The sequence below is a fragment of the Stenella coeruleoalba genome (genome assembly GCF_951394435.1).
Source record: "Stenella coeruleoalba genome assembly, chromosome: 1".
Taxonomy (NCBI): Eukaryota; Metazoa; Chordata; class Mammalia; order Artiodactyla; family Delphinidae; genus Stenella; species Stenella coeruleoalba.
This window is the reverse complement of record NC_137169.1, coordinates 149890349-149962437: the sequence shown is the minus strand read 5'-3', so window position 1 is coordinate 149962437 and position 72089 is coordinate 149890349. Positions and strand designations below refer to the sequence as shown.

Sequence of the window (72089 nt, the reverse complement as noted above, 5' to 3'; positions counted from 1 at the left end):
TGACTTAACCAGTTGCTTGACCTCTCTGAGAATCCATTTATTCATCTGCAAAATAGTAATAAAAATATCTCCCTCATTTAGAGATAGAAATGGTCGTACACGAAGGTGTCTGCAAAGGCCCTGGCAGGGTGCCTAGCATGCACAAAAGTGACTTTGCAGCATTTTAGGGGCAGGAGAGGAGCACAGGTGCAAAGGCAGGAGCCCCTTCTCTCCTGGATGCATCAACTCAAGGTATTTATTCAAACATATCTCCTAGAAATGTTTTTATTATAAAATTAACAAAGGGCAGGGAAATTTTTAAGACTTCAAAATGTTTGACCAAGTGAAACAAATGAATGAATCTAACTGAATATCAAGTTGGTGGCATAGCCACACAAAGAAAGACTAAAACACAGTATTGACGGCACACCCCTGGCAGGGTATACTCCAAAGACGAAAAGGGATAGGTAGGTAGGTAGATAGATAGATAGATAGATAGATAGATAGGGAAAATCATTGTACTATCTTAGGAACCAGGATTTTCAGCATAACAGAAAAGAGACAGGAATATAAAATCCAGAAAACATGGGTAAAAATCCTGTAACCCATTAATATGTACTATTATTTAGTATACAGTAGCTATCTACTAAAAAGGCCAAGAAACAATCACACCTAATGCCAATGAGCATCCCTAGTGCCCAGATTGTAAATGTAAATTTACAAATGTAAATTTGAATATCCATATAAATTCATAATTTAACAAAATTTTTCTTTCTATCTCTGCCCACTGAAAGAGCCTAGATGCAATGGCGCCCCAGTAACAGAGAGGCCACATGGTTAGATACAGGAACCAATTCATGGCCAAAAAGGGAACAATTTGAGTGTCAAAAGGCTAGCGGCTACAATGGATTGAAAAACAACTAAATTATAAAAATCCAAGTATTTATAATGACACTAATCATCCCCACACACACCCCCTTTGGCGGTTGCTACGGTACCAACACATTTTTTCTGAAAATTGCTAAATGAAGGAAAAGAGTCAAGCATTTATCCTGCCTTCATATTCAGCCTGTTTTTCAAGGTAACTAAACAGTTGATGAAGGAAAGTTCTTCTTTATAGAAGTCTGGTTAATAAATCTGGAGGGAACCATAGGCACTAATTAAATGAGGTATTTGGGTCACAGTTATCAATAGCTACTAAAACCGTCATCTGGAAGGTTGATGAGGATCTTTAACGTGGCGGGATCAGGTTGACAGCACCACAGTCTCACTTAGCCAGTCTCTGAACGTGAGAAATGAAGTACATAGCACCACGATGAAGTATTCTTGCCAGCAAACCTGAATCTAATCAAGCCTCTGGTTCTACCTACCAGTTTACAGGAAATAGGAGGGTACAGGAACAAGTAAGTGAACCAGCAACAATCAGTTAGCCAAATCCAACAGAGGGGAAATTCTACAGGCAAATAAACTGGTTTCTTCAAAAAATACATGTCTTGAAAAAGAAATGGCAATTATTAAAATAGATTAAAATAGACTCAAAAAAGATAGCCACCAAAGGGAGTTTGAAGACCTTGTTTGGGTCCCAATTTGAAGACATCAACTGTAAAATGACATTTTTGAGTCATTCAGGGAAATGTGAATATAAACTGGATTCTTATTCATGTTACTGGTAGTAATTTTATTAAACATAATAATACCAATGAGGTTATTTTTTTTTTCTAAATGCTCTTATCTCTCAGAGATAGCTACTTTAGTATTTATGGTAAAATAATGCAATGTCTGTGATTATTTATTTATTTATTTTTGGCTGCGTCGTGTCTTAGTTGCAGCATGCAGGATCTTTCGTTGTGGTGCGTGGGCTCTTTGGTGCAGTGTGCGGGCTTCTCTCTAGTTGTGACATGCGGGTTTGTTTTTTCCTCTCTCTAGTTGTGGTGCGTGAGCTCCAGAGTGCATGGGCTCTGTAGTTTGCAGCACGTGGACTCTCTAGTTGAGGTGCTCAGGCTCAGTAGTTGTGGCGTGCAGGCTTAGTCACTCCACGGCATGTGGGATCTTAGTTCCCTGACCAGGGATTGAACCTGCGTCCCCTGCATTTGAAGGCAGATTCTTTACCACTGGACCACCAGGGAAATCCCTTCAATGTCTGTGATTTGCTTTAAAATATTCTAGCAGAAAAAGGGGGTGGAGTGATATAAATGAAATGATATGTCAAAGGTTGATTGTTGAAGCTAGATAAGGGATACTTGAGAGTTCATTATGTTATTCCCTCTATTTTGGGGTATATTTGAAATCTTTCAAAATAAAAAAAAAATTAATTCTACTTAGAATTTAAATTTATGCCAGTGGTGTAAATTATAGTAAATCTCATTAATTTGGAGTAATGGCAATCAAGGCCAGACTAAATTAATTTTTTAATTCTAATTCTAATTTTAGTATAATTGTATTTAATTCCAACAGACTGTATCTTTATTACTTATAAGCTGATGCAATGACTTGGACTGAGAAGTTTTAAAGTGTTCGTAAATAAAATATCAATTATTGCATCCAGATATTAAATGTAACCTTTCTCATTATCAGAGTTTCAGCAAAGGCCCCAGAGGCCAAATATCAATAGTAAACAATAAGTTTACTATCGTTCCCCACTTATCAATTGAGACACTGACTAGACTAGACCAACTACACCAGACTTGAGAAGGGAAAAATCCAAGCTAGTTCCACCAGCATTAGATCACCACCGTCTTCTAACCTTATGAAGAGGGTGAGGGAATTTCTTTGGTGCTGAGCTGTGTGTCCCCTCTCATTCCACTGTGGGGGAAGGGCTGAGGGCCTTCCCTTCTCACTCAAGCTTGTGGAGGGGCTCCAAAAGTCCCCTTGAGAGAGCATGGAGCTGGGGAGACGTGAAGGTGGGCATTTGAAAGGTGAGAGGCCATGGTAGAACTGCCCCACAGAACTGTCTGTGGGCAGAGTGAGGAGAATCACTTAGAAACGAGCTGTAGAGACCTTCAAGATGGTGGAAGAGTAAGATGTGGAGATCACCTTCCTCCCCACAAATACATCAGAAATACATCTACATGTGTAACAACTCCTACAGAACACCTACTGAACGCTGGCAGAAGACCTCAGACCTCCCAAAAGGCAAGAAACTCCCCACGTACCTGGGTAGGGCAAAAGAGAAAAGGAAAAACAGAGACAAAACAATAGGGATGGGACGTGCACCTCTGGGAGGGAGCTGTGAAGGAGGAAAAGTTTCCACACACTAGGAAGCCCTTTCGTGGGTGGAGATGGGGGGTGGCAGGGGGGAAGCTTCAGAGCCACAGAGGAGAGCGTGGCAACAGGGGTGCAGAGGGCAAAGCGGAGAGATTCCCGCACAGAGGATCAGTGCCAACCAGCACTCACCAGCCCGAGAGGCTTGTCTGCTCACCCGCTGGGGCGGGCTGGGGCTGGGAGCTGAGGCTCGGGCTTCGGTCGGATCGAGGGAGAGGACTGGGGTTGGCGGCACGAACACAGCCTGAAGGGGGATAGTGCGCCACAGCTAGCCAGGAGGGAGTCCGGGAAAAGGTCTGGACCTATCGAAGAGGCAAGAGACCATTGTTTTGGGGTGCATGAGGAGAGGGGATTCAGAGCACCGCCTAAACGAGCTCCAGAGACGGGCGCGAGCTGCAGCTATCAGCGCGGACCCCAGAGACCGGCATGAGACGCTAAGGCTGCTGCTGCAGCCACCAAGCAGCCTGTGTGCAAGCACAGGTCACTAGCCACACCTCCCCTCCCGGGAGTCTGTGCAGCCCGCCACCGCCAGGGTCCCGTGATCCAGGGACAACTTCCCCAGGAGAACGCACGGCGCGCCTCAGGCTGGTGCAACGTCACGCCGGCCTCTGCCGCCGCCGGCTCGCCCCGCATTCCTTACCCCTCCCTCCCACCGGCCTGAGTGAGCCAGAGCCCCCGAAACAGCTGCTCCTTTAACCCCACCCTGTCTGAGTGAAGAACAGACGCCCTCAGGCGACCGACACACAGATGCAGGGCCAAATCTAAAGCTGAACCCCAGGAGCCGTGTGAACAAAGAACAGGAAGGGAAATTTCTCCCAGCAGCCTCAGGAGCAGCGGATTAAATCTCCACAATCAACTTGATGTACCCTGCATCTGTGGAATACCTGAATACACAACGATCCTCCCAGAACTGAGGCGGTGGACTTTGGGAGCAAGGATATATATATTTTTTTTACCTTTTTGTCTTTTTGTGAATGTGTATGTGTATGCTTCTTTGTGTAATTTTGTCTGTATAGCTTTGCTTTTACTGTTTGTCCTAGGGTTCTGTCTGTCCATTTTTGGTTATTTTGGGGGTTTGGGTTTTTTTTTTTTCTAGTAGAGTTATTAGCGCTTATTATCATTGGTGGATTTGTTCTTTGGTTTGGGTGCTCTCTTCTTTCTTCCTTTTTTTTCTTTTTTTAAGTTACTCTTTAATTTTTTATTTTTAATAATTTTTTATTTTAATAACTTTATTTTATTTTTTTCTTTCTTTCTTTCATTTTTTATCCCTTTCTTCTGAGCCATGTGGCTGACAGGGTCTTGGTGCTCTAGATGGGTGTCAGGCTTGTACCTCTGAGGTGGGAGAGCCAAGTTCAGGACATTCGTCCACCAGAGACCTCCCGGCTCCACGTAATATCAAACAGCAAAAGCTCTCCCAGAGATCTCCATCTCCACACTAAGACCCAGCTCCATTCAACGACAAGCGAGCAACAATGCTGGACACCCCATGCCAAACAACTAGCAAGACAGGAAAACAACCCAACCCATTAGCAGAGAGGCTGCCTAAAATAATAAGTTCACAGACACCCCAAAACACACCACCGGACATGGTCCTGCCCGCCAGAAAGACAAGATCCAGCCTCATCCACCAGAACACAGGCACCAGTCCCCTCCACCAGGAAGCCTACACAACCCACTGAAACAACCTCACCCCCTGGGGGCAGATACCAAAAACAACGAGAACTATGAAACTGCAGCCTGCAAAAGGAGACCCCAAACACAGTAAGTTAAGCAAAATCAGAAGACAGAGAAACACACAGCAGATGAAGGAGCAAGGTAAAAACCCACCAGACCAAACAAATGAAGAGGAAATAGGCAGTCTACCTGAAAAAGAATTCAGAATAATGATAGTAAAGATGATCCAAAATCTTGGAAATAGAATAGACAAAATGCAAGAAACATATAACAAGGACTTAATATACCTAAAGAGCAAACAAACAATGATGAACAACACAATAAATGAAATTTTAAATTCTCTAGAAGGAATCAATAGCAGAATAACTGAGGCATTAGAACGGATAAGTGACCTGGAAGATAAAATAGTGGAAATAACTACCACAGAGCAGAATAAAGAAAAAAGAATGAAAAGAATTGATGACAGTCTCAGAGACCTCTGGGACAACATTAAGCACACCACCATTCAAATTATAGGGGTCCCAGAAGAAGAAGAGAAAAAGAAAAGGACTGAGAAAATATTTGAAGAGATTATGGTTGAAAACTTCCCAAATATGGGAAAGGAAATAGTTAATCAAGTCCAGAAAGGGCAGAGAGTCCCATACAGGATAAATCCAGGGAGAAACAAGCCAAAACACATATTACTCAAACAATCAAAAATTAAACACAAAGAAAAAATATTAAAAGCGGCAAGGGAAAAACAACAAATAACATACAAGGGAATCCCCATAAGGTTAACAGCTGATCTTTCAGCAGAAATTGTGCAAGCCAGAAGGGAGTGGCAGGACATATTTAAAGTGATGAAAGGCAGAAACCTACAACCAAGATTACTCTACCTAGCAAGGATCTCATTCAGATTCAATGGAAATATTAAAACCTTTACAGACAAGCAAAATCTAAGAGAATTCAGCACCACCAAACCAGCTTTACAACAAAAATAAAGGAATTTCTCTAGGCAGGAAACACAAGAGAAGGAAAAGACCTACAATAACAAATCTGAAACAATTAAGAAAATGGTAATAGGAACATACATATTGATAATTACCTTAAATGTAAATGGATTAAATGTTCACACCAAAAGACACAGACTGGCTGAATGGATACAAAAACAAGACCCGTATATATGCTGTCTACAAGAGACCCACTTCAGACCTAGGGACACATACGGACTGAAAGTGAGGGGATGGAAAAAGATATTCCATGCCAATGAAAATCAAAAGAAAGCTGGAGTAGCAATTCTCATATCAAACAAAATAGACTTTAAAATAAAGACTATTACGACAGACAAAGGACAACACTAGATAATGATCAAGGGATCAATCCAAGAAGAATATATAACAATTGTAAATATTTATGCACCCAACATAGAAGCACCTGAATACATAAGGCAAATGCTAACAGCCATAAAAGGGGAAATCGACAGTAACATAATGATAGTAGGGGACGTTAACACCCCACTTGCACCAATGGACAGATCATCCAAAATGAAAATAAATAAGGAAACACAAGCTTTAAATGATACATTAAACAAGATGGGCTTGATATTTATAGGACAATCCATCCAAAAACAACAGAGTAAACTTTCTTCTCAAGTGCTCATGGAACAGTCTCCAGGATGGAAAAAATCTGTAAAAAATACAAACACATGGAGGTTAAAAAATACACTACTAAATAACCAAGATATCACTGAAGAAATCAAAGAGGAAATCAAAAAATACCAAGTAACAAATCACAATGAAAACACAATGACCCAAAACTTATGGGATGCAGCAAAAGCCATTCTAAGAGGGAAGTTTAGAGCAATACAATCCTACCTCAAGAAATAAGAAACATCTCAAATAAACAACCTAACCTTACACCTAAAGCAATTAGAGAAAGAAGAACAAAAAAACCCCAAATTTAGCAGAAGAAAAGAAATCATAAAGATCAGATCAGAAATAAATCAAAAAATGAAGGAAACAGTAGTAAATATCAATAGAACTAAAAGCTGGTTCTTTGAGGTGATAAACAAAATTGATAAACCATTAGCCAGACTCATCAAGAAAAAAAGGGAGAAGACTCAAATCTACAGAATTAGAAATGAAAAGGAGAAGTAACAACTGATGCAGCAGAAATACAAAGCATCATGAGCGTTTACTACAAGCAACTCTATGCCAATAAAATGGACAACGTGGAAGAAGCGGACACATTCTTAGAAAAGCACAAACTTCTGAGACTGAACCAGGAAGATATAGAAAATATAAACAGACCAATCACAAGCACTGAAATTGAGACTGTGATTAATAATCTTGCAACAAACAATAGCCCAGGACCAGACGGCTTCACAGGTGAATTCTATCAAACATTTAGAGAAGAGCTAACACCTATCATTCTCAAACTCCTCCAAAGTATAGCAGAGGGAGGAGCACTCCCAAACTCATTCTATGAGGCCACCATCACCCTGATACCAAAAACAGACAAACATGTCACAAAGAAAGAAAACTACAGGCCTATATCACTGGTGAACATAGATGCAAAAATCCTCAACAAAATACTAGCAAACAGAATCCAACAGCACATTAAAAGGATCATACACCATGATCAAGTGGGGTTTATCCTAGGAATGCAAGAATTCTTCAATATACACAAATCAATCAATGCGATACACCATACTAACAAATTGAAGGAGAAAAACCATATGATCATCTCAATAGATGCAGAAAAGCTTTTGACAATTTTAACACTGATTTATGATAAAAACCCTGCAGAAAGTAGGCATAGAGGGAACTTACCTCAACATAATAAAGGCCATATATGACAAACCCACAGCCAACTTTGTTCTCAATGGTGAAAACCTGAAACCATTTCCACTAAGATGAGGAACAAGACAAGGTTGCCCACTCTCACCACTATTATTCAACATAGTTTTGGAAGTTTTAGCCGCAACTATCAGAGAAGAAAAAGTAATAAAAGGAATCTAAATCGTAAAAGAAGTAGTAAAGCTGTCACTGTTTGCAGATGACATGGTACTATACACAAAGAATCCTAAAGATGCTACCAGAAAACTACTAGAGCTAATCAATGAATTTGGTAAAGTTGCAGGATACAAAATTAACGCACAGAAATCTCTTGCATTCCTACACACTAATCATGGAAAATCTGAAAGAGAAATTAAGGAAACACTCCCATTTACCAGTGCAACAAAAAGAAGTAAATACCTAGGCATAAACCTATCTAAGTAGACAAAAGACCTGTATGCAGAAAACTATAAGACACTGATGAAAGAAATTAAATATGATACAAACAGATGGAAAGATATACCATGTTCTTGGATTGGAACAATCAACATTGTGAAAATGACTATATCACCCAAAGCTATCTACAGATTCAATGTAATTCCTATCAACCTACCACTGGCATTTTTCACAGAACTAGAACAAAAAATTTCACAATTTGTATGGAAACACAAAAGACCCCAAAGAGCCAAAGCAATCTTGAGAAGGAAAAATGGAGCTGGAGGAATCAGGGTCCTGGACTTCAGACTATACTACAAAGCTACAGTAATCAAGACAGTATGGTACTGGCACAAAAACAGAATTATAGATCAATGGAACAGGATAGAAAGCCCAGAGATAGACCCACACACATATGGTCACCTTATATTTGATAAAGGAGCCTCTTCAATAAGTGGTGCTGGGTGGCTCAGAGGTTGAGAGTCCGCCTGCCAATGCAGGGGACACAGGTTCATGCCCCAGTCCAGGAAGATCCCACATGCCGCGGAGCAGCTAGACCCGTGAACCATGGCTGCTGAGTCTGTGCGTCCGGAGCCTGTGCTCCACAACGGGAGAGGCCACAACAGTGAGAGGCCCGCGTACCACAAAAAAATAAAATAAAATAAAATAAGTGGTGCTGGGAAAACTGGACAGCTACATGTAAAAGAATGAAATTAGAACAGTTGCTAACACCATACACAAAAATAAACTCAAAATGGGTTAAAGACCTAAATGTAAGGCCAGACACTATAAAACTCTTAGAGGAAAACATAGGCAGGACACTCTATGACATAAATCACAGCAAGATCCTTTTTGACCCACCTCTTAGAGAAATGGAAATAAAACCAAAAATAAACAAATGGGACCTAATGAAACTTACAAGCTTTTGCACAACAAAGGAAACCATAAACAAGATGAAAAGAAAACCCTCAGAATGGGAGAAAATATTTGCAAATGAAGAAACTGACAAAGGATTAATCTCCAAAATTTACAAGCAGCTCATGCAGCTCAATATCAAAAAAACTAACAACCCAATCCAAAAATGGGCAGAAGACCTAAATAGACATTTCTCTAAAGAAGATATACAGATTGCCAACAAACACACGAAAGAATGCTCAACATCACTTATCATTAGGGAAATGCAAATGAAAACTACAATGAGGTATCACCTCACACCAGTCAGAATAGCCATCATCAGAAAATCTACAAACAATAAATGATGGAGAGGGTGTGGAGAAAAGGGAACCCTCTTACACTGTTGGTGGGAATGTAAATTGATACAGCCACTATGGAGAACAGTATGGAGGTTCCTTAAAAAACTAAAAATAGAACTACCATTTGACCCAGCAATCCCACTACTGGGCATATACCCTGAGAACACCATAACTGAAAAAGAGTCATGTACCACAATGTTCATTGCAGCTCTATTTACAATAGCTAGGACATGGAAGCAACCTAAGTGTCCATCAACAGATGAATGGATAAAGAAGATGTGGCATATATATGCAATGGAATATTACTCAGCCATAAAAAGAAACAAAATTAATTTATTTGTAGTGAGGTGAATGGACCTAGAGTTTGTCATACAGAGTGAAGTAAGTCAGAAAGAGAAAAACAAATACTGTATGCTAACACATATATATGGAATCTAAAAAAATAAAAATAAAAAAATGGTTATGTGTTTTACTGCTGCAGGGCAGCAGTAAAACACAGATGTACAGAATGGACTTGAGGACACAGGGAGGGGGAAGGGTAAGCTGGGACAAAATGAGAGATTGGCATGGACTTATATACACTACCAAATGTAAAATAGATAGCTAGTGGGAAGCAGCCGCATAGCACAGGGAGATCAGCTTGGTGCTTTGTGACCACCTAGAGGGGTGGGATAGGGAGGGTGGGAGGGAGACGCAACAGGGAGGAGATATGGGGATATATGTATATGTATAGCTGATTCACTCTGTTATAAAGCAGAAACTAACACACCATTGTAAAGCAATAATACTCCAATAAAGATGTTAAAAAAAAAAAAAAGAAATGAGCTGTACTTCCCCAATGGCAGAGCAAGGGAAAATGTTTCCAGGGACCATATGTGGACTCTGTGATGGGGTGGTGCCTGGAGTTATCTAAGGACTTCATCTAAGAGCACACCCTAGGTGGGACCACCTAGACAGGAGGTCAGAAGGTCACCTAAGAGCACAAGCTAGAGGTGGAGTCAGAAGGGCCCCCTTGTGCACACCACCTCTCCGCACCATGGCCCAGTTACAGCAGAGCCGACCACTGCTCTCTCCCCCATTCCACCCTCTCCTCGATCCAACCCAGAGGGGTCAGAAACTGCTGTTAGTTTTCCAGCCTGAAGTAAGCCCAAGCTCAGAAAGGGGGGGGGGGGACTTTAGAATTTAAATAAATTTCGAGTTTCAATATAACTCAATGGGATTTTAGGCTATTCAAATGACCGATGTAGAAACCAAAAAAGCTATGGGACATTCATAGTTTCGACAGAATGAGTCCACAGAGTAAGGTTAATTCAAATTACCTACTAAGTCCAGTTTTTTCAATAAACCACTTAAAATACTTCTAAATTCTTGGCAATAACTTTTAGAGTGAGGAGGGAAATGGCATGCATGAGACTGAAGAATTAGGGAAGCCGAGTACTAAGGATTTTGGTTCTTTATCTTAAAAACAATTAACAGCTACTGAAAGGTTTTAGGTGGTGGATTACAAGATAGGATTTTGTATGTTGTGGCCGCAGTGGGCCAAGTGGTTTAGGATGGCGTGGGTGGGAGCTGGGCTGGAGTGGAAGCAGGAAAACCAGTTAGGAAACTGGTAACCCAGTTGAATGATAATGGTGACTCTGATGGAGACACGGAAGATGGAAGATGGAAAGACATGAGCGGATATTAGACTTCTTCAGATGATCGATCATATCTACAGGGCTTGTTCATGATTAGCTTCAGGGTCGGGGTAGGGGGCAGTTGTGGGGAGCAAAGAGATTATTCTTCGGTTTCTGGATTGAGCACCTGGGTGGGTGTGGTGCATTTTAACAAAGAAGAACAAAACAGGGGAGGGTTGGTGGAAAAGGTGATAAGCGTAGTTCTGGCAAGTTGAAGTACCTGTGAGAGATCCCGGGAAAGCTGTCAGGTAGGAGATGGAGAGCAGAGCTTGGAGTTCAGGAAACAGGGTGGGACCACAGGCTCCACCGGAAGTGGGTGGTGAGTGCAGCCTGGGAGGGCTGGACTTGCTGGGCAGGGTGAGAAGGGACGGCAGGGCCAGAGCCCCAGGTAAATGAGAGGATGGTAGAGGAGATAAAGCCAACAAGAAAATTTCAAAGTAGAGGCCAGAAAGCAACCAAGAGGAGTGAAAAAGAATGATGACTTCAAAGTTTAGGGAGAAATAAAACGCAATGTTAGATGTTGTTGAATAGCCAATCAAAATAAAGACTTAAAAATGGCCTTTAAGGGCTTCCCTGGTGGCGCAGTAGTTAAGAATCTGCCTGCTAATGCAGGGGACACGGGTTCGAGCCCTGGTCTGGGAGGATCCCACATGCCGCGGAGCAACTAGGCCCGTGAGCCACAAGTACTGAGCCTGCGCATCTGGAGCCTGTGCTGCGCAACAAGAGAGGCCGCGATAGTGAGAGGCTCGCGCACCGCAATGAAGAGTGGCCCCCGCTCGCCGCAACTAGAGAAAGCCCTCATACAGAAACGAAGACCCAACACAGCAAAAATAAATTAATTAATTAATAAACTCCTACCCCCAACATCTTCTTTAAAAAAAAAATGGCCTTTAAGAATTCTTATATTTTTGAAATATATACTGAAATATTTTGGGATAAAGTATACGATACCTGGTATTTCCTTCAATATAATCCCAGGGTGGGTCAAGCAGGTGGGAAGTTGTTAGTTGTGGAAGCTTGGTGTTGAGCACATGGAAGTTCACTGCACTGTTCTTCCTACTTATGCATGTGTTTGAAATTTCCCATAACAAAAAAATTTATTTTCCCATAATAAAAAGTATCTTTTGGATTTATCATCACGGAGATCAGTAACCTCTGCATAAATAGTTTTCATGAAGCCAGAAGCCAGACCGAATGGATTAAGCACTGGAGGCAGGAAAGAGATAGGGTGTAGACAGGGAAAGATGTGGGTTTGGAAGAGGATTTTTTCTTTTTCATAGTTGAGAGACTAGAACTTGGTTATATCCTGATATAGCTGAGCCAGGGACAGGGAAAAGTTGTTGAATACAGAAAGAACCTGAGAGGGTAGGAGGAGATGGAATGGAAGATTCTAGATGAAGAAACTGACTTCAACTCTTCCTCTGATACAGAAGAAAAGGAGAGGTGGGCGAGGGCACGGGAGGCCAGAGACGAGTGGCAGCAGGCACAGGGCTTGTGTCTTCCTCTCATCTAGATAGTGCGGGCACCTACTGAGCTGGGGAGGGAAGGTGAAGGGCTAGAGATTTAAAAATGGTAGAGAACGTTTAAGAAGGAGAGAATTCTCTAGGAAAATATTGTAGGGTGGTGTTGAGGGTCCAAATGACAGTGGTGAGCATGAAAACTGCTTTGTGGGTTTGTTTGTTTTTTTCAGCAACACTCTGTAGCCTGGGTCTGAGCTCACAGAAGAAGAATGTCCAGGTTCGTCAGGCTGTCGGAAGTTGGTCAAGGATGCCAATGGAAGAAAAATTGAACACAAGAGTTTAGGACTGTCGTAGATACCTAGTGTTGTAGAACAAATTACCCCAAAATTCAGCAGTTTAAAACCACAAGCATTTATGGTCTCACACAATAGCACGCCAGCGTAAAACAGTGCCATTTCATAGACTCACCACAATTTCAAATTATTCTACTTGCTTTTGCCCATCTCCCCTCAATAAAAGGAAGCTTCCTGAGCAAGGAGCCAGGCCTGTCTTGCTCATTGCTGTATTCTCTTGGTGTAGAGGAGTACCAGGCACATAGCAGATGATAAAAAAATCTGAATAAATGAGTGAGTGAATGAGTGAAACCCACCAGGGAAAATTTTAGTTTCAATTTAGTGACAAATTTTTTTTTTCTTCAGGGAGGGATGGAGTTTCCAAGGGCTAATTTATTAGTTTGCACAGACTTTCAATGGCTCCCTAATTTTATGCTACTATTTTTTACCCTCTTCTTTTCATTTTTCAAATATAATTAGTTTATATATTGCTGCTAGCAAAACAGTTCTCGTCTTGCGCCATTGAAAAATCACCCTCAAATACAAACACAAATACCCTATTCTGAATGCAAAAGATAAGTTCCACAAAGGATTTCTAAAAAGAAAATATCCACTTAAGATCCTCCTTGCAATTCACTTTCAATATAAAATTAGAAATGAGTCTTGGCAACAATGACAACAATAAAAAATTGGTCCCTGAATGAATACAAGCATACTTAATGACTCCAACAAACTTTTTGAAAACCACATATCTTAAGGGAAAATCCCCTTCTGGAATATTAATATTCAAAATGTTAGCCCCAGTGAAAAAAATAGTAATACCTTACACTTTATTAGCTCTGGGATTTATACCCTTATGCCACCACCCCATCCCCCAGGACTGTCTGAGACAGCAGGTGGTGAGGGCCACCGAGAGGCTGGGGCTGTGTGTGGTTAGGACCAGTATCTTGGGCTCACAGTCCCAGCTCTTCTCTCTCTAGCTGTGTGATCATGAACCAGTCACTTGACCTCTCTGGGCCTCAATTGCCTCCTCTGTGAACTGAGGTGTTATCAGGGTTGTGAAGGTCAAATGAGAAGCCCTTAGAACACCTGAGATGTGTGAGTTAGCTAAGATTGGCTGTTGTCTCTATTTTTACAGATTAGAAAACTGAGTCAGAAATGTTCAGAGATTTGCTTAAGGTTACATAACCAGGAGGCGTCAGAGTTTGACTCATCCCCAGAATTTGCCTCCAAATTGAGTGCTCTTTCTGCCTTACTACAATTATCTCCCATTTTAACAATGAGAGTATACGGCTGTGCTTAGAAAAAGTCAAAACTAAGAATACTAAAATTATAGCATACATACAGTCAGAAACTGACAGTGAGAATAACTGTTTTTACATTCTCGCTGTGTTCCCATCCTGGAGAGGGCAATCACTGAAGCTTTAGAGATTTAACTAAGGTTTTACCAGCAACAAAATACCATCATACTTTTAAATTACAGCTAAATACTAGTTTTTTTAGGGGCTGGAGCTTGTTTTTTTTTTTTAACATCACTCCCTCTTACTTGCCTCTGGAACCAGATGCAGCTCTGCAATGTGGTCCCCAAACACAGGTGATTCTCATTCACCATAGTTGTGTTCTATCAAGTTGCCAAGGCTGAGTTAGCAAATTCCTAGGGGAAATACAGGGTTCGGTTCCTGTGAGCCTCCGGTGACAACATTTTTGTCAACCGATCAATACAGAAACTTGTTCTATGCGCCCTTCTGTTTAAAGACACCCCATTTAATAGATATTGTTGATTCATTCACACTGAACTCACGGCCAACTGCACTGTAACTCATGCCTGAACCAAGCTTGTCTAACACACATATTTTTCGCCATAAGGCACGTCACAGGCTTCTTGTGCTTAGGACACTAGACAGCACTGCAGCACTGCACTTGGGGGCCATTTTAAACCGTATAATCACCAACAAAAAGCACAAAAATGCAAAAAAATGATGCAAAAAGAAGCCATTAAAGAGACCACGAGGGGCTTCCCTGGTGGCGCAGTGGTTGAGAGTCCGCCTGCCGATGCAGGGGACACGGGTTCCCGGTCCAGGAAGATCCCACATGCCGCGGAGCGGCTGGGCCTGTGAGCCATGGCCGCTGAGCCTGGGCGTCCTGAGCCCGTACTCTGCAACGGGAGAGGCCACAACAGTGAGAGGCCCGCGTACGGCAAAAAAAAAAAAAAAAAAAAGAGAGACCAAGAGGACTTGCCTGGTAGCACAGTAGTAAAGAATCCACCTGCCGATGCAGGGGACACGGGTTTGATCCTTGGTCTGGGAAGATCCCACATGCCACGGAGCAACTAAGCCCATGCACCGCAACTACTGAGCAGCGCTCTAGAGCCCGCCAGCCACAACTACTGAGCCCACGCGTCCTAGAGCCTGTGTGCTGCAACTACTGAGCCCACGCGCCGCAACTACAGAAGCCCTGTAAGCCTAGAGACTGTGCTCCACAACAAGAAGCCACTGCAATAAGAAGCCCGCGCAATGCAACGAAGAGTAGCCCCCGCTCGCTGCAACTAGAGAAAGCCCGCATGCAGCAATGAAGACTCAACGCAGCCCCCCCAAAAAAGAGACAATGGAAAGGGACGCTTTTTACAGCATTAGAGCTAATACAGGACGGCTGAGTGCAGCCTTGTTCAGCCTCAGCTGGGAACGTGTGCAGTGGCAACTTGGAGTTTCCACCACTCTGTGTATGGCTATAAACAACTGTAAAAGTGCCCCATGTACTAATTTGGGGGTTACAAATAAATTTTAGCAAGGAGGTGAATTCACAAATACGGAATCTGCAAATAACAATAGGAAAGACGGTACATGCTTGGAGCAGAAGGAGGCCGTGTGAAAGAGCCAGAAGCTCTGAGGCTGCTCTCCTGTTAAGAGGTGAGTGGACATGTGCCCTAGTCGACCTCAGTTCTCTTGCCTGTAATGCGAGAAGCCTGGATTAAAGGGGGCCTACATTTCCTCCCAGCAATAACACTCAGTGATGCAGGTGATGATCGTCATACAGGCATGGAACATACAACTTTATGTTGACTATAAGATATATGGATTATGGGACCAACTCTGTGACTCCAGGCAAATACTTAACCTCTCTGAACTTCATTTTCTTTATGAAATGAAAATATCTATCTCACAGCGTTGCTGGGGAAAAAAAGAAATAGAATAATAAATAAGATCATAATGTATGCAAAGTACCTAGAACATAGTGAGCACTAAAATGTTAATTCTTCTTTCCCGAAGATGTGTAAAGCCTGCTTATTAATATAAAGTTGTTCAACTGTATGCTGGGAAAAAGGGCTATTTAATAACTTCATAATGTCGAAGAATGATCAACGAGCAATATGTTTTATCAAGAATTTATTGTCTTCTAAACTGGCAATAAAATATGCCAAGATTGTTCCTGAGTTATCGGGCCATTAGTAGCTTAAATGTGGCCACCCAGCCACAGCAAGTGGTCCAAATTCTTTGCCTTACTCATTCAGTGACTCACTCATCCATGATTCCACAAATGTTTATGGACTACCTACTATGTGCCGGGCACTGTACTAGGCCCTGGAGGTAAAGCAGAAAACAAAATAGTTAAGGCCCTGCTTTCCAAGAGCTTATAGTCAAGTATATGTGACAGCAGACAGTAATCCAATATCTCATGAAACATCTGGTGACAGTCAGGGTTAAGAAGAAAACGTGGGCTGAAGGGATAGAGAGCGGTGGAAGGAGGAATGCTCCCTGAGAGAGGGTGACCAGAGATGGCCTCTTTAAGGAGCTACCTCTGAGCAAAGACCTGACGGTGGGAGGAGAGAACCAAGAGAAGATTCAGGCAGGGAAGGGAATTCTGGGCCTTGAAATCAAGAGTGAGCTTGTGCGTTGGGTAAACAGCGTGGAGGCCATGGGGCCAGAGTGTGGGCTCAAGAGGGGAGAGCAGTGGATGAGACTAGCACAGTAACAGAGGCCAGCGCACGAAGGCCAAGGAGGCTGTACTAAGGACTTCGGACTCCATTCTGAATACTACAGTGAGCCGGCCGGTGGCGGTTGGGCGTAGGTGAATGACTTTTCTGATTTGTTTTGAAAGAATAACTCTGGGTGTTGTGCGGAGAAAAGACCATATGAGGGTTAAGACAGGAAGCAGAAAGACCAGCCAGGAGGCTGCCCAGTAACCTAGGCTGGAGACAGCTGGGGCCTGAATCAGGGTGGTCAGCTCACATATAATAGAGCTGGTCCTGGATAAACCATGCTCACTACAGCCATGGGGCGTGGATTATGTTCACTCACAGCTGGTATGCAAGGGGAGTAGAAACCCTGCACCCAAGTTTAGCTCTAACTGTCCTTAAACAAATTTGAGGGAGGAAAAAAAAAAGCACAAGTTCTCAAAACTACCCCGTTTTCCGCTTTCAGATTTCTTCTCCCCAGTTTAATGGAGTTCTTCGCCTCCAACCACTGTGCCCTCACCCTGCAAAACTTTGAAAAGTGCAGGACATATTTGAGACTTACTTCATGAATTTTTAAAATTTGGGTAACTTTATACTGGATGAATTTAAACTGCTTTCTAAATGTGATGTAAAAAATATTTCAAACTTTTAGAAAGCATAAAATACAATTACCTGGGACTTCCCTGGCAGTCCAGTGGTTAAGACTCCATGCATCCACTGCAGGGGGCACGGGTTCGATCCCTGCCGGGGAACTAAGATTCCACATGCTGTGCAGCGCGACCAAAAAAAAGAAAAAACTTACTTGTTTGTCACCCGATGAAGTAATAATAAACTATAAAGTAGAATAGAATCCTCTTAGTTGCATCTCCCCAGTCACATACCCCTCCCTCCCCACAAGAGGAAACCCTTGCCTGAATTTGATATCATCATTTCTAAGTGTATCTTTATGCTTTTACTAAATGTATATGCATCCCTACATAGATACTATTATTTTGCATAATTTTAAGCTTTATGTAAATGGTATCATACTTTATATATTTTTGTGCTACTTACAATTTGTTTAGCAACATCTTTGTAAAAATCATCCATGCTGATATGTTATTATAGTTCATGTTCACTGATAATGTATATATATAATACACAGTTTTTTAACATCTTTATTGGACTATAATTGCTTTACAGTTTTGTGTTAGTTTCTGCTGTATAACAAAGTGAATCAGCTATACGTATACATATATCCCCATATGTCCTCCCTCTTGCGTCTCCCTCCCACCCTCCCTATCCCACCCCTCTAGGTGGTCACAAAGCACCGAGCTGATCTCCCTGTGCTATGCAGCTGCTTCCCACTAGCTATCTATTTTACACTTGGTAGTGTATATATGTCAATGCCACTCTCTCACTTCGTCCCAGCTTACCCTTCCCCCTCCCCGTGTCCTCAAATCCATTCTCTATGTCGGCATCTTTATTCCTGTCCTGCCCCTAGGTTCATCAGAACCTTTTTTTTTTTTTTAGATCCCACATATATGTGCTAGCATATGGTATTTGTTTTTCTCTTTCTGACTTACTTCACTCTGTATGACAGACTCTAGGTCTATCCACCTCACTACAAATAGGTCAATTTCATTTCTTTTTATGGCTAATATTCCATTGTATATATGGGCCACATCTTCTTTATCCATTCATCTGTCGATGGACACTTAGGTTGCTTCCATGTCCTGGCTATTTTAAATAGAGCTGCAATGAACATTGTGGTACATGACTCTTTCTGAATTATGGTTTTCTCAGGGTATATGCCCAGTAGTGGGATTGCTGGGTCACATGACTTAACCATAATTAATCTATCCATTCTTCTGTTCAAGAACATTTATGTTTTTCTCAGTATTTTTGCTATTACAGACATACAACTATGAATATTCTCACATATGCCCCCTTTTACACATGAATCAAAGTTAAATCTAGAGTGATGCTGTTCAAAGTGTGGTTCCAAGATCAGCAGTATCAGCATTTCCTGGGAGCTGGAAACGCAGAGTCTTGGGCACCACATCAGAACTACTGAATTTGAATCTGCATTTTAACTATACTCGCAGGAAATCTGTAGACACAAAACAAGCCTAAGAAGTATTGGTCTAGAAGGAGTGGTACTTCTCAAACTATCCATGATGAATCAGTTCTGTTTTCATTTTTAAATTTTCAATCTGTTGTGATATTTTGTAAAACACAAAAATCGTATGCTTGGATATTTCAGCAATGTGAATGCTACACAGGTTTCTCAAAAGGTACTCTCGGTTTCTGTTCTTACCTCCATTCACACCAGTAACAATCATTTTGTGGACTGGCGGGGGTCAGCAAACCTAGGCTCTGGACTTAGAAGTGAGTCGTCTGGGGATCTCATCCTTAACCTTATCGGATAATCACAAGTTGTCTTCCGAAGTGACTGTATCAATACACACTCCCACCAGCAGCATATGAGAATGATGGGTGTGAAACAGTATCTGATATTTTAGTTTACATTTCCCTTATTTTCAAAGACTATTTGACAGTTTGCAATAATGTTTTTCTAATGCATAATCTTCTTGTAGGTTTATCTTCATTACTCTGATTTATAATTATTTCCGATTTATAATTACATTATTGTTGTGACTAACCACAACAATAAGGTTCAACCATTGGAGTATGGATATTGCTAAAAATATATGTCCCTTCTGTTGCTTAAAGCAACTATCCCATTCCATTTTACTGGTTTTTCAAATATGCTTAATCCACCTATATTTTAAAATATGCACAATGTTCAGTCTTTTAGGTTGTATGGGAGTATTTAAAAGAGTTACACTCTAAACAAAGCATAAGCTTCTTTTTAAAAAATGAGATTCTTGCCTTATTTTACAATAAGATTGAAAATAGTAATATAAAGTAGCACTAAGCAGATACATTATTAAAGTAACGAGCTGTAATTTCCTTATATTACTTACTATAGAAGACACTATTGTATAAAATAAATTAATTTTTTTTTTTTTTTTTTGGCTGCGCCAGGCAGCATACAGGATCTCAATTCCCCAACCAGGGATTGTGAACCCGCGCCCCCTACAGTGGATGAGTGGAGTCTCAACCACTGGACCTCCAGGGAATTCCCTAAATTGAATAATTTTAAAAGAGTTATGCTTTAATTTTTTGATAAGGAAATGAGAAAAGACTCCCAAACTGGTAAAATTCTGCAACATCTTAGAACTCATCCATGGGTTACCTTAGGAAGGACGTGCTTGAAAGCCATGGGCCCATGGCACACACTCACAGAAAGCCATTCGAATGAGGTTCCGTCTTGGAAGCGTTTAAGAAGCTCTACCTATTTCTTTGCTGAAACCTAGGTATGTAGAAAACCTCCTCTCTCGTTTGTGGCATCCCTTAATCCCTGTTCCGACCCCGAAGAATCCAGAATAATCAGTTTTAGACAGAAATCTCAAAGTGTCACCGAGCTCCTAAAATCTTTCTGTGGCTATCACACTTTGAACAAGATCCAGCCTCCCAGCTGTGGGCCCAGCCCTGTGGTCCTGACCCCGCACCTCTCCAGCTACATTCCCTGCATACCCTGAAACCCACCTCACTTTAGCGACGCCAGCCCTTCAATTCCTCCACAGTTTATTCCCACACAGGGTCCCGGCACCAGGTTTTCCTCTTTCTGCTTTTTTTTCCCCAACCAATTTTCCCAGGCTGGCCCCCTGTTATCTGTACCTTCAGAGTGACCTTCTCTTACCACACAATCAGAAGTCACCATGAGGCACTGTAATTCACAAACACATTTTAATTCTTTGCAAGCCCTAATGTCTTAGTTATACTACCTTGCTTATCATCCATCTCCCCAGACCAGCAAATAAACCCCAGGAACACAAGAAACTTGTTTGTGCTGCTCAGTACTGTATACTAATTTGCAAGCCACTGCTAGGCTCAAAGCTGGCACTCAGTACGTGGTGTTATATTGATACGGAACCATTTTTTAAGTTTCTAGGTATACTCAATTACCTGAACGAAAGAGCATTGTATCAGATGAATGTGGAAGAAAAAAGGCAAAGACATGGTTTCTGCCCTCCAGACAATTAGGAGATGACAGATTCAGCGTGAGGAAACTAATAGTTCAAACTAGCAAATAATCTCCAAGTCAGCATTCAGTCAAGAGGTACTCTGGGAGTTGAGACAATAATTTATTGACCATTTAGTTATCACTATGTACTGCTGAACACTTTACATCATTTGATTCTCACAGTAATTTTAGACAGGGAATTATTATTTTCTTCATTTTACAGCTTGAGAGATTAGAGAAGTTCAAAGTCAAAGAGCTGGTAACTCATGGTTACCAGAATGCCCACTCTTTACCACCTCTCAGGAAGAGAAGGGATCACTTCAAGTGAAGGTGGTCTGGGAGGCTTCATGGAAGAGGGTTGGTTGAACTTGCCCTTGAGAGCGTGGCAGGATTGGGACGGTGCAACAGGAGGTGGGAATCTGCCCATTTCAGATAACCGTTTTTGATTACTGGAGGACAGACAGTGCAGAAATGTCTACATATGAAATAGGGTAGTTAAAAGAAGACTCTGCCTCATTTGGTTATACTATGTAAGGGTGAAATCAATCTGAGAGATTTGAATAGAAAAAGTAATCACATTTAAAAACACCAAGCTACATCACACAGGGAGATCAGCTCAGTGTTTTGTGACCACCTAGAGGGGATAGGGAGGGTGGGAGGGAGACGCAAGAGGGAGGGGATATGGGGATATGTGTATAGATATAGCTGAGTCATTTTGTTATACAGCAGAAACTAACACAACAATGTAAAGTAATTATACTCCAATAAAGATGTTAAGGAATAAATAAATACTAAAAATAAATAAATAATAAAAACACAAAGCTATAATTGAACCACTTGGGAGCTATGATCCACAAAAACAATGTATTCTTGAAGGTCCCTACTATGGGAATGACTCCAACTCTGAGACCGTGTCCTTGGGGTGTATTAGGTGCTACAGTGCCTTCTTGGAGAAGCTCGACAACACTGCGTCCACTCACTGCTGGAGATGGAAATCAGTTGCCATGTTTGGCAGAAGAATAAATAAAAACCTTAGATTCAGACGGTTTATGGAGTACATTAAGTGTTCTTAGACAAGTTGAACCTCCTACTTTGCCCTAGTTTCAAAAATAACGGAACAAACAAATTAGCAAATCAACACAATAGAACAGAATGAAGTAAAACATCATTATAAGGCCCAGGTCAACGTCTGAGCCCACTGAGACAAATACTCTACTCCGCCTCTTCAGTGAGTTTATGTAGGTAACTTGGTGAAGAACAAACGTCTTCTATCCACCTGTAATACTGCTCATCTTTTTAACTCAGGGCCTTTTACTGAATAAGAATAGCCCCATCCATAGGCGCATACAATCTAGACTCAAGTGTTTTAATTAACAAATACCCACAGTGCACACGCGTCTGTTAAAAGGATAGGAATGAGAGAAAGATTTATGGGATTAATCTTTAGCATTTTAATACTTCTAAAATTTTGTTTGTCTCGTTTATTTCCTAAGGAAGTCAGCTTATTTGCTCCCACTTGAACCACTTTATCTTTGAAAATTTAATTATATCCAGAAAGGAGGACACTGTACCCTGGTTTATCTTATGATCAATTTGAGGAAGGTGTCTGTTTTCATATGCACACATAAACCCAATGTAAATGTATCTTGGCTTAGGTGGGAAAAAATCATTTGTTGAAAAAGGAATTATGTTGAAGCCTTTAAATACTGATGTGTTAGTAAGTTAAGTATTTTCTCGTCAGTATTTAATAAATTTATAGGAAATATGAGTAATATCTGTGCACTTTGAGATAACCTCAAATTCATACGGATAGATATCAGAAAAGATTGTTAAACAATAAACTGGGGGGACTTCCCTGGTAGCACAGTGGTTAAGAATCCACCTGCCAATGCAGGGGACACAGGTTCGAGCCCTGGTCCCAGAAGATCCCACATGCTGCGGAGGAACTAAGCCCGCGAGCCACAACTACTAAGCCCAAGTGCCACAATTACTGAAGCCTGCACGCCTATAGCCGTGCTCTGCAGCAAGAGAAGCCACCACAGTGAGAAGCCCACGCACCACAACAAAGAGTAGCCCCCGCTAGCCACAACTAGGGAAAGCCTGCGTGCAGCAACGAAGACCCAACACAGCCAAAACTAAATAAATTAAATAAATAAATAAAAATAAACTGGGGAGTTATAAAAATATGACTGAGACTTAAAAAAAAAACAGGAGAAGGGAAGAGAGGGGAGACGGTGATGATGATGGAGAGAGCATAAGTTCTCATACAACCCAGGGCCCCCAGGCACAGGCAGAATTCCTAGCACACAGTAACAAGAATGAACTGAGAACTCTGCTTACTCATTTTCAGAGAGATATTTTAACCTACTTTTACAAATATGAGACCTAAGACTATCCAAGATTTAGTTTTAACATGGATTGAAGAAAATAACTGTTGGAGGTACAATGATTCAGTTCTGTGTTTAGCAATATAGGTTAACGTGTATACAAAGCATAACTAACTTGAATAAAATTCTATCAATGTTTTTCTTATACTTAAAAAAAAATTCATCTCAAGTGGCTTTAAGAAGCAATTTAATCCCCACTGAAAGGAGTATGAGTTCTTTGAAGAAATGGTTGATTCCAGATCTGGGGCAGGGAATGTACAAGGAATTGCACTGAACATCAAAAAGAATGACCTTAATTGACTATAACACACTACATAAATAAATTTTGTAAATCCAGAGATGTGAGGAGCTCTTCTTTATAGACCAATGTCAGCTAATAAATGGAGATGAATTCACAAAAATAAGAAAATCCAGGGACTTCTCGGGTGGCGCAGTGGTTAAGAATCTGCCTGCCAATGCAGGGGACACGGGTTTGGGCCCTGGTCCGGGAAGATCCCACATGCCATGGAGCAACTAAGCCTGTGCGCCACAACTACTGAGCCTGTGCTCTAGAGCCCGTGAGCCACAACTACTGAGCCCGTGTGCCACAACTACTGAAGCCCACGCTCTGCAACACGAGAAGCCACCGCAATGATAAGTCCGCGCACCGCAATGAAGAGTAGCCCCCACTCGCCACAACTAGAGAAGGTCCGCACGCGGCAACGAAGACCCAACGCAGCCATAAATAAATAAATAAATCTATTTTTTAAAAAAGAATTTAAAAAATCAAGGGCATGAAAATGTTCATTAAAGAAAAAAAAAGAAAAGAAAATCCACCTTTTGGCAACCTCCGATGTAATCATGGATTCAAGGCAAGGATCATCAAAAAATGTTAAAACCGTTAGGTGAATAGATTTTTGGTAACAGAATATTTGCATGGATTTTTAATTACAGAAAGGGAAGTGTATTTTTACAATGGCGAGTTCTGGCAGTCTCCATCTTAACTGAGGGACCAAAGTTAGCATCACTTATAGTGGGACAATATGTGCCTCCGGATACGATGCAATTTGAAATACAAAACAACAGGGAGCTCCCTGGTGGCCTAGTGGTTAGGATTCCGGGCTTTCACTGCCATGGCCAAAGTTCAATTCCTGGTCAGGGAACTGAGATCCTGCAAGTCATGAGGCCAAAAGAAAAAAAAAGAAATATACAACAACATCTAGAAGTATTCTTGCAAAGAATGTTTAACCTGAATTTAATCAAGCTTCTAGACTAGCACATGTCATTAAAAATATAATGTGAGCTATATATGTAATATTAAAATTTTTAGTAGCCACATTTAAAATGTAAAAACAACACCAAAACCCACAGGTGAAATTAATATAATAATATACTTTAGCCCAACACATCCAAAATATTAGTATTTCAACATGTAATCAATATTAAAAAAATTAACATTTTACATTCTTTTCTGGTACAGAGTCTTCAAAATTCAGTGTGTATTTTTACACTTAAAGCACATTTCAGTTCAGATACTAAATTTTCATTGGAAATACTTGATCTGTATTTAGATTTCATAAAATTTACAGTTGAAGCAGTAGATCTGCATACCCAAGTTTTTCCAAACCTACTTAAAATTTTTCCACTAATGAAATTGAATGAGCTTTTAAATTTATTTTTTTTAATTAATTAATTTAGTTTTTGGCCACGTGGCATGTGGGATCCCAGTTCCCCGACCAGGGATCAAACCCATGCCCCCTGCATTGGAAGTGCAGAGTCTCAACCACTGGACTGCCAGGGAAGTCCCTGAGCTTTTAAATTTAAATTCAAATTAATTCAAATTAAATTTTAAAATCCAGTTCCTCAGTTGCATTAGCCACATTTCGGGTGCTCAATAACCACATGTGGCTAGTGGCTACCACATTGAACAGTGCAGCCCTAGACTAAACTTCTATTTTATAGAAAACAAAGGGGATAGACAAGTTAAATGACACCGAGACAATCCAGAACGTGGGACAGTCTACAAAATAACTGTCTCAGAATTTCTAAAAAGTCAATGGCATAAAAGAGATAAGATAGGGAGACAGTCCTAGACTAAGAGAGATTAAAGAGACATAATACCAAATGCAGTGTTGGATCCTTCTTTGAAAACAAAAATAAAAACAATGTACAACTGGGGAAGTTTCTTGAAAAATTGGGGAACTTTGAATATGTAGTACATTCTAGATGAATTATGAAATTGTTGCTAATTTTCTTAGGTGTGATAATGGCATTATGATTATATAGGAGATTGCTTTATTTCTAGGAGGAATAATAATTCTAGAAATGCAACTTTAACCAAATATCAAAGCTGTCAAAAAAAAATGTTTAGGCATGATGATCTCAAAATATTTACCTTCTATGTAAACTTTTTCCAGGAAGCCACTGGAGGATGTACTCCTCTGAAATGAGGGAGTAAGCCAGGAAAGAGGAAGATGAGGAATTGAGGAAGCAGGTGAGTTGGCATAGGCATGAGGTGATGAGAAACCCCAGGATGATGTCTGGGAATCAGTCTTAGACAGCAACCATAACAGACTGGACCAAGAGGAGACAAGCTCCAGGAGAGATGTCTTTAAAAAAAAAAAAATGACAGGCAGATCATACAATGTTTTTTACTATATTGTGGAGAGTTTTATGACTCTGTAGGAGAATTTTGAGAGAAAAATCAATGACAGGTGCATTCAGTGGTATATTGGTAAACCACCTGTTTGAAAAGGAAAAAAAAAAAAAGAAAGAAGCACTGATTTGTAGCATTTGTTGACTTGTATGGCATAAATACTTCCACCATAGCCAAATTTAAGTTACCAGGATAAAGTCATTGAACACAGAGTTCGCAAGAGATGTCTACAGTTGGCTCTTTAGAGCTAGTAAGGGGGAAAAAAAGAGCATGTAATACTCATTTGTCCCAACAGCCAAATGTCCCATGAGCCAAATGAGTATTATATGCTAAAATTTAGATAATCTCTTATGGAAAAGGAAAAGAAAAGAAAAGGAAGGAAGGAAGAGTCAATAAGAGCTAGCTTTAACAAAATTTAGCAAACAAAGCAATTATTAACTCCAGGAAAAATTTTAAATTTTACAAGAAAAGAAATGAAATCATAGTACCCCACACGGCTCAGCTATGACCATTTACACTGCCATAATAATGTACATGCTGAATGGGTATTTAGTTTCTTAAAATGTGACACAACCATACTGAGAGGATGAGGGGAAGGGAAAGGAGTAGAAAAGAGATAAATTTTCATTATCAATAGATAATGCCTAAAATTGAAAAATTAAGAAATAGGAGAATGAGCATTTTACTTAGAAATATGAAAGTAAACTACCAGAAGAATGGGCCAAAAGAGATAAAAGTCATTGCCTGTGGGGTGCAGAACTTCAGAACGAAGAGAAGTGTGGTGGAAAACAGCTGGTTTTCTTTACAAGTCGTATAGTACCATTAGACTTAAACACATGCTCATGTGCACACCCGCATGGACACAGGACACACACGAATAGGAAAGAAGAGCAGGAAAATTCAGACTTCTGGTTACAGAGGGCTGATTGAACCCAATTTTTTATCACCCTGTCCTCCAAAACCTATCGAAATGAGAAAAGGAATATAAAAATAAATTGATACTTCTGCTGGAAAGACAGGATAATGCACCAGCAGCAGACCAGGACAGTTAGGAACTTCTGAACGATACAGAGAAGATGCAATCAGACTGATTATTAAACACAATATTCCTGATTAAAACACAACCCCACACAAGCTTAAGAGAGAACCTCGAAAAGTGGGTTTGCCAGCACAGCCCCACCAAATCCCCAGAACGATACAACCATTTCACCCCTCACCATCCTGCTGCCTACAGATAACTATTAGCTTTCTAGTGTGGGATTACTGACACCAGACACTCTCTCCCAGATGAGAGGACGAAAGCAGGCACTCTGGGCCGTGTGCCAGGGGATTTACAGCCACCGTGAGAGAAGGAACTCTTAAAGAAGAGATTTTCTGGCCCCAACTCAACCCACTGTGCTAAACTACCCACTCATTCGGGGCATCTGCATCCAATACCAGACAAACAGGGAGTCTTGCAGCAGACAGCATGGTTGAAAAGCAAAGCACGATAGTAGAAATAAGACTGAACAGGCCATCACTGTCATCCTGGAAAGCCACTCCTTTAGTTCTTGCTATCAAGACCCCTGGGACTGTCCTGGATGTTGTCCTTTTAAAGACCTGACTCTTAAACTCTGTATCAGTTCATTGAGCTTCTCCACGTCTTCCCAATAAATTTCTTTCTTCTTTAAGCTAACTACAGTCAGTCTGTTGCTTGCAATGAAACAACTCTTACCATGCAAAAAGACAGCTGAATGGCAATTAATAAACTTAATTTATGTGATTATCATATAGTTATATATTTTATATATTTATAATGTATACAATATAGTACTATAATGAATAAGCTTAACAATGCTAATATAGAGAATGCATTCTTTTCAAAAGCATATGGAACATGTACAAAATGATCTCTTAGGTAGTACACACACACACACAAATAAAAAAATTCCCCAAGAGTAGAAATACATGGGCCACAGTGTAAAACAGAACACCTAAAAATTAATACCAAAAGCATATCCAAATTTATTTACTTGAAAAGAAAGAAAAGCTGAAATTATAGAAAATTTAGAAAAGAATGGTGATAGGAATATTACCTGTCAAAAATCTGTGACAACATATGATAAAATGATTCTCAGAGGAAATTTTACAGCCTTAAATACATTTGCTACAAATCAAGAAAGATGGAGAATATGTGAACTTAAGTAGTCGACTCAAAAAGATAGAAAAAAGACAACAAAATAGATACCACATTAATAGAAATAAATGTAAAATATAAAATGAAATAGAAAAAAATAGCCTTGGTCAATAATACCAAAAGTTGGTCTTTTAAGAAATAGGAAAAGAGATAATCAAAATTATTAATGAGAAAGCATATGACAATTACTTTCAAATATTTTTTTTATTATGGGAGTCAAGAAGCCCTTAAGGCCTCAGGAAGACACAAGATCAAAAGCCATAAAAGAAAACACTGACATATTGGACTCCATAAAAAAATATAATAAAGCAAAATAGAAAGTTGTTTGTAAAATGAAAGACTCCATAAACAAAGTTAATAAGTAAGTAAAGTTTTAGGAAATTTTTAGGAAAAGAATGACTAATAAACATCTGAAAGAATGTTCAGCCATACTAGTAATCAGGAAAGTTTAAAAGCAATCAAGACACCATTTTTCACCCATCAGATACACAAAAATTTTTAAATATGATATTATGCAGTGTTAAAAATGTGAGGAAACAGGCATTCTCATACATTGTTATAATGGGGAATGTAAATTGGCAGTAGTTTTGGAAGGCAATTTAGCAGTATGTATTAAAATTTTTAATGCACATACCCCTTTGAATCAGGCCATTTCCAGAAATCTATCCTACAGAAATACTTGAACCTGTGCACAAAGATATATGCATAAAAATGCTCATTGAAGCATTTCTTGGACTAGTGAAAAAAAATGAAACTTTCTAGGTCAATCAGAAGGAAAATGATTAAAGGATTGCTGAGCAGCCATTAAAATGAATGAGTAAATCTTTAGATAATTACATGAAAATTTTTCCATAACATAGTGTTAAATGGTAAAAAGTAAATTGTTAAATGCAAATTACATACTATAGCCATTTAGATATGTGTCATATACAGACACACTCGTATGGGGGCAGGTATGGTATAAAGAGACTTTTACTTTTTAGCCTATATTCCAGGGTTGTTTTAATTAAAATGAAGAGAAAAAAGAAAACAGTTTGGAAAACGTCGTATTAAACTGTTAGTTGTGTTTACTTTAAATAGGGGAGAAAAAAGGGGTTAAAGTGAAAAAGATTTTTACTTTTCACTCTGTAAAATATGAAAATAAAAAATAATCAAACATGCCATTTTTGTGAAATTAAAAATTTTAATATAAAGAAATAATGTATGAAAATAGTTTTCAAAGACAAATGAAATGGACCCTAAGTTTACCCTAGCAATTTTTCAAAGTCACAATAAAAAATAAAGTAGGATGGCCCTGGTACTTTCCAGTTCTCCTTCCTTTACAACATGATTAGGAATTACTTCAAGAGAATTCCTCACTCCTTTATGGAATATTACTGCCTTAAATATTACCTTCCAGACCAAGAGTTCAAAGCATAGTTAGCGCAAGATTTCCAGGTAAGAAACCCAAACTGGCAGGATATCGTGGGCGGGGTGACATTTATTCTACTTCCTAATTAATATTAGAGCAGTATCTCCCCCAAAGTCACTTATTTTTTTAAAAAAAATCACACGTAGGTCGTAAATTGTGTTTTACTGGGTCTGTAGAAAGGTATTAAATGATCATGAAAGCATAAGGAATAAGAAAACACGTCACTGACAGCTGATAGCAAACAATCACCGCGAACCTTATCCAGCCCTTACTGTGTGCACAGCAGCATGACTCTGCACAATGACACACTCTAAAGCTTGAACATTTTCCCAGGAATATACTTTGAAATATAAAGGTACATAAACAAAGGAGGCATAATTATGGCTTTGACAGGGACATTTTCCTTACGGTGCATAGAAAAAAAAGACGGGAAAAGGAATTGTATTGACTTAGAGGGCTGAGAAAGCGGTCAAGCCCTATCTCACACCAGACGACTGCTGTCTCCAACACGCAGATTTCACGCTAAGTCGCAGTCCTAGGGTGCAGTATACATGGAACACTACCTAACATTCAAAAACGCGTGTCGCAGGCCTTTTTTTACTTCACCCCGCCTGCCTTCCCCGCCTGCACGGCGGGCACAAACGTCCTAACGCGTCTTCACTGACAAGGTCCTCCCTCCATTTTGTCCCCAGTCTCCTTCAGGCAAACCGAGTGGCGCTATTTTCAAGCCCCTCCCTGACGAAACCAAAGCAGGGAGTAAGCGGTGTGAGCGCTGGACCACACTTTCGCTCGGGGCGAAACGGTGGCTGGCGCTGGGTGGAGCTGACGGGGTCGCCCAGGACTCGTCCCGGGCGGGAAGACAAAGGACACGAAGGGGACGCGGGCCGCAAGCCAGTACGGGCCGACTTCCGGGCCGTGGGCTTGCGGGGGTGGGGGCTCCCGTTCCCAGGACAAAGCGGCGGCGGCGCGCACGCCCCCTCCGCGCGGCCCCGGCCGCCCCGCCGCGCGCGCCCAGCGCCTACGCACGGGAGCGAGCGCGCGCGCGCGCGGACCACAGAAATGGCGGTTGGGGCGAGAGGAGGGGCGGGGGCGGGAAAAGGCGCAGCCTCGAAGTGCCTAGAGTCCGGGTGCGCGGTTGCTTCACGAGTCCTTCTCCTCCTCCCCTGGTCCAGGCCCTCGGGCTGCGGAGAGCCCCGATAGAGAAGACGTGATCCGTTCAACTGAACAAAGGAAATGGCGGCCACACCAAAGGCAGCCTGCTCAGCCAGTGCTGCCGCCGCGCAGACTGGGAAACGTTCCCTAAAATGGCGGACAGCGCGAACGCAGGCGCGGGCCGGGCTGGCCAGGGCGGGGCGGGGCGTCCGCTCTCGGCGGCCAGCGGCGGCGACGGGGCGGGGTGGAGGCGCCGACTGTCCCCATGGCGGCTGCGCCGGAGGCTGGAGAGCCCGGAAAGGGGAAGGTAATCCGGGCTGCGGCGGGGTGCGGCGGGGCGCGCGGAGCACGAGCGGCACCTAAGGATGCGGCCTCTAGAGCTGGGAGACCCAGGCCGGGAGCACGTGTCATTAGCTTCTCTGCAATCGAACAGCTCCCCTCCTCCCACCCCCCGACATTTTTATCTTAATTGCCACGATTTAAGTGACCCAAACTGGGAGGATGAGGGGACCGGTACCGATAGCTTACTGCAGGTCACAAGACTGATCCCTTTGGAAAGAAAGTTTTGTTGACGGGGCCTCGTATTGTAATTTACCAGCAAAGAGGAATTAAAAGCTGAGGACAGGTGCCTTGTCTTTAAGGCTGTATACTTCACAACACTTAACAGGAATCGGTAAATGCTGGGGAATGAGAACTTGGTTATATTCGACTGAATTTATATCCAGAGCAGGAGGGTGATGAAAAGATTGAGATTTTTCCCCCGTTAACCTTGTTTTCACTCGACCACGTGGAGTATGCAGTATCATATGTAACCAATAGCTTCGCTGGCTGGCATTCAGGTCTTCCTGCTCTGCCTTTCTCGCTTCACCTTCCACAGTCGTCCTTGTGGGCTACCCTGTAAAATGCATAATTCCACCTCTCTGCTTAAAACCAGCCGTAGCTGCCCATTGGTTTCAGGATAAATCCGAATTTCTCGGCCTGTGATAACAAAGCTCATCACCTAACTAACCCGTGTGACTCTTCTCATGCTTTCCTCTCCGGGTGTATTAAACAGGGTTATCTCTGGTCTCCCCTGAAGGGCTTCCCGACTCCTCAAGAGACTGAGGTGCTTCTGCTCCTATCTCCCGGACACCTTGTACATTGCTGGATCATTACAACATTATACTGGAAGTTAATTTGTGTCTTAAGAGCAGGGAACCCGATTTTTATATCCTCAATGCAGAGTAAATAACAAGTGTTTTAAAAAGGTAATGGAAAAAAACAATTTTAAATAGTAAGCCATAGAGAGATTAACGTTGGCTCAATTAGATTCACAAATATTTAAGACCCACACTGTGTGCCACACTGCACCTATAGTTTTAGGCTATTGTCTACTCAGCTTGAAAATTTTGATCACTTATTCAGTGTTCTTGCTTCTCTGGGGAATTTTCCATCTAAATTTGGCCTAGATCATCAAATGGTTATGAATAAATGTTGGGTAAATTGTTTCCATATTTGTTTTCAAAAAATTTTTTGTCAATTTATACATTGTTGGCGCCTTTTCTGTTTTTAACGTCTCACATACTATTTGGAATATGCTTACTTTAACAAAATGTACCCTTGTTTGAAACTTGCATATTTCAAGGGGCACCATAACTACAAACACAAAATTGTAGACTGTTTTGTGAGAACACTGGGATCTTGAATGGTGCTTTCATCCTTTTTGTATCTGGTTGTTCACCTTTGATAGAGACAACTGCTGTCATTTTAGGGTCATGAGGGTGGTTTAACCCATTGAGAATCCAGAAAAGAAATACATGAAAAATTGTTTTGATTAATAGTGTATTTGAAGCCAAAGAAAATGTTTCAAAAACAAATGATTATCTGTGCCACATGTGCTGAGATGTAAAGTATGATGGATTTTGCAAAACGACTGTCTTTTAGAAAACCTCAGTGGTGCTGTTTCCGTCGAGTACAGTTGGTAAATGTCTGGTTGAAGCAAGTTAAAGGGAGCGTAGGTTTGTAAGTGAAGAAGCACACACAGGTAACTTGAGTTTTGCAGTGACAGGGAACAGAAAAATGGGATGGTGGCTTGGGGGGGAAGGGTGTCAAGAGAGGGGGATTTATTTTGTATGTTTCTAGACTGGAGATTATTAAAAGGAGGAAAAACAAATAATGCAAATGAAAGATGGGATAACCACAGAAGCAGAGTCTTTTGAGAGTGGATAAAGTAATCAACTGCAAAGTGAGGACTAGTTTTAAATAGGAGTAGGGCCAGTTCCTCCTTTGAAACAAAAGGAAAGGCAGAATATGCGCACTGATGCAGATAAATTTAACAGTGGGAAATGAAGTAGCTCTGATTTGATGTGATCTGTTTCCTATAAATTATTTAACTGGCATTCTGGCTTAGAAATTTTTTGAGCTTCCCTTAATTCCATCAAGGTGTGTTGGTAAGGCTGCCTTTCTAAATCTAAGCTTAAAAACATTAGCTTACCAAAAAAAAAGTCTATAATTTTAGTTTACGTTTAAAGGCTTTGTTAATAGCAGGTGAACCTTAAATTTGCAGGCAACTAGAGAATAAAAGAGGAATGTTAAATGCCTTGAACATTACAAACATAACTTCAAAGTGACTTCAGGCTTAGACCCTTTATTTCCATTTCTGAGAATCAAAGTTCAGTGTACTCTCTAAGCTCAAGACTTCATTACAGTATTCCATACTTGCTTTTAAGTCATCAGCAGTCTAAACTCCAACTTTACCAGGAGGCTGAAAATTCCCTACTAGTGAAGGGGAAAAAGTCTTTGTACATCCTTACCCAGTTTTGATACAAACTGCATGCAGATCTACAGTTATGTACACAGTTCTATTACTCTCTATATGTGAACCTTAGTGTTTACTAAAAAACCAAAGGGTTAAATGCTGCAGTGGGAATGACAGGCTTTCAGGGTCAGACTGACTTCCACTTCTACTCTGCCAGCACTTATTAGCCTTCTACTTAAACCCTGAGCCTGTTGCAGAGAAAATGTCACAAAGAGGTTGTGAGAATTAAAAACAAGGGATATAAAGGGCCGGGCACTAATAGGTCCTTGGCACCTCTAAATTATGAGATTAATTCGACAAGCATTGGCTTCTCAACCTTGGCGCTGACATTGACCAAGGCAGTCTTGTATGTGATACATGCATTGCAGGACCTTTAGCAGTAGCATCCTTGGCCTCTAACCCATCGTTGGTTTTAGAAGGTACCCCTTAAAAAGGATATGTTTATCTTTCAAAATAAACTGGATTACTCCATTATCTGCAATTTCAAAATTTTACTTTTCTAAAATCTCTAAAGCAGTGTTTCTCCCAGTCTGCGGGGTGGGCGGTTTCCTAAACATCAATGCCCGGGGCCTATTGAGTCAGAATCTGAGGGTGGGATTTGAAAATCTCTAAAAAGCTCAGAAAGCTACCTACCTAGCTGATTTAAACAAATAGCACCATTTCAGATGTTCAGCAAGTTTATTTTACACACTTGGCAAAGAACTGGGGCTGATAATTTTATCCAAATGCCCCCCCCCCCGCAAAGTTTGCAGATTCTGGTGTATCCTGGGGTCACACTAGGGCTCAATTTTGGAACGGAATCCAAATGAAAAAGCCCAGAAGCCTTGAAAGAAGTGCTGTCTTTGGCAGAGATGTGCAGTGTTTGGCATGCTGCGGCCAACACTTGATAGTTCCTTTCTTTCTCTCTGCTTAAATGTGAAAGCCATCTTAACATTCTACCCCGTGGTAGAAGCTGCTGGTCTCACTCGCTTCTAAGATCTGACATTAAACACCACCACCCCATCTCAGTCTATTTAGCATCCTTCCCCCAGGGCAATGGCCTAGCTGCAGAACTGATCACACCCTCCTTCCCCTCCGGGCCATAAATTCCACCTGGCTCTTGACCTGAGGGTGAGAAACAATCATCTTTTGCTAAATTAAATGAAAAGCCTAGAAGCAGAATTAAATCCCAACCTCTTTGTACATGAAGATTTGTACTAAAGAGCCTTTTAACATTCAAGTCTGCAACTTCAATGAGCACCTGCTGTGTTCATGAAGTAAACATGTTGCGGGGGGAGGGAACAGGCAGAGGCAAAAAAAAAAAAAGGAACATAATGATCCAAGAGTGTATAACTTTTGCTTTATTAGGAACCGAGTCACATTGTCTTTCCTGCAGAAGCCTGAGCCAAGGCAAACACAATACCTTCATGTTTCAACCTTTAATCTGACTTGCCCTTTACTGTCCTGTTCCCATTTCTTCCACTCTTTTTCCCTTACAGTATATTACCATCTAGGTATATCTATCTCATCCCAAAGAATGGACAAGTGGCTTCCTTTTTAAAAGCTACATTAACTGAAAACAGTAACTTACGTTTTCTTTTTTTTTTTTTATGAATAGGAGAATGCTGTAGCAAAACATAAGCGTGCCTTATAAAAAAAATTCTGTCCTGCCCTCCCAAAACCCCTAAGTACAGAGTGAGTGACAAGACATTCAAGTTGGAAAATGTTATGCTTAAAGTGGCAGTATTTTTTAATGAGGGAGAACAAATCCATAAATCCAATGAAGACTATATAAAGAATTTTAAAACCATTCATTTTAGCACTTGAAGGAACTTAAATTATCACCTAGCTGAACCCCTTCATTACAGATTGCAGGCCAGATAAAAAAATATGTCCTACAGGTTACAGAAGTTAGTGGCAGAGCTGAGAATAAAATCCAACCCTGTAGATTTCCAGCTTTTTTCATCACACCTAGGTATGGTTACCATGTACTATCAACAAAGAAATAGAATCAACGGCAACTTCATATCACAGGCAAGTCATATCACAGGCAAGAAACAGACGAGATTTGTCTCAACACAAAGTATTTATTCTTACAGACACAACTGATGTGTTGTTACTAGTTAACACAGAAAATCTGCAGTCCTCCTTAAAGGAATTTAAAACAGCAGTATACTAATATTATAAGCAACATGGTTAGGACAATTTCACTTTTCCCATCTATGCATCTCAGGTTATTAGAAGGAAATTATGCTGCTTTTAAATTTCAATGATAGCCAAATCCCCCAAATGATTTCATACAGATGTTTAAAGAGCTCATAAAATAATGTATGCCCTTACCTTATCTCCAAACCAGCTGATTAACAAATTATAGCATAACCATGGTACCATAATCTATTTAGGTTTAATTTACCCTACCTGCTTAGGACTTTCTGGTCAAATTCTCAGGGTTTCCATTTTAGATTCATATTACATACCAAAGCCAGGATGATTAAAGATGGTTTTCGTCTTTGCCAAACCACCCTAAAATAAAATATTCTCTTTTTTTTATTTTTCGTAGCCCTTTAAGCTCCTAGGAATTTTAGATGTTGAAAACATCCCCTGTGCTCGGGATTCGACACTGTATGGCTCATTAGGATCTGTTGTGGCTGGCCTCGGACACTTTTTGTTAACTAGTGAGTATCTGCTTTTCTCTATGCATAAAAAACATGTTTCTCTGAAGTTTTTTTCCTAGAGGAAGTATTATAACATGCAGTGTATTAGTGTTTATGCTTCCTTTTGACAGGTAGAATTAGAAGATCATGTGACGTTGGAATAGGAGGATTTATCTTGGTGACTTTAGGGTGCTGGTATGTGTGCTAAGTATTCAAGAAGATCCACGATTCTAATAGGTTTATCTAGTTCCAAAGGACATGCTCTCCTCAGAGCAATCTCCCACTAAGATTCCCCACCCTCACGGAAATTTATCTTACAAAATGATATTGCCGGACTGCCTTTAATCTTTTAAATATGTATATATACACACACATCTTGTGTCATTTGTCAAATGAACAGATGAATGCATGGCATTAGGCACTGCATTAATGCCATGTCAGGGTTTATACTTCGTTTAGGAAGGCCTCAACCTTTTATCTTATCCTAATGCTCATTTCAATCCCTACCTATGGCATAACATCTGAAAATGCTACCTTAAGAATGTGTTCACAACCACTGACAGTCATCTGTAAGCATTTAAAAATTTTGATTACAAATTTCAAATTAGTTTCTACAGGTATGTTATATCAATTTATTCATGTTCTCCTTACTAGGTTCCATTGTAGGTATAATTATGCAAAGCTAAGAATCCAGGAAAGACGTGCCAGAGAAGGAATTAAAAACAAGATTTTATATGAAAGTACCCACCTTGATCCTGAAAGAAAACAAACCAACAGCGGCAGCAGCAGCAATTGAGCCAGTCTTGAGCACAGAAAACCCAGATACAACTCACTTCGGTGTGAACCAAGCCGAGATCAACTATAGAAAGCATTTTATATACCAGAAGGCTTTCAACCAAGTAAATAAAGTATGTGTAAGTTGTTGTCATTTTACATGTGTATGTACAAACTTATTCTGCCCCTGTATCTACTATCAGTATAGCACATAGTGGACTCATACTTAAAATAAACCTCGTGTTTATCATGCTTAGAAAAGTGTTCCCTTATGGTAAGCAGTGAGTACACCTGACGTTTCAAGAAATAAAATCTCAGTTCAATGTTAAAACTTGCCTTAAAAACAAAAATCACAACTGTATTACTGTACCCTGTTAAAAATGAGGGGATACTTTCTGATTTCTAAAGCCAGTGATGTTATATCAGACTTAAAACTAATGGGCCGTCACTCTGCAATTTTTATTTTAAAAATGTACCCATTGCTTGACCCTATTCTTCCACTTCAACAGGTGAGTCATCTCTCAGAAAGGAAAAGTGGTTTTTAGCTGCTCTAAATATTTTTGGGATGTATGCAGGGTTTTTATTTTTAAGTAGAACTTAAATATGTACATGGCACACATAAAAATATTTTCAGAAACTTGTTTGGTGCAAAGGAAAATACTGCAGAATTACATATTGTTCCATTAACGTAAAGACATTTATAATTCAACTGGCTGCCATTTAAAAAAAGCACCCAACACCCAACTAAGTCCACAGCATTTATTCATTCATTCATCATTTTTGGTTTAATAAATATCAACATTACTTAAAACACAGGCTTAGAGACCTTTCTGGTTAAGGAATGATAAGTATGAAAGAAGACACCAGTGGATAGGATTATGGCATTATTACTGGTCCTACTGATTATCACGGGTGAGCTAAACAGATCAAGGAAGAGATGTTTTGAAACTTTATTTTGTTCTTAATCCGTTTTCAGGATAGGTAGGGGCCTGCTCCAGTTCACTTCATAAGAGCAGTAGCATTTTCCCTCCCATGCTCACCTTCTTATGGCTGTCATTATGAGGGTTAGGGTACACAAGCTATATGGTTTACCAAATGCCCTATCATGAGTGACACTGTCAAGCATATATGTTCTGAGAGATTTTTATTGATCCTAATCATCTGGCAGCCACCAAAGGAAAGACTTGGACATTAACAAGGGAAGGTTATTAGAAAAGAGAAAGAAGTTTTTGCAAGATCATCTGCCTGCCGTTACTGACACAAATCAGAGCTAGGTGCAGTCTGTATTATTCAAATTGATCTTAAACAATTATGTTAAAAATTCCATGTGACAGTCACTCATGTTTTAAAAGGCATGAGTTGGGGTGGGGTGGAGGAATTGATGAGTACTAATCAAATTTGATATTTAACAAGCTGTGCAGGCCACTTATGTTCTCAGCTTCAGTTTGATAACATGTAACATATGAAATCAGGCAAATGGATTATGTAAGTCAAGTCCCTTCCAGCTCTAGCACACTATGATTACGTCTTACCCTGAGTAAGAGAAAAATCTCTCAGCTGGTAAAAATTTCCAAGGCCTTCAATAATAACAAGGTTAGTTCATTTTCACAGCAGAATGACTGCATAAATTGGAGACCTGGATAAAAACAGAAGTTTAAATATAATTACTTATTTGGATTACTTTTCAAATATCATTTCATAAACTTAAAATCATTAGCACTTTTTCTTCTTTACCTATTAAAATGATGCAAAATGCATTAATGAATTATTGGACCATTCAACATGCTCTAGGCCCTTAAAACATTGCTACCAGACCTCCAAGGCCTCCAAGTTGATCTTGACACTTCCACTTCTGGTCCCTCCAGTCCAATCTTCTTCCACTCTGCCATCCAACTTCAAGTTCAAACTGCGAAGTTTTGCCAGTCCCACCTCCAGTGTACCTCTGGCCACCATGAACTGAACTCATACCTCTGCTCAAACTTTTTCACTTCACTTACAGTGCCCTTCTCCTACCTCCTTCTCTATAACCTTCCACTCTCTTGCTAACTTCTAGAATTAGGATCATCACCACCTTTTAGGCTCTCACACTACTTTGTTTCATGTTCCACTAACAGTAGTTGGCACTTCCATTGGTCACTGACTTGTGCTACAAGAACCCTATCTTTACATTCCCAACCAAGTGTCTGGTATAAAGCAGTCAACACATGTTAGTTTAATTACTAAATGTTCACTAGTACCTCTCACCCAAAAGCTTACACTTTCCAAACTTAAGCTGAAAGAGTAACCTACCTTCCGAGCCCACTTGAAGCCTCCAGCTGCACTGCTTCCTTCATTATTCCATTAAATCCGAAATTTCACACTAGGTGATATAGCGGTAGGTACCAGCTAAATAGCTGATTAAAATAGAATTGTGGCAATTAGTAGGTTTAAAACTTTGCAGCTTATCATACCTACTTTAATTAACTACCTCTAAGTGCTTTATGCAGTTCCCCCCCTTCCCTCACCCCTCCCTCTTTGTTTTTCCTTGACTACTTGCTTTACATCTCAGTAAAAGAACCTCAGGGAATTTAAAATTAACTAGCTTTTCTCTGGACCTGTGATTTCTATTGACCAAGTTTGCCAACAAGAAATCTGACTATCCCTAATACCATTATTTAATTTGCAAGCATCTCTTCAGTCTACGTACCTCTACTCCATCGCTGGTTTCCCTTTGCTTCGATTTTATAATGCGAGGAGGTCTATATAATAAATTCAGGATTCCTGTTTATGCACTTTTCAGCAAAAAGCTAGGGATCAAATAGGGTTTGAATCCTTCTATTCCTAGGTAAAAATCTGTGGTGGATGGGGATTAAGACACCCCTTTAAAAGTGATGTTAACGTAAACTACTTTGGGAAAGCAGAATACCTTAATGAGGAAAGTAGAAAAATTACTGATTGCTTTAACTGTGGCTTTTAATAGTACTCTAGAATAAAATATCTTTGGGAAGCATCTTAAAATATGGTCCATTGGTCATCAAATCAGGTCAGTAATAATATATAATATCCTCTACCACCCAAATACTGGCATCTTACACGTTGTTTTTGTGCATTAAGTTCCATATTTAAATTTTCTTTTAAGACAAGCTTTAGGGACAAAAAAGCTTAGTTTTTTAATAAAGTATTACATTTTAAAGTTCATAATGTGAGCACTACTGATCAGTGTTGCAAACATTTGAGTCTTTTCAACCACTCTTTATTTTCTAGAGATTAAAAGATGACTTTTTCCAAGTATTTTTATCTTGAGAAAGCTACCAGTGACTATAAGTACTAAATTAAAAGTTTCTATTGTTCACTAAATGTTCACATGGACTTAACAGGCAGCTATCTTTTCTACTCTTTTCTAGGAATAACTTTTACCAAGTTCTGTAAGTTGTAAAACACCTATTATATATGGCCTACCCTTAGGGGATTCAAATTTGCATATACTGTTTTCTTAAAGGGTTAAGTTTTCATAAAAATGTCTTCCCCCTTAGACCACAAGGACTAGTCACGTGAAATGAAACGTGTTCTACTATCTAAATTCTAAGTTTGCTTTAAAAACATCTTTCTAGTTTGTTTTCTCTCAAATGAACAGAAATGGCTTTGAGTTTTTACCTTTTACTCTAAGTTGTCTGCTCTTCAAGTCTTTAGAGATTGCTTTTATTTGACAGAGTAGAACTGTATTTCACTGAGGAAACCCTGGTAGTTATATTTTCAGTCAGTACAGCAGCCAAGTCCTCTCACTTCACCAAAATACATTATTCTCAAGTATGTAGTGGGAAAAACTAATTTCTTCTAAGCTTCTTATTAAGTCTTTAAATAATTTCAGGGCAACAAGAAAGTACATGCTCTGGACTAACATAATCAAAGTCCTTGTCTTAAATTTCACTTCTTGATCTTTTTGTACTTTGATGTAAATTTACATCACTTCATTATCCAAAAAGATCATTTTCCAAGTTATTATAAGCTAACAAAAAGTATTTGTGCATTTAATACAGATACAGAAAGATTTTGGGAACCCAAGGACATAGGTATCCTAGCTATCTTTGTATTAGAATATTGTAAGGAAGTATTTCAACTCTACAAGTAGGGAGGATATTGAAACAATGTCTTACATAACATTAAATAGAAGGAATTTGAACCATTAGAATAAGGATTTAACCTTAAAGGGACTTGGCTCTATTTGCATGTACTGCCTTTAACCTATGCAAGAGGACCACCAATTGCTAACATACCACCAAATACCTCACATTTCAGGTATGCAAAAGAGATACTAGAGAACCTTTCTTTCCTGTTACAAACAAATCTATGCACTTAGTTACTAATTTCTCCCTTTCCCCTGCCTTTTTAAAATAAGAGGAGTTCTAATTAAGGTGATCCTGGAAGCCCAGTATAACACGTGTTAAATGTACAAGCAGCAATTAATTTGGAATACCTATTGGAATCACTGGAACACATTTACTTGGACCCTTTTACTCTTCCACACAGCACATTCACATGGACAGACTAAGGAAAAGGAGATGAAATTTAAATCAGCACATTATTTTTTATTTTTTCAAAAAAAAAAAAGTAAGTTGGAACCTTTTGTTGTTCTTGACCGTGACTCTCCCATCTCCCTTAACTACAGACAACTGAAAGGATACCTTATTAACAACTACTTATTACAAAGTTATGTCATTACTAAGTTATCCTTAGTACAAAGTTATCCTGTCATTCAAGTAAGCTTCAACTGTTCTTCTGAGGTATTAACTTTATCTCACTTTCTCTGCATCTCTTTTTTCGTTCTCATGAAAGCCACGCAAGTTAAATGTCTACAGTGGCCATCTCAAAGTTCTTCATTGCTTTTGCTTTTTAAAAAAAAAAAAAATTTTGGCTGATACTAATTTGTGGCAGTGCTTCTCAAGTGCTTGGCAAGTATAAAATATCTTACTAGGCAAAACTAATTTTACTTCTTGTAAGATCACAGAATGGAGTATTAGAGGACTGGCAGAAAAGAACATGCCACAACAGTTCAGTGTTTACAGGTTTTAAACACTATGCTAGCTTTCCAGGCCTGTAGTCCCTTCATAACATCCAGTTGTGCAGATACCCAAGCTGGGCATGCTCAGGAATAACTGCTGTGCCATTGGTGTTGCGCTGTGATTTTAACTGAAATATTTGAACAACTGAACAAATTAACAAAACAAATTAACTTTCCATAAGACATTTCTCCATTTGCCTGGACTGGTATTCCCACATCACTTTCAACTATAATAGTTTCTCATACCCACAGATCCAGTTTTGTTTAAAAGCAAAACCCCTGTTCCTTGTCAAGATGCAAGTATATGTTGATTCCTGGCATGAAAAGGAAAAAAAAATTGTAATACTCCTAGGTGATAAAATGATTACACATTAAACACACGATTAAGTTCTTGTCCCAATAACTCACCTAACCAAACGGATTACAGATGTCCTGGCCTATCAGTTATCTGCAACATTTACTCCCCTAATATTGGATCTACAATCACCAGTGAAAGCACCAACTGTCTACATAATGCCAACAAGTTGTACTTATTCAGCTTCCCAGGTGGACAGCACATTCCCAACCTAACTGCACAATTTACAGGTGTTACATTTTTTTGAGTAATTCTGGTTAACATTATGGGTAATATTCCCACCTATTTCCAGTCTACCATTCCTCATGGACTAATTCCTTGGGCAAACTAACTGAACATATCCTATCACCCTATATCTTTAGTCAATCGGCTAAGATGTGAAAGTATATATGCCTACTTATCTTTGTTAGCCATTTCCCTCCTACCTAAAGCTATTATTTTCTGAGATCCAGCTATCTGCATGGTTGAAATTTACTAAATGTGACCACCAAATAAAATGGCATACCTAATCAGCAAAATATATAAAAATTATATGTTAAGGTAGGTTATTTCCTGTTCAAATTCACAAGTTTATAGTTTAAGATTAACGTTAAGGTACTTGGGGATGCTGGGTTTTGATTTTTTTCCTACCTCAACACTAGGGGACACATACTACATCCATCAGTACTGTAGGTCATTTCCAAATTCTTAAGGATTTACTTTTCAAACATCAAGATTAGTATGGATTAATAAAACAAATGTCACTTCAACAGGAGTTAGGTGGACAATGTAATTTTACTATGTCTTGTAAACATGTACCTGTAGTACTAAGTTAAGAACTGGGGATTAGAGCAGCCTAAGCACTGAACTGGCTGGATCTATTACCTGCATGTTTTAGCACAGAAGTTGTGCAATGACAAGGCCAAAAAAAGTCACATCTGAAAATTACCCAAGATAAAGGCTCTCCACATCACAAGGATATTGCAGTTTTACCTATTTTTTAGTTAAGGCAATTAATGATTTGAAGAAACCATGGTTTAACCTAATAAGTCCAAATTGCTGTTTAGAGATGAGGCAGTTGGTAAGTTTCTAATTCAAAGCACTAATTTAACAGTCCCTTAAAACTCACGCATAAGCAAGAGTTCCAATACATAAACTAAGCATTGCAACTTATTGCCAGGCCATTGCCATTAACATACACCCTTACTTTCATTAACTATTACTAAAATGTTAAAACCTAAACCCATTTTTATAAAGTCCAGAGCCCCAGAAATATGAACAATGACCAAGTCTAGATTCAAAACATTTCAATGTGTAAGAAGGAAATTATGGAAACTAATGATTTTAAGATGTGTTTTATGTCTAATACCAGCAACTACGACTTGGACTGAAGATACAAGTTTATGCCTTCCTTAGTAAGTTTATTCTGGTTTAGGCTTTTAAAGCACATCAGAAATACCCTTACAGATCTTTACATGTGAAAGATGCCTATACCATTGCCTTATAAGCTATCAAAATGTTTCCTCATTTGTGCAATGGGATGGGTTATAAAAAACAATCCTAGGATAAAAGCCAATTTATATTAAGTAAAAGTTCATAGAAAAATGTCAATTTCCACAACTGAGGCGAATACAAAACAGTCTATCCATGAAAGTAAACTCCACAGGAGGTGAAAAAGAAATACTACCAAGTTACCTTTCCTCGAAAACAGTATTTTTTCAAGGAAAACTGTCTTTAAGAAGCTTTAAAATCTTGTGAGTGTTCAAGACATCTAGTTCCATATTTATTTTCAGACAGGATCCTAGGCAAATGACAGCTTATCGTTTCCTAGATTTAATATGGCTTCTTGTCACTTCAATGTCATATTGATTTGACTCATACTTCATTTTTAAGATTTCATCTTGCTGTTTGGGTATCAGGGCCAGAAGCTGGTCTCAGCCTTCTAGGTCTGAGCCAGAGCCAGCCACCAAAGGCTAGATAGGAGTAACAAGGCGTAAACTACCAGCAACAAAGAAAACTTTTTACAGTTCCAGTTACTTTATGATTTCTAACTTAAAGCACTTTCTGTTCTTTCCTGATTAATGTCTTAGTAACCAATCTAATCCAATTCTTGCTTCAGGATGATAGGTATTAAGTAACTATATGCAAAAGTTTCTAGTGAAAGCACCCCTTAAACCAAGAGCAATCTCACAGGTGAGTTTTCTCAGGGTATAATTGGGACATCTGTTCAGATAATTTTTGTTTATTCAGTGTTTTGCTTGCCATTGAGGGGAGGTAGGCAAGGGAAGGGGTGAACAATAAACCAAGTTTCTCATTTACAGATCTCGTTCTGCCAAACTTGGCATCAACTTTTTTTATTTGCTATATGGTGCACTCCCTCTTCTTAATTTCTTAAATACTCTCTAGGATTATGTCACTTCATACAAATGCAGGTGTTACTATTAATTCTGACCTTGAAACTGCTTCTTCAAACTTAACATTTTCCTGGGCATTTTTATCTATCCCATCTCTTCCCAAAATTTTCTGTGCTGCACAGGCATGACAGCCTACCAAATGTCACTTGGCCATCACTCTCCCACTGCGATGATTAGAATATGAATTCTTTAATAAGCAATTTTAAGCTAGAAGGTATATCCAAGATTTTTCAATAGCACCTAAACATTTAGGACACAAACACTGATTAGCAACAAACCTTACTCCCCCCCACCCCCCACATAAGTCTATACAACCCCAGTAATACTGATGTATACTGAAAAGCAGACTCATGCAAATGGTTGCTTGCATTAAGTTAATTGCTAGAAAGACAAAAGCCCCTGAGGCACTATCTTGTACTGTTAAGTATTCCTATGGTTAACTGTAGGGTTATAGGCCAAAAAATTCTCAACTGAACCTACACCATCATCTGAAACTCAACTCCAGCTCATCCTTTAGCAAGAAAATTCCTAGGAGTATAAATAGTTAAAAATCTGATTTTAAATGGCTAAAACAAAAATCTAAGCAGTCAAATATAAACAAACCTATACTTACCAGAAGCAACCTAAAACACCAATGAAACACTAAACTGATGTCAAGTTTTAGTTCTACAGTTTGACTCCTGATTCCTCACCTCACATGAGTGAGGGTCCTTTAGAAGATTAAGTGTTCTGTGCAAACCCAATAAAATTACAATTAGGGGATCTAATGTTATCACATAACTACAGTTAAGTTAGCAGTGTTGTGTAGTAGTGACTGGCTTGCATGATGGCTTCTAAAAGCATCTGTTCCCAGAGTTTCATGTATTATACAGATGTATATATAATTATCAGTTGAGGACAGCCATTAGCATTTTGTAAAGATGATAAACTGAGTGTTAACTTCTCCCAGCCAGTACCTTTTCCCCTCATTAAATGTTAAAAGTCATCTGGGCGGGGAGGGGAAGGGAAGCATTCAACTTTACTTCATAATTTAAAAAGTCAATTGTCAGTACACATTTAAGTTTTTAAAACCTAAATGTTCCAAGTACAGAGAATAAGCTGTCCAGAAAGCACACACTTAAATTTTCTCCTCTTGGGAGTTTCATAAAGGGATTTTGAACCTTGATGGCGAGAATCCCAAAACGAGAGTAAAATGAATTCTTTTTATTGCAAACAAACGTCTAAATTAATTTCTCCACCCACTTTCTTTAGAAAGAAAAAGAAATCAGCAGGCTAAGGAGATACCCATTCAAGAACTGACATGATTAAAAATTAAGATATAAATGGGTGACTCACAATTTCATTAGCTTACAAAGATGGTGGAGTTAACTACTACAAGCACACTAGTTATACAGTATTTTGTGGGAGAAGGGCATACAGACATAGCTAACTTCATATAGATCCCATTAGACAACTGGATTTACAACAAGTTTTTTTAATAAGAAATGGGCAAAGCCAGCTTTCTTTTCAGAATCAAAATGCAGAACAAATGGAAAAATTATGGTATTTAACCTTCACAAGTTTGAGCCTCCACAAATAATGCAACCAAGTTTTACATTTTTAACAGCCCTTCTACATACACTCCATCTTCTCTATCTTAGTTCCAAATTTTATCTTCATTCCCAAATATGCCAATTGCATTGTTACTTAAAAAGAAAGAGCCTTCCCAGTTACTGTCAAAAACTACTATTTAGCTTACCCCTCCACTACTCAGCAAACTACAGAGAGGATGGAGTGTAATACGAGCAGTACAGAGTCTTATGCAATTCATGAGGACCACTTAGTCCTTACATGAATCTGGTTGCTAACATTTCTATTATATTGTGACAATAACTCCCGACTGTTATCTCTGAGAAATGGGGGGAGTAAATTCTTAATAAAAGACACCAGGTACAAAGCAACATTTTACTTTTGTTGTGATAAAAAAAAAAGTCACATTTTACAGATAAAATGTAGAACCCTGAAATACTGACACATTCTCTTATCGTGCACAATGCTGAGGTTCTCTTACGATTCACTTTAAAACTGCAATTAAAAATGTACAAAAAAGAAAAGAAAAAAAAAAAAATCAACCCACAAAGCTTCTAAAAAAGGAACCCGCAGGCACTTCCTCTTGTGGAATGTTTAAAAAGTTAGCCTACTAAAGAAAACAGTCGACTTCTTGTGAAGGTTTTGGAGAAATATGTATCAGTTCGTTTTATTTGGGTATTCAATAATATCCTTGGTGATAATGCTGACTCCATGGCTTCTGACCCCAGAATTGCTGTAAGAGAAAATTTTTTTTTTAAAGAAAAAACATCAATAAGCCACTCAAACTGCTTTTAGGAAATGACAATCTAATTCAGAGTAATTGCTGGAGACAAATTTATACCTGTCATACCTCTGATTTATCAAGCCAGATTTAGTTGGTATTAATATCCCATTATCAATACACATTACAAAAGGAAACACATTATGACTTGGTTAGTTTATACAATTAAAGCTAGCAGTAAAAAGAACCATATGTATTAAATACTATTTTATTTAAAATATTAAGTTACAGCAAACTCCAACCTATTTTGTCTTCAAAAGACATTATGGCTACAACTGCAACACAATTCACACCTTGCCCTGTAACACTTATAAACACTTCAATCCCTGGACAAGATCTTTTTTCAAGGTTGACTCTTACGAATTCAAGATACAATTAAATGTACAAAAAAGCACATAAGGAATTACTTACACCCTGCTGCCACTGGTTGTAGCCCTGAGATTGATTTTTGTAGCCACGATTGTTTCCTCGTCCTCTGAAGTTCTACAAAAAAGAAAAGAACCTTTAAAAAGAGCACAAGTTGTTAGGTTTGTATATGGGGCAGGGGGAGAAGAGGAGACACAGCCACAGAAATAGGTAAGATTGCCAGTCAGCCATTAACCTCTGAGCACTCTCTGCTGCGTTTGCTCTCAGGTGATTAACTTATTCGCTATGAGACATCACCTGACTTGTTGCTATAGTTAATGCACCTGAAAAATCAATATAAATGAAATTGACTCATTTTACCATCACTATGCATACATGCTGTGTTCCTAACTCTTTCTGAGGCTGCGCAACATATGCCTTTAACTTTCCAGACTAAACTATATAGAGAAACAGTGTATACAGGAATCTTAAATCATTACCTGGTTGTAGTTCCCTCTGTTAGGCATTCCACCTCTGTTGTAATTCCCTCTGTTTGAATAACCGCCTCGGCTGGGAAAAACAGGGCCACGAGGATATGGATAGCCAATTCCACCACTTCCGCCACCGCCACCACCTCTCTGTGGCATATTGCCCCTCCTATTATATCCACCACGGTTCCCAGGAGCTAAAACAAGAGACGTTTCATTTAACAGTGTGTTGTTACCTTCTTTACACACGACTTAGGGTTCTTCTGGACCATTCCTTTATTTTATGAAAAAAATGTTTAATTTAACCATTCAACATAACCTAGGTGTGTTTACCATCAAATCGCATGAAGTATTTTACTATGGTTACTAAGACAGCTAGGACATGAGGATCAAAAACTTCCTATGTTAAATTCAGCAGAAAAACATACAGACCCAAACGAGAAGATTACAGATTACCACTTGTTTCAACATTGAACCAAATAAATAATACTCAAAATTAACTTGCCTCCTCCTCTGAAATTTCCACCACGCATATTGAATCCACCGCGCCCTCTATGGCCACCACCTCTGTTAAACTGGTTCTTGCCACTCTTATTTTTATTGCTCTTCTTTGAGCCTGTGTTCTGTTTCTTTTCCGGTGGAAGAGCTTTTTTGCTTTCTTCCTTATATTGCTCCAAAAGTTTTTGGGCTTCCTCCTTCTGAAGTTCAACATACGTTATTTCATCAAAGCACTCAGCTACTTCTGGCAGAGTGAAGTTTCCTACAAAACATTAAATCGTTATTAACCTACAAATACACTACATACACATTCACAATCCTAGAGCCTACAACTCTCAAGCAGCTTAATTCCTGCAAAGCATACAATATCTATTCATGTTTTAATTACATTTTCTTAAACAAGTGAAGTACGCTCATTTACAGAGTTAACTCCTGAAACAGTATTACTGACACAAAATTTAAGTTCACAGATATAAATCACAGAAAGATATTTAACGTAACAGTAGAAATAAATTTCATGCCTTTCATTTTGAGGACTGCATGTTCCGGTAGGTCTTTTCCCTCTACTTCTGCTTTCTTCTGTGTTCTTTGCTTATAGTCTTCATCTTTTGGGCAAACTACAACAGCTTTTCGTTGGAAGCCTGCAAACAGGCACATTTTTCTCCTCTGGGCAGCAGCAGACACATTTGTCTTTAAAAAAAAAAAAAAAGTTTATAACCCCAAACATTAATTCTATAATTATCAGTTACTTTTTTCAATCTCAAAGCTGCAGCTCACCTGATCCAAAATGAAATTTCTCTTCTTACGGGCAGCAATCTCAATAAACTTTCCAAGACACTGTGGAGCTCTCTGCAACAGTGTGTTTAGTTTCCCAGTATCTGCCATTTGCTTCTTAAAACCTGCCACCTATTTTTAAAAGTTAAAGTTTCAAAATTTAAATATTGCCTTTTCTCATTGCTACAGAAAAGGATATTTTATACTGTAACAACACCCAGTGGCTTCAATTCATTTTTAGCTACTGGATAATCCGAGTCCAAAACCTTCTATAGAAAAGAGAAGGAAGCCTAAGCTAGCCATTGGAAGGCAGTTTACCTTACAGGTAAAGAGCCTGCTTAAATAACCAGTTTAACTGCCCGAACTCCTATCTCTAAGATACTAACACAAAATGAATAAAGACAAAACCGTTACCCCGCATACCTTCTAGTCTTAAAAATGCTGAAATCATGCCCAATCTACTTACCATCATTTTATCCATTATGGTGTTTGTTCCAAGAATGTTGTATTTACCAGGATTTTCTGCTGCATGTTTAGTAACCCAGGTAGTTTTTCCAGCTCCTGGCAAGCCAATCATCATAACCACCTACAATGGAAAGAATTCTTTAAATATTTTTTTTTAATGCACAAAAGCTCAGTTTACATATCTGAACTTTAACATGTATGGCAGTTAGTAAATTAAACAGAGCAACCATCCAACTCTTCTAAATGTCATTTTTGCCAAGCAAAAGCAACCTTCAAAATTCTTTTTTTAAAGTGACTTACTTCACAATCTTTCTTCTCTTCAGGCCCCTTTGGTCCTCTAACTCGATCCTCCAAGGGGACATTCTGGATAAAAGTATAGTCTTCAGGTATTGGAAAATATGGCTTTTCCTTCTGACCAAAATTAAACTCAACCGCACAGTTGTGGCACAGAACATGCGGGAAGAGTGGTCGTCCAGCAAGAACTTCCTTACTGATTTTGAAGGCAATGCCAAGATCTTGTCCATTCTTTGCATAGGAGAGTTCTACTTCATCACTTTCAAAGTTCTGTTAATTGGAGAAAAAAATTAATGGGTTTTAATCTACTTCTTATAATACTTCTTTTAAAAATAACTTCAAAATTCAAGTTAGGAGTGAAGCTTTATCCTGTAGAAAACATATTTAGGTTGTATGTTAAAGAGCTTTGGTAACATTTCGTTATATACAACTAGAACACCTATATCCACAAGCAGAAATTAATATTGCCCTAAAAGACTAGATTTTCGGATCAACTTCACATTAAGTAGTTTTCAGTCAAAATGAATTAGTATTGAAAACTGACAACAATATAATGTTAAAATACTCTTATCTACTAACTTGCTATTTATATGTAGAAATTTAGCTACGACTTACAACAAAACATGTAATCACATCATTTTCATCAAACTTCTCTCCATAATCTTCAGTCTCACAGCTGCATGTTTTTATTCCTTTTAGAGAATACCCATAAGAAAATTCTTCTTCACCTAAGAAAATAATTAACTTTCATGAAATCAGTTTCTCAAAAGTCCAATGACCCACGTACTTTTAACATCCCAGATGTAGGGTTTATACTAGATATAAAGTTAATGAGAGCTAGGTGGTTATATAACTAGCTGACAAATTGCATACCATGGATAATATTCTATTTCAACCATCAGTCATAAACCAAGTAACCACAAAGAAAGAAAAGCTAAAATTTAGCCAGTGTCCATGTTGTTATTATTCATCTCTAAAAACAGGCAAAAAGTTTAGAATGCCTTCTAGTCTAATTACTGAAATCAAACCCTGAACACTCATGAGTACATAGATACTCAAATGGAAACTTTACCAAGCAACATTCCACTTGTGGTTAGTGACCAGCCAATCCGAACTTCGTGTATGTCAATATCTTTTGTATATAAATGCCTTACTGGGATCTTCTCTGTAACCTGGAAGTCAAATCATAAATGATTAAACTGTAAACGAAGGAAAATAAACCACTGAACCAACGCTGGTTTATTTCATTCGGGCAATGGGCTAATTTTTCTCCAGCTACAAAGTACAGAAAGATACCAACTCTACTCTACCCCCTAACATTCGCAAGAACTTCAACAACTGATGTAAGGGCTTTTAACTTGAAACGGAAAATGGTTAAGTACTTGATTAATTCACGTTTAAAAGAAAACATTGAAATTACATATTCTCAATACTCAAAACCAACTAAAGTATTCACTTAACATGCTTTTTCTCTGGAACAGAAACAGAAGCCTAACCAAATTTATTTTCAAACCCATGGTGGGCCTTTCAAGTGCCTGATAAAAAATGAACACCCTAAATAAAAATTAGGCTGGCTCTATATGGCAACTTCTAATATAACAAACATCCTAAACTGTTACAAATCATAGATTCCAAGTCCCACAAAAACTTGAAAAATTACAAGTTCCAATGACATCTAAGTGTCAGGGAAAAACTCACAAAGGTTCTTAAGGAAAAAAAGACATCATCACAAAATTGCATTTACCTTCATCTCAAAACAGACTTTGCCTTTTGACACACCATAGGATGCCCTTCCTCCAGCCCAAAGAAAAGCAAAACTCTCCATAGTAAGGGAAGAAGCACTGAGGCGATCTCTTGATATTTTAAAATGTAGATCACAATTATCTGCAATTATATCAAATACCATATTATTTCTTTTGATATCCAATACAAATGTATCTGCTATGTAGACAAAACTTTATTAAATTTTCTCATATTTCTTAATGTTGCATACATTTTTACAGATCATGCTGTTGTTCGAATTTTCAGTTCAAGCCCCGCTCCCACCAAGTCAATTCTTGCCAAATTATGAACTAGAGCATACACTACCTGTGCAACTAACAAATATCGAGGTTTAGTATGTGTATTTTAAGTATATAAAATAATCAAGACAATGTGACATTAATACATACCTGCTCTGCTCTTTACCTTGATTTAGAGGCAAGCAGTAGAGGATAGCAGGAAATCAAAGTGAAGCATGCCAGACCAGGTAGAATTTACCAGTGCCACAATAAAACTGAAGGGAGGCCATGATCACGTATTTTAAAATACGAGTATGAGCTGTTGATCCTGCACTTTACAGGGGCTCTAGATCTTAAATTGTTTGCTAAAACTTGTTAAGGCAGTTTCAATCTGCAAAATACAAACCTGATCATCTAATGCTGTTACTACTACAGCATTTTAGGTTCCCTTTCCCCAGACTTGCCTGTTAATCAATAACAATGGGGGATTACACACTTTGGAATAATCCAAATCCAAAACGTCTTTAACCTAGCTACCTTTGGGTCACTGGCTCATTAGCATGCACCTTCTGAGTTCTCAGTCAAGGGAGCTGAAGTTGGAAAGCTACTGGTGATATGAAATTAAATCTACAGTTTGGAATTCTCCTTAAATTAGCTTTGTTCTTTTATTCCCGATCATCACTAACAGAATTTTCAATTCAACCAATTGTGTTTGAACCCAATAATGCACTTAAATTGATATCCCTAGGTGAGGAGCTAAAAGCCTTTTATAATAGTATTACCTTGCCAAATCATTGCTTCAGTATCTCACCAATATTTAAGCAACTGAATTTAACGTAAAACATTCAACTACTCTTCCATGGGCAAGTCTTTAAAAAAAAAAAAAAAAAAAACAAACACTCCACTATCTCAACTATGCGGTAAAGCGTATGCAATAAGAAATCAAGACTTATATTTACACTGCCTTACACATCTAAATGAAAACCATATGTATTCCAAAACATGAGACTCTAAGCTTCAACTCCTTAATCTACAGGACAAGTTGACACTTTACCTCTAAGCAATTATTTCTACCCTTTGTTCTATCACAGAAAGAATTGTACTTTCTGATCACTACACCAAACGATTTTTTTTTTTGTATTAGAAAAATTAGGAATCTGACAGCCAAGGCCCATTTAGAGGTTTGCAATACTTCCTCATACTCAATTGCAACCCAACTGGGTAAAGTAGCAGTATTTACAGCGCTGCCATTGATACCATTCGCTGCTGAAGAAAGCTAGTGGCCCAGTGATAGCCCACTGCTGCTGCCCCAGGTCTTTGGAAGAAATCAACTTAGCTTAAAGCAGCAGCTACTGAACTGGAATTGAGAACAAAAGAGCAGTTATTGAAAAAGTATTATTACAATCTTTTAGAATAGGGAATATAATGGCGTGCTAATGGAAAAGCCATTAATATTTAACTAAGCCCAAAGAGCTCACTTAACATAATCCCACAAAAAAATGACATTTATCGTAGAAGCCTAAATAGACAAGTTATAAGTAGTCTTACAAGTTTCCATTAGCTAGACAGTCAAATATTGGCATTAATTTCACATTCCTACAAATGAGAACTTTAAAGCCCTACCAAAAAACATCAAATTGTTAGCGCCTGTAAAATTATCAATACAACTACTGTACTAAATATTAAGTGACCAGAATCTGAATATAAGCCATCATCTTCCTACTTTTAAAACAGCTGTTTACACGTGTTAAGTTTTCTAATATTTTGTAACCAAAAACCACATTTGACAACTGGGGGAGGAACGGGGGAGAAACAGCTTCACTTACAAGTATCAAGACAAACAACTGTGTCGTCGAAGTGCTCATCTTCTTCTTCAACAGGTGGCTGAGGAGATTTGGCTCTGAAAGACAGAATTGTCTCCTGATACAGCTTTCCCCACCAAAGCACAAAGAACAGGTGACAAGTAACACTACGTTAACATCCTCTACCTGCTATACTTGTTCTCTTCAATGTACTCAAAATAGCCACGGCCATGATCTTCTCGAGGTCTTTTAACACCTCTCTTTTTATCTCCGCCTTTCTGTTCTGTTTTGCCGTCTCCTACAACACACGACACCCCTTTATAAGAGACCACGCCGCAACAAAACAAGCAAAAAAACCTATTCTGTTTTGACGCCCCAAAAAAGCTCGACTTTCCCCGTTCATTTTTTTAAGTGTTTTCTATCGACGACTCAAATGAGAATTCAAAGAAAAACCCGCTTGGAACTGGACTAGAATTAGTGACGCAGTCTAAGGACATTGCTAATTTCGCCAACCTACTCGAATATTCGAAAATGCTAATGAAAACTCAGCGCGGCCCAGGCCCGAAGCCCACGTGTATCCCAGAGAGAGTTCAGGAAGGGGGGAGGGGCCGAAGCGCCCCGCCCGCACTCCCCTCCCCCACCCGGGCCCGCGCTCCCCGCGGCCGCATTGTACTGCTCGCCGCTGGACCCACCCGGCCCCGCCCGCCGGAAGTGACGTCACGCCGAGCCCGGCGCGCCTTGCACAATACCGCGGCCCGGAGCCGCCACAGCGCGCCGCCGGGGCCCCGGGCCTCCCCTCCCCCCGAGACATGTGCCCGCACTGCGCGCACGCAGCACGGCGGCGCCACCGCGGCTCCTCCCCCTCCAGCGGCAGCTGCAGTCCCCCCCCCCCCCCACCCCGGCTCTCCAGCCACATAATGGAGGCGCTGCCGCCGCCGTCACACACCGAGCAGAGGCCTCACGTCTAATCCGGGATTCCCCCCCCACCCCCTCGCAGGGGCCCCCGCCCCCCCCCGGGGGCTCCCTCCCGCGGCGGGGCTCCCTCCTCCCCCAGCGGGGCTCCGGCAGGCCTGGGCACGGTCCCCACCCCGCGCGGGCCTCCCGCCGCGCGCAACCAACCACGCAGCACTCACCCGCCGCCGGAGCCCCGGGGCGACCGCCGCCTCCGCCGCCTTCCGCCTTCTTCTTACCTCCCGCCTGCTGCTGGCCCTGCCTCGCCCCGGGCGGCGCCACCGTCACCGCGAACAGCGACGTGGGGCCGCTGCTCTTCCCCGCGGCCTCCTTGGCGGCCCCGCGCTGCTGCTGGGGCTGTTGCTGCGGCGCCGCCGGCGGTTGAGGCTGCTGCTCCCCGTGCCCGTTCTCGTCGCCCGCGGCTTCCTCCTCGTCTCCGAGCTCATCCTCCCCTTCCTGGAAGCCCTGGTCGTCGCCGTTCTCGTCCTCCGAGGCGGCTTCCTCCTCCTCCATCGGGCCCGAGTCGGCCGCCCCCGCGGCGCCGTTCTCCTCCCCGAGCTCCATCTGGTCGCCATCCAGGGCGGCTATCCCTTCCTCCTCCTCCTCCTCTTCCTCCTCGTCGTCATCGCCGCCTGCCGCGGCCTCCTGCTCGAGGCCTGCTCCCGAGCGCCCGGCGGAATCCCCGCCCAGGTCTAGGCTGCCGTTCCCGGGCTCCATGGCGGGGCGGCCCCCGGCCTCCTCGTCGTCCAGCGCGGCCTGGAGACGCTCCATGAGCTCGGCCTTGAGGCCCTTGTCGGACAGGCGCCGCTTCTTGAGCTCCTCCTTCAGCTCCGACACCTTCAGCTTTTTCACATTAACAGGCGAGGAACTCATGGTGAGGCCCCGATTCACCGCTAGGCGCTGGCTCAAACTCGGCTCCGCTCACTCGGCCACTGGCGGCGGCTGAGGCTGCTCCTCGGCCCAGGCGGCGGCTGCGGCTGCGGCTGGAGCTGGGTTGCTGCTGCAGAGCGGATCCGCCTGGTGTCGAACGGCGCCAATTCCTTTCACCGAGTTCGCGAGGGAGACGCGGAGACTCGCCTGGCGCGAGCGAGCACGCAACGTCCTCTCGCAGGGGCGGCGCCGCGCACGTAATATAGCCGCCCCGCCCCTGCGCCGGCTGAGCGCCCGCGCTCGCCCCGCCCCTCCCACGCCTGTTCCCCCCGCTCCCACCCGAGCCGCGGGCCGGGAGCGCGGCGACGCGCACTGCGCTTGCAACTGGGGCCGAGCTAATGGAGGAGGAGGAGGAGGAAACTTCCTTCAGTTAAACCGACCCACTGCAACATTTATCGGCCTTTCCAGCTCTTTGGTGGCAGTACTCGTTTGCTATTTGCCTTCCAGCCCGGAGGCTGCTTCTACCCAAATGCTTTCGGTCCTCAACTTGGCATTTTCAACTCGAATCCGCCACCTTTTCTTCCATTTTAGATTTGTCTTATCTATTTCTCCAGCTATTTGTTTAGAACGCCCTAAAATTTTATTTCAATTTTGATTTGTACAACGCAAGTTGGCAATTACTCTACGCAGGGGATTTTCTTCCGTTTAATATTTGGTTTAATTTTCCTAAGTCCTGCCTTGCGAATTGAATTTTAAACTCGGGAAGGGCCTTCCTTTTGTCTCTCCCATGACCCCTGATGCAGGGTTTGGGAGATAAAAATGCTTGCTTTTGGAATATGCATACTGCAAAGCATATACTTTACAGGCCTTGTCGTGGCACTCCTAGCCAAAGAAGCCTTGTAAGCCTCAGAATTGCAATTCTGTGTTTTCTTTACCTACCAGAAAGACGGATCACCTTTAAGATTTATTCTGTCCAGTTTAGGATCTGGTCATCCAGTTATGAAGTCCCCGTAGTTAACAATGAGGATGAGACCCAGCCTGGTCACACACTTTGATTCTATTACTTTTCCTATAGGAATACTTCAGGCCAAATTATGCTGAAACCCTCATAAAAGCTCATGTGATAGAGGTGAACGTCTTAAACCCCAGAGAATCTGCACAGTGGTTTGCCAATGTTCCAGTCTAGTCTATCTCTGACTAAGGAGGTCAGCTATACCCACTGTTTGGTGGTTTAGCTGTCACAATAATGCTGCCCCAATTTTAATTAGAACTTTGGAAAAATAAGCATGTGAACTTTCTCCCATAGGCTAGTATGATTTAACTGATTAATAAATTTTATTTTTAAAGTTCTTTTCAACAGCTTTTAAAAATCATGTATTTTACCATGCAGTCATATATAAAGATGAAAGTTTAACATTTGTGAAATGATTTGAGTTGAAATTAATGAATTATGTATGGTACTAGTAATTCTCAGTTCAAGTTAATGAAGGTGGAAGGGATAGCACCCAAAATAGGAACTTCTGAATGGTGCCAAAAACTCATTTTAGCCCTTGGTTGTAATGTCCTTGGAGCTTATAAACAGGTGACAAACTGGAATTTGAGCTTTTCAAATTCTTTGCCCTTGTTCAAAATAGGAAGAGAACTACAGGGGGCTTAAATGTTCACAAGCTGGATAATTAGTCCCCTAATGAATCAGAGTTAAATATAGTTATTATGATGGTCATTTAAGTTTATGTGCCCTTAGATATGATTTACAATTTTAAGTATTAGTGATATGAAAACAATTTCTATTTAACTGGAAAAAGCCTATGAAAAATGTATATCTAAATACCGATTTATAACAATTGTTCTTAAATCAGTTGTAATAATAAACATGAAATATAACTTTAGATGGGCATGAGAAAATTCCATGGCTTTGCCTCCAAGACCTTTGTAACCTGGAGATCATCTTCAGTCTGCTCATTTTATGGCCCAGGAAGCTGAGGTCCTCCCCCCACCCCAGGGTTCTTTCATTACACTGGGCCTTCTTAGACAACATTTAACTGAGAAACAGTTTTTGTAAATACTCAAACAGCCATCATCTTAACTGTTTGGCCTTTTTACAAACAGGTGAAATCTACCATTTAACATTTTATTTTACCACTTGAAAGTACAAATAGTGACTTCATTTTAATAATTGTTTTTTCTTCTTATACTTTTAATGCTGTTATGATAGTCCTGTTCTACGGAGACCAGTAAAAGTACAGATCACTCTCTCTAAATTGCTGAGGAACCTATAAGGAACTTGAAATCCCCCCTTTTTGAAATCCTGGAGACTACCAAGAATACAGAGTGGAAAAGGGGGAAAATTAATTCTCAATATCAAAAAATGATTAGTGAATTACCCATGGGTAATAGACCTATGACAGGGCATTAGAGAGTTAGGGTGCTCAGAATATATAGCTCACATTTTGAGGTTGAAGCAAAGGCACATACCTGAATCTGTAGTTTGTCACAATAATTCACTCAGCAAATATTTTTTAGCACCTCTAAGACAAGCGCTAGGAATACAGCAGTGAACTATGTAATTATGCCTTCATTCTCGTAGAGTTAGCCAATAAATAAAATAGAGACGGTAACAAGTACTGCAGGGCAATGTAAAACAGGAGAGGGGCAGGGTGTGCTGCAGTCATGGGATATTTTCAGTTATAAATGGGGTGGTCAGGGAAGCCTAAGAAGTAAGGTAACATTTGAGGTGGAGGGAACAAAAAGTAGGCCTGAGGTGAAAGATAGGCAGGGAGATCGGGCAGGTTAGGGAGAGGAGGGGAGATACAGATTGCCAGCAGCCTTGCCAGTGTTTTTTTAAGGACTTTGGCTTTTGCCTCCAGTGAGAAGGAAGAAACTGAAGGGTTGTTAGTAGTGAAGTGACAGGAACTGACAAGAATGCTAAATTCAATGGGCTCAAGATGATATTCCATCGGTTCATTATTTTCCATTATTTTCCCACCAAGAGGGAATTCCCTGGCGGTCACAATCAATCCCAATTTAATAAAGGAAGCATGAAACACGCTGAGATACATTATCCCATCTTCTTACGAAAATATGAGAAGTCACGAGTACCTCCAAATTATTAAGTATTAAAAGTACACTTTCATATAGACTAACAGGAAAGCACAATCAGAAGGGAGGATGTTTCAAATTCTGGTTAAAAGTACAAGGTTAAAAATCAGACAGAACTGGGTTGCAGTCCCAGCTAGACCACATAGTGGCTGTGTGATCTTGCGCAATCTATTTATCTCTCTATACCTGAGGGTACTCATGTCTAAAATGATGCCTGCCTCATGAGGTTGTTGGGAAAATTCAGCGAGATAATGTAAACTCTGAGTACAGGGCTGGAAGCACAGTAAGAGCTCAGTATATATTAGTCTTCATTAGCTATGTCGAGCAATTTAATGAACTTAAGAAAATCTAGAGTTGGATTGTTAAATCTTATTTAGGAAATTATAACTATATATACTTTGTAAATTGTCAGTGAATTGTTCATGGTGAGATGTCAGTCTGGGAAAAAGTGAAATGAAGTCTGGATAGGAGAGTGCAGGCTTCACTGCTAGGCCTGGCACTGTCACTGTAACCAGCTGTGTGACCTTTGGCAAATTGCACCATCTCTGGATGTTCGTTTTCTCATCTATAAATGAAGCAGAGCAGACTAGAAGATTTGTAGAGCCTCTCCAGGGAAAACCTTCTATGAGTTTCCTCTTTGCTGACTCCAGACTGTCAATGGAGGAGCACTGTTGAACTTTGAAATATTGGCCATTCATATTCAGGTTTTTACTTGTTACATTCAAAACTTTGCATTAGAGTCTCTAAGCATTTTATAATTAAGTAGTAGACATGAAATTTGAACTAGTGTATTACAGTTTTTGAATTTTAAATGGTACAAAATTCTCCCATTTACTTTAGACTTGGATACCACAACAGGCTAAAAGGTTTAAAGTAAATGATTTCTCCAAAAGCAAACCAGAGTCCCAATGCCATGGCTTGCTGTGCTTCCCGTTACTGCCGCAGTGTCCACACCGGCCCTGCCACCACCACCTGCTCATCTGAAAAATGCTGCCGACGTGGAGTCTGCCTGCCCAGCATCTGCCCACACACGGTTTAGTTACCGGAGCCAACCTGCTATGACAGCTGTCCCCCACCGTGCCGCATTCCTCGGCCCTGTGTGCCCGCCTGCTTCGTGCTCAACTCATCCCAGCCTACCCTAGGCCTGGAGACCCTCAGCCTCACAACCTTCACTCGGCCCTGCTGTGAGCTCTGCATCCCAAGCTGCCGCTGACCGATGACTGCCTCGCTCAGTGCCTGGAGATAACACTGAAGCTATCTATTCAGCATTCACTTGCCTCAGTAGTTTATCAGACATTGAGGCAGACCAGATGGCCTAGATATGCCCAACCTACCTTTCATCTTAATGGAAAGAAAATCAAGAAATTTTAATGGTTATTTGGCTAACCATTTGGCTCATTTGGGCAGGTGAATGTCATCTATTATCAAAAGTATTGATATCTATAAGACCTCAGACTGTTTGTTTGTTTGTTTTTTCTGTCTGCACAGCTTGTGGGATTTTAGTTTCCCAACCAGGGATAGAACCCAGGCCCTCAGCAGTGAGAGGGTAAAGTCATAACCACTGGACCTCCAGGGAATTCCCCAGACCGTATTTTGTTGGTCATGTTGCTTCCTAGATCCCATTCCTTATATTGAGTATTTTCATAGAGGAAAAATAATTTCTTGATGGGTTTTCCAATAAACTTTATTTCTGTGGCAATAAATAAAGTAAATGGTTACTGTTTGAATCATCTCATCTTTGATGTTATGAATCTCTGTCTTCACATAAATTATATAGCTTCTGTAGAATAAGATGTGCCCATTAGAAAGCTGCAGAAAAACTAGAATAATGTAGTTAATAGTAAGATATCAGGGCTTTTCTGATAACTAAAATATTTACCAGGTTAAGACTAATTAACACTTACCAAAACTTATACCGAGGCAGGTTGAGCGATGAGGAGTTTATAGAAAGTGCCCACTGTCACACGCTACTGGTGACTGGCCAGTATCACAGTACCTAATAAGAAAAGGTGAAGAAAATATTTAGACCATTCTGAGCCTAACAGCCAAGAATGAGATGAAAGACTAAAGGGATTATTATCTCATAAACTCTCACCTTCTACTTTCGACATAATTATCTGTCTCGAAGTTAGTCTAAGTTCCTTGAGGGCAAGGAGAGGAACTTGACTTTTCCAGCACCTGCGCCGTGTCTTCCATCAACACCAAGAGGGAATTCCCTGGCGGTCCGGTAGTTAGGACTCCATGCTCTCACTGCCAAGGGCCCGGGTTCAATCCCTGGTCAGGGAACTAAGATCCCACAAGCCTGCAAGCTGTGCAGTGCAGCCAAAAAACAAACAATCCCAAAACATTCACCGAGAGCCTGGCACTGCACTGGGGAACAAGATGGGGGCTCCGAAATGAAAATATCCTCTAAAAATGTGTGAACTATACTGCAACCCTGACTTGAACTGAAGGATTTTTGATTGTAAGAGTGAGTTATCAAAAAATCAAGCAGAGGCTGTAATAATAAAGTTTATTCAGCAGAGTCTTCTTGGCATAACACCAGCAAAATAACTAAATAAACAACAAGTAAATTTCTTTGCAAGCTCGGCTTTCCACTTGGCTATTATTATTGTGGACACCATCAGTGAACACCACCAAGGTTCGTCAGTGATCCTAAACTAAACTCTTAGAACTACTGAACAGATTTTTTATGGCCCATAGATTTAATTACATGTCCAAGTCCTCCCCTCTACATTTATAGTGTACTGTACAATTGCTTCCATCTAGTGAAGCAGGATTGTGTTAAAAACGGATTTCATACTCATGTTTAGAGGAGCCAGGCCCAAGGCTGTGTAGTCTATTTCTCTATTTTAATGCTCCATCTTTCCTTATCCATTTCCTTGTTAGATAGTAACAACACAAAGGTAGGGACTTCATATTCTCCATAACTCCAGCGATATTGCCAAGCACCAGATGCTCAACAAATATTTTTTTACTTTATTTAGAAGGTGATATGAGACTATTAAGAAAGTCTTCCAACTCCAGATATAAGTACCATGCAAAAGTATCATCCAGAATCCATCAGTTGACTATGATCTGGAAAAGCACATAGAGATGACACATAGGAGATTATTTACCAGCGTTAACCAATACAGTTGCCACAGGTAGCTATTTAAATTAAAATTAGTTAAAATTAAATAAAATTAAAAATTCAACCACATTCCAAATGTTTCATAGCCATTGGTCTCATACTGGACAATGCAGAATAGAATGTTTCCATCATCACAGAAAGTTCTCTTGGACACTGCTGTTATAGACTGCTTTGAAAGTACAACTTACACCAAGGGACCAGCCCTGGTCTCTATGTGGCTCAACAGCCAGACTATATGGAAAGGAGCTTGCAGTTTGGACATAAATACAAGCTATAACCAGGATGCTATGGGACACTGGTACAGCTACATGGGGATCCAGCCATGTTGACCATTCACTGAGCCACTGTCTATAGGGTTCCCATGGTATAGGTCTGTACACATGCTTGCCCACCCACAAACATTCACACATGCGAAAACAAAACAAAACCTCACATACGCCTTCAAGAAGTCAGTTGTATGACATTTGCAAGTAAGCAGTAATTAGCTAAGATTATCTTATATCATATTCATTATTCTATATACAAAGCTGCCTATCATTTGCAGACCTCTGCCAGATGATAATTAAATAAGTCTTCCATTAAAAGCTGTCAAGATGGGACTTCCCTGGTGGTCCAGTGGTAAAGAATCCTCCTTACAATGCAGGGGGCACAGGTTTGATCCCTGGTCAGGGAAATATGATCCCATATGCCGCAGAGCAACTAAGCCCAGGCGCCACAACTACTGAGCTTGCGCACCTCAGCTAAAGAGCCCGAGTGCTGCAGACTACAGAGCCCATGCGCTCTGGAAGCTATGCACCACAACTACAGAGCCCATGAACCCTGGATCCTGAGTGCCACAACTAGAGAAGAGCCCGTGGGCCTCAACGAAGATCCCACGTGCTGCAACTAAGACCCTATGCAGCCAAAAATAAATAAAATAAATAAATAAATGATAAATAAATCTTTTTTTTTAAAAAGCTGTCAAAATAAGTCCTGGGTATGTAATATATAGCATGGTTACTATAGTTAATAATACTGTATTATATATTTGAAAGTTGCTAAGAGAGTAGATCTTAAAAGTTCTCATGACAAGAAAAACGTTTTTTTTTAACTATGCATGGTGATGGATGTTAGCTAGACCTATTGTGGTGATAATTTTGCATACAAATATCAAATATATAAACTAATATCAAATCATTATCATTATGCTGTACATCTGAAACTAAGATAATGTTATATGTCAGTTATATCTCAATTTTTTAAAAAGCTGTCAGGTGTTTAGGGGAAAAAAATCAAACTAAAAGCACCTTCTGCACTGTCTTAATTGCCTAGATACTATGTGTATACTCTGTGTCTGTATAACCTTTCCTTCTTTTCACTGCTTTCACTTTGGTCCACCCAAGCACATTTTATTTTTTTAAATTTATTTAATGCATTTATTTATTTCTGGCTGCACTGGGTCTTTGTTGCTGTGCATGGGCTTCCTCTAGTTGTGGCGAGCAGGGGCTACTCTTTGTTGCAGTGCACGGGCTTCTCATTGCAACGCCTTCTCTTGCTGCAGAACATGGGCTATAGGCGCTCAAGCTTCAGGAGTTGTGGCACATGGGCTCAGTAGTTGTGTCTCACGGGCTCAGTAGTTGTAGTGCACAGGCATAGTTGCTCCGCAGGATGTGGGATCTTCCTGGACTAGGGCTCGAACCTGTGGCCCTTGCATTGGCAGGCAGATTCTTAACTACTGTGCCACCAGGGAAGCCCCCAAGCACACTTTAGTTGGGCTATCTTTTAAGTCTGCTGTATTTTGTCCTGATTCATTTATTTGTGATAGCAACTGCCAGTTATTGAGTGCCTGCTATGTACCAGCCACTGTGCTAGGCATTTTATACAAAATATCTCTAATCCTCATAATAATCTCATAAAGTGGGAATTATTAGTCTCAATTTATAGATATGGAAACTGAGAAACAGAGGGATTAAGGAACTTGTCAAGTTTAGTAAGTGGTAAAGCTGAGATATCAATTCAGGGCTGCCTGACTTCCATGCCCAGACTCTTTCCTACACCAGTGGTAGAGTTTCAAAGTCAGAACTGACATGTTCTAATTCCAGCAAGATTTCATAGTGTATAGTATAGGAGAAAGAGACAGCCAACCATTATATTACAAGAGTAGTATATTATGAGAGTGCTACAATAGTGGTGTGTATTCAGTTTGGGAAATGTGTTAGGGGGTTTCTTGTGGGAAAAGGCACTTGAAAAGGTTGACTCTTCAAAATTGAGGAGGTTGAGAGAGAAGGAAGGACATTCCAGGCAGTAGGAACAGCCTCTGCAAATGCACAGAGGTGAGAATCATTGCTATAGCTAGAATTCAGTATGGCTGGAGTATAAAGTTTGGGGGAAGCGGGCATGAGCAAGGGTAGGGGTAAAGGTAGGGAAGGGTTATAGGGAACAAAGAGGCAGATTGAAAAGAACCCAGCCAAGCTAGAAGTTGTAGCTTCATCCACTGATAAAGAGGTGGGGAATGAGGGCACTAAAAAATTTTAATATGAGAAGTGGCATGATCGGGTCCAAATTTTAGAAAGATCATGTAAGGCAGAAGAGTATGGAAAACTCACATGCCTACAGGTTCTAGGCAGGATATATAAATGAATGAAGAGATCCAGGTGTAAGAAAAACTGCAGTCATGATGAGACACGTAAGTGTCACTTGGTCTCAGGTCAGGGGCACCTTGAGAGTGATGAAGATTTCAGAGAACTAGAGCGAAGGACCCTATTTAAAGGGTCCCTTTGACTCTATGACCATGTGGGAACAGGACTCAGGATTGCCAGGTTTCCCATTTTTAAAGGACATGGGAAATCTTCATTTTTCTATGACATCCCCTGAATTTTGGAGCTGGCCAACACTATGCAGGCCAAAAAAACTACGTCTTCATCCATCTGTTTGTAAGCCCTGGCTAGAGAGTCTTGAAGCGAGCGTGGGCGAGAAGACCAGGTAGGAGGTTATTTCAAGTGAGAAGGGATGAAGGTCGCTCTGACAAGGTCAAATGGGTTTGTATAGTCTTGAGAAGGGTAAAGGATCTGTGAAGAAAGATCACTTAAGATTCTGAGGGTTTTTTTAAATGACAGTGATGTTTTTTTGGACTCTGACGTGACCATGCAGTCTTGGTAAATATTGGGTTAATTTTCTAAACAGTGCTGACATGAGAATGGAGATGGAATATTTTGTGGGAGGGGGCACAGTCTTTACTAAGGGGGAGAAGTTGTGCAATGCCTAGCTTTGGGGGCTTTTGGGACAAGTATACATAAAGCATTCAACCTCTAACCCGTTCCTTTCATCCCACTCACCCCAAAAATGGTCACAAACAGATTAAGAGACACATGAATTAAGTCATAGAACCAAAGAAAACCTTAGTAACATGTCAGGCCTGGAAACTTGTTCCAATTCCCTCTACTTATTTATACCACTGAAACAGGGTTAAACTGAATATCCAGGAGAGTTCTGAAGAGTACAGGATCACAACAGGAAATTTGTAATCCAAGGGGAGGTGATGTGTGGGAGGAAAGCCGGCAGCCTTGATAGGTAGAGCTTAACTGTCAAGAGGTGGCCCAGTTACAGGACCACGTGGACAGACAGAGACAGAGACAGAAAATGTATGTATGAGAGTCTTTACAACTTTTTGTTTCTTAGCAAAAAGTAATAATGCTATATTTCCTACGGGTCATCTCCCTGAGTCACTGCCTTAGCTCCATCATCGCATCATTTCTTAATTACTTATCATATATTACACATATAAATATTATATCATTATCTCATCCTCACAGTGATAATGAGATTGTATAAGGCTAGGACTTGCTTATTCTAATCTGTTTAAGATTCAGTATAGGTGTCACCTCCTCCAAGAAGACCTTCCTGATTGCCAGCACCAACCCCCCTCACCTTTTACTGTATTAGGTATGCCTCCCTGAAGCTTCTAAAATCTCCAGTGCTATTCTTGCCCCATGGTTTTATGATGATCTGTTTCTGTGTCTGTCTCCTACTGACTGACCGTCTCAAGGGGACACTGCTGTATGTCTAGTTCATTTTATGTTCTTAGATTAGCCTGAGAGGTAAGCATTCAGGACACGTGACATGTGGAATAAATGAGCCTTTGTAGATATGCATAGCTCAGCAAATGGCTATATCCCTCACAAGCCAGGTACCTTAGGCAAAGTTGCTTCCTTCCTTCAACTTCAGTCTCTTAACCTATAAAATGATAATGTCCTTACAGATGGCCAGTAGACACATGAAAAGATGCCCAACATCACTAATCATTAGAGAAATGCAAATCAAAACCACAGTGAGGTATCACCTCACACCAGTCAGAATGGCCATCATTAAAAAGTCTACAAATAACAAATGCTCGAGAGGGTGTGGAGAAAAGGGAACGCTTCTACACTGTTGCTGGGAATATAAATTGGTACAGCCACCATGGAAAACAGTATGGAAGTTCCTCAGAAAACTAAAAATAGAATTACCATATGATCCAACAATCCCACTCCTGGAAGTATACCTAGACAAAACTATAATTCAAAAAGATACATGCACCCCTATGTTCATAGCAGCACTATTCACAATAGTCAAAACATGGAAACAACCTAAATGTCCATCGATGGAGGAATGGATAAAGAAGATGTGGTACATTTATATTACACAATGGAATACTACTCAGCCATAAAAAGAATGAAATAATGCCATTTGCAGCAACATGGATGGAACTAGAGACTATCATACTAAGTGAAGTAAGTCAGAAAGAGAAAGACAAATACCATATGATATCACTTATATGTGGAATCTAAAATATGGCACAAATGAACCTATCTACAAAACAGAAACAGACTCACAGACATAGAGAACAGACTTGTGATTGCCAAGGGTTGGTGGGGGAGGGAGGGAGTGGACTGGGAGTTTGGGGTTGGTAGATGCAAACTACTACATTTAGAATGGATAAACAACAAGGTCCTACTGTATAGCACAGGGAACTATATTCAATATCCTGTGATAAATCATAATGGAAAAGAATATAAAAAAGAATATATGTATGTGTATAACTGAGTCACTTTGCTGTATAGCAGAAATTAACACATTGTAAATCAACTATACTACAATTAAAAATAAAATAAAATGATAATGTTCTATCTACCCCTGAGAGGTGAAAGTCACGTACATGAAAATACTAAACTATAAAATGTCAATGTATGGTATACATGTAATTATTACTTACTTATGATACATAGACTTTTGGGGAAAAAAGAAGGGGGAAGTTTTTATCTACCTATCTCAATCTGAAATTGAGTGGTAATAACATAGTGTTTCTTGAGTCTTTACGATTTAAGTTTGATAGCTCTGGGAATAAGATCATGGTATTGGCTGGGTTAATAAGCTACCCCTCTTCTGATTGGGTGTTGAGACCACGCTCAGTTCATCTTTCTCCTGGAGTAAAGTCATATTTAAACAAATAGTCCAGAGAGATTCTTGACTCTTGAATGCTTATCTGTGCACAAAGTTCACAAGCACCATTCTTGCTAAAGGAGAAAGATAACCAGGTGCCTTATTCACCTTACTTCTGCGGAAGCATTGTTATTATTGTAAAAAATTAAAATATTAAAACTGATAAGGCACTAAAAAAAAGAGTGCAGTGCTTTCAAATGTGAACACAAAGTCACCGACTGCCCATCCAGTGGTGACGAATTAGCTTGCCATCCACCTGGGATGGATATTGAGGCACTGTCGGCTAAGAGCAGCAGAATCTAGCGGTGCAGAACGGAGTTTCACCTCAGAGGTGCTTACCTTATTCATGTTTTCCCCTCCAGAAACTGAAATTCTGAACCTGGCCTTTATTACATAAATAGCAGAGCAGGCCAGCAGTCCTACAACCGATGAGTTTGAAGCAAATTCACTCTCAAATTACGATGGATAATTTTGCCTAGGCAAGCTAATTAAGCACTTTGTAAACAGAATCTTAATTTACATTTGTCCAGGAGGAACTGAGGGAATTGACACAAATCCCCAAGTTGAGAGATGGCGGCCAGTTATGTTTTAGGCTCACACTTTGTGGGTATCTGAAAAGTGATATGATTTTTTCCCAACCTAGGGGAGGTTTGTTGGGGTGCAAAATGAAACTAATTTCTAGTTTTATCTTTCATCAGACCTTGAGTCAGGTTATATCGTTTACTTAAATGTGAATTCCCAGAACAGGAACTTTCAAACACAAGTACAGAAAGATTCTACAATGTAAAAACTAGTAGTTTTCTATCACAGGTGTTCAAAGTTAGCAGCACTTGCCATCAGCATGATAATACAGAGCTGCAGGGAGTGAATCATTCATTTACAATTCACAAGGATGGTGAATCTTTTTAAGGCTCGGCTTAAAGCACTTGAGCGGCTTACCGCTGCCCTGGAGATAGAGCGGAGAACCCTCCCGGGCCCTACAGGAGGTGGCTCTTGCTGCCTCTGCAGTCTTACCTTGGGTTTCTCCGTACTTCATGAGCCCGGCGGGACCCATCTGTTCCCAGGGCCAGCCTCGGTGTCCTTCCCTGTGCTGGGAAAACTCTTGGTCTGGCTAACCCCACTCAAGTTTCAGGTCTCAACGTAATCCTGATGCCCTGGCCAAGTTCTATCCTCCAGGCTGAGCTTTATCCCCCATGGCGGTCACACCTCCCTTGTCCTAACGCTTGTTTGTAATACAGACCTACCTCAAAGGAGCGCTGCCAATGCAAAAGGTCCGCTGAGTGGGGAGCGATGTTAGCCCCCCACCTGTTGGTACTGTCCTGCTAGTCTCCTTCCCTCGATTGTATCTGCGGGAGTGCAGAACACATCTGTCCTGTTCATTCTGTAACACAGACCTCCCACAAGGAGGAGAATCGGGCTGAATTATAGGTGCTCAATAAATATTTTTTGAATGAAGGAATACATAAAAATCTGTTGAATGGGGGGATGGGGAGTTATCGTTTAACGGGTACAGGGTTTACGTTTGAGATGAAAAACTTCTGGAGATGGATGGGGGTGATGGTTGTACAACATTGTGAATTGTGTTTAATGTCACTGAACACCTAAAAACGGTCAACTGGTAAATTTTATGTTGTGCATATTCAACCACAATAAAACATTTTGTTGAATGAATGCATCAGTAAAGTATTTTGAAGCAGGTCCTATCCATCTCTAATATTTCAATTCGATAAATATTCATAGAGTGCCTGCTACAGGTAACATAAATGTGCACTCTTGGACTTATTTAATAGTTTGTGAAATACACTCAAAATTCAAACCAGCCACCCCTTGTATGTAAAACATGCTTTCACTAGATAGACTGGTCATATTTATCTTTGTATTCCAAGCAGCTAGCAGCACTTAATATGTGCTCAATTAATGTCTCCTAATTCAAAAATAGGACATTGACAGTAACATAGTGTTGGTTTAGGGTTTTCCCTGGGACCAAATGCTTCCACCAACAGAATCTCATATTATCATAGAGGCTCCTTCACTCTTACCTTTTCTTCTCTTTTCGCTTTCCTTCACAGCCTTCATGTTAACAGCCATCCCTTCCTGAATTTTGTTGCCGGAATCAACACAGCTTTCGCAGTTTCTTTATCCTTGTTTTACCAACTATTTTCAACTGTTCATCTCTAGCTCTCATTCCCACATGTCCAAACAAATTTTACTATTTTATACCTTCAACGAAGTCCAAGTCCTGGGAAAGAGTTACACTTGACTCTGGGGTAGAAGACACATTACTGGGATAAGGACAGCTTACCAGAAGGTAGATTGGGCTCTGTACCCTAGAATCCTGAGAACCCCCTACCCATTAAAAAATCTTTTGAGCATCCTTGAGAGTTAATATTACATATTTCACTTCAAAAAGGAATCACACATTGTTTGTACATAATCTGAAGTTTGCATGATGGTCATGTTTTCTGGTTTCCTCCATAGTTTTCCACTGAATAAATGTCAGTCTTTTTATAATGTAAGGAAGTAGATGAGAAGATACTGTATAATGAAAGGAAACATTATAAAGAAAAGGGAACATCGAAAGTATGAGGTTAATCAGAGTAATAAATAATAATCTGGTTTTCAAGGTCTAACGTCAGTGTTACCACCAGGAGCAAAGTCTTGCATAGACCCTGGCTTTCGATAACAAACAAAATGGAAAGAAATAGAGAGATGACAATAGTTAGATTAGAAGCTAGAGATCTCATTTGACTTCCACCTACCTGATTCCTTTGACACGTGGGCAAAGTTTCCATCCTAATATTCCTAATAGATGCAATATAGCAGAGTGGTTCAGGGCACAGAATTGAGCCAGGCTGCTAGAGGTCGAACCCTTTTCCATTTCTTACTAGCTTTATGCGGGGAAGCAAATTTCTTAACCTTTCCATGCCTGTTTCCTCATCTTTTTTTTTTGGCCTCACAGCTTGCAGGATCTCTTCCTGACCAGGGATTGAACCTGGGCCACAGGAGTGAAAGCCCAGAATCCTAACCACTAAGCTACCAGGGAGCTCCCAGTTTCCTCATCTATGAAATGAGAATAATAAGAGGCATTTATAAAGTTGTCTTTCTTTCTTTCTTTGGCTGCGCCATGTGGCATATGGGGATCTTAGTTCCCTGACCAGGGATCAAACCCGTGAACCCTGCAATGGAAGCGCGGAGCCCTAACCACTGGATCTCCAGGGAATTCCCTCATAGAGGTTTTTTTTGTTTTTGTTTTTTAATAAATTTACTTTATTTATTTATTTTTGGCTGCAACGGGTCTTCGTTGCTGTGTGTGGGCTTTCTCTAGTTGTGGTGAGTGGGGGCTACTCTTCCTTGAGGTGCAAAGGCTTCTCGTTGCGGTGGCTTCTCGTCGCGGAGCACGGGCTCTAGCACGCAGGCTCAGTAGTTGTGGCTTGCGGTCTCTAGAGCACAGGATCAGTAGTTGTGGCGCACGGGCTTAGTTGCTCCGCAGCATGGGGGATCTTCCCGGACCGGAGCACGAACCCGTGTCCCCTGCATCAGCAGGTGGACTCTCAAGCACTGCGCCACCAGGGAAGCCCCCTCATAGAGGTTTTATGAGCATTAGATAAAGAAATATTTGCAAAGCACTTAAAACAATGGTAGGCTTGTATTAAGTATTATATCAATGTTTGATAAACAAATAAAATCACAAATATAGTTAATTCACACCTTAGCACCTTATAGCTTGCAAAACAATTTTCATGTACATCATCTCATCAAATGCTCACATTCTGAGATAGTTATTATTGCCTCCTTTTTATGGATGGGGAAATAGGTTTCCCTAAGTGTTTTTTTTGTTTGTTTTTTTCTTTAACTTAAAGGCTTTGACACAAAGTTGATCAAAAAGAAAAACGAGGAACTTCCCTGGTGGTCCAGTGACTAAGAATCTGCCTTCCAGTGCAGGGGACATGGGTTTGAGCCCTGGTCGGGGAACTGGGACCCCACATGTCGTGGGGCAACTAAGCCCATGGCTCTAGAGCCTGTGTGCCACAGCTAAAAGACCTGACACAGCCAAATAAATAAAATTAAAAAAAAAGAAAAATGAGCATTTCATATCTTTTATTTCTTACCCTTTCTCCAAGGGAAAGGATCAGCTCTCTTCTTCCCTAATTCCACAGCAAAGGGAATGGTGGTTAATAACTTATTATTTGATTGCTATGACAAAAAATAGAATAGTTATCATCAAAATAAAATACAGTTTGTATTCATTATATATGGCGTATTGCATGTCTAAGAACATTATCTATTGGTAAGCCCTTTGTTGCTTAAGGGAACTATATTAATTTTGTGCATATTAGTCTTAATGATGCGTATTACACTTAGGCTCCTAGGTACAGTTCAGGCTAGCAGCCTGTAGAGAGAAGGTCGCTGTATTTTGGATTGAGAGAACCTTCCTCTTCTTTTCCCAGTACACACCCATACCTGGTGTTATGTAAGAAGTTTATTTTCTGCTGTGCAGTTATTAGCATTTCCTTTTCTTTTTAATTTTTAAATTTTTTGGCCACACAGTGCAGGACTTGCAGGATCTGAGTTCCCCAACCAGGGATTGAACCCTGGCCCTGGCAGTGAAAGCACTGAGTCCTAACCACTGGACCGCCAGAGAATTCCCAGCATCAACTCTTTTAAATAGGATACTATGCATGGGCAAAGTTCTCAGGGCAAAGTTCTCAGGATGAAGAAGGGCAAGATTGCCTTCCTTCTCACACCCTGGGTGGCCCTAGACACAGCAGAATGGTGTTAAATATACAGACTTAGGAGCTAGGAACTGACCTGTCTGATTTTAAATCCCAGCAATACCATTTTCTAGCTGTGTGACTTTAGGCAAGACACTCAATCTCTCACCATTACCTCATTCACAGCATG

At 40.3% G+C, this 72089-nt stretch overlaps 2 protein-coding genes and 1 long non-coding RNA gene across 4 annotated transcripts; 1 reads left to right on the top strand and 2 right to left on the bottom strand.

Annotated features, from left to right (window-relative positions):
• Window positions 1-30811: 30811 nt before the first annotated feature.
• Window positions 30812-36897, top strand: COX20 (cytochrome c oxidase assembly factor COX20; the record flags this gene model as incomplete). Its single annotated transcript, XM_079941033.1, has 4 exons — window positions 30812-30978; window positions 36008-36122; window positions 36233-36296; window positions 36756-36897. Exons 1-4 carry the CDS (start codon window positions 30937-30939, stop codon window positions 36895-36897), a joined length of 363 nt encoding a protein of 120 aa, XP_079797159.1. The 5' UTR covers window positions 30812-30936.
• Window positions 36898-38373: 1476 nt separating this feature from the next.
• Window positions 38374-44969, bottom strand: LOC307196262. The gene is made up of 3 exons (XR_013831077.1): window positions 41329-44969; window positions 39165-39268; window positions 38374-38511 (listed from the first exon to the last, which is right to left on the bottom strand). It is a non-coding gene; the product is annotated as an uncharacterized lncRNA (long non-coding RNA).
• A 1146-nt stretch (window positions 44970-46115) lies between these two features.
• On the bottom strand, window positions 46116-55744 carry HNRNPU (heterogeneous nuclear ribonucleoprotein U). 2 transcript variants are annotated; one of them, XM_079941016.1, is made up of 14 exons: window positions 54811-55744; window positions 53864-53975; window positions 53702-53775; window positions 51620-51759; window positions 50948-51047; window positions 50491-50603; window positions 49882-50145; window positions 49583-49702; window positions 49120-49248; window positions 48864-49032; window positions 48350-48604; window positions 47857-48041; window positions 47423-47494; window positions 46116-46963 (listed from the first exon to the last, which is right to left on the bottom strand). In XM_079941016.1, the coding sequence occupies exons 1-14, from the start codon at window positions 55499-55501 to the stop codon at window positions 46910-46912; spliced, it is 2478 nt and encodes an 825-aa protein (XP_079797142.1). In that variant the 5' UTR covers window positions 55502-55744; the 3' UTR covers window positions 46116-46909. The 2 variants fall into 2 exon arrangements, with proteins under 2 accessions (XP_079797142.1, XP_079797143.1); XM_079941017.1 differs by having other exon boundaries at window positions 54868-55743.
• Window positions 55745-72089: the final 16345 nt, after the last annotated feature.

Bases quoted from the DNA above. Each gene is read 5' to 3' on its own strand.
- HNRNPU (XM_079941016.1), bottom strand. From the start codon at position 55,501: ATGAGTTCCTCGCCTGTTAATGTGAAAAAGCTGAAGGTGTCGGAGCTG. The intron at 53,976-54,810 runs GTGAGTGCTGCG...CGTGTGTTGTAG, and splicing joins CCCCGGGGCTCCGGCGGCGG to GAGACGGCAAAACAGAACAG. The intron at 51,760-53,701 runs GTAAGTGAAGCT...ATATAATTGCAG, and splicing joins AGTTGTTTGTCTTGATACTT to ATAATTGTGATCTACATTTT.